The sequence below is a fragment of the Oncorhynchus gorbuscha genome, unplaced genomic scaffold, assembly GCF_021184085.1.
Source record: "Oncorhynchus gorbuscha isolate QuinsamMale2020 ecotype Even-year unplaced genomic scaffold, OgorEven_v1.0 Un_scaffold_3117, whole genome shotgun sequence".
Lineage (NCBI taxonomy): Eukaryota > Metazoa > Chordata > Actinopteri > Salmoniformes > Salmonidae > Oncorhynchus > Oncorhynchus gorbuscha.
Window position 1 is genome coordinate 1 of NW_025747455.1, and position 56,508 is coordinate 56,508.

A 56,508-nucleotide genomic window follows, 5' to 3' on the forward strand; every position below is an offset into this window, starting at 1 on the left:
CAATTCACGTCACAATTTTGGAGGGAGTTCTGTCGTTTTGATTTAGTGCGTCCGTCAGTCTCTCTTCCGGGTTTCATCCCCAGTCTAACGGTCACAGAGAGGCCAATCAGACGGTTGGTCGCATACTACGCAGCCTTTCTTTCCGAAACCCTACGTCTTGGGCAGAACAGCTCCCCTGGGCAGAATACGCTCACAACTCGCTTCCTTCGTCTGCTACCGGGTTATCTCCGTTTCAGAGTAGTCTGGTTACCAGCCTCCTCTATTCTCTTCCCAGCTTGCCGAGTCCAGCGTTCCTCCGCTCAAGCGTTTGTCCAACGTTGTGAGCGCACCTGGAGGAGGGTGAGGTCTGCACTTTGCCGCTACAGGGCACAGACTGTGAGAGCCGCCAATAAACGCAGGATTAAGAGTCCTAGGTATTGTTGCGGCCAGAGAGTGTGGCTTTCCACTCGCAACCTTCCTCTTACGACAGCTTCTCGTAAGTTGACTCCGCGGTTCATTGGTCCGTTCCGTGTCTCCCAGGTCGTCAATCCTGTCGCTGTGCGATTGCTTCTTCCGCGACATCTTCGTCGCGTCCATCCTGTCTTCCATGTCTCCTGTGTTAAGCCCTTTCTTCGCACCCCGTTCGTCTTCCCTCCCCCTCCCGTCCTTGTCGAGAGCGCACCTATTTACAAGGTACATAAGATCATGGACATGCGTTCGGGACGGGGTCACCAATACTTAGTGGATTGGGAGGGTTACGGTCCTGAGGAGAGGAGTTGGGTTCCGTCTCGGGACGTGCTGGAATCGTTCACTCATTGATGATTTCCTCCGTTGCCGCCAGATTCCTCCTCGAGTGCGCCAGGAGGCGCTCGGTGAGTGGGGGTACTGTCATGTTTTGTCATTTATTATCATGTCTTGTCCCTGTGCTTCCCATTCTATTCGTTTCCCTCTGCTGGTCTTATTAGGTTCTTTCCCTCTTTCTAGCCCTCTCTCTCCCTCCCTCTCTCACTCTCTCGCTCTCTCTTCTCTCTATCGTTCCGTTCCTGCTCCCAGCTGTTCCTATTCCCCTAATCATCATTTAGTCTTCCCACACCTGTTCCCGATCCTTTTCCCTGATTAGAGTCCCTATTTCTCTCCTTGTTTCCCGTACCTGCCCTGTCGGATCCTCATTTATAATTCACCGTGCTGTGTCTATGTTTTGCCCTGTCATGTCGTGTTTCCCTCAGATGCTGCGTGGTGAGCAGGTGTCTGAGTCTGCTAGGTTCAAGTGCCTTCCCGAGGCAACCTGCAGTTCTCGATCAAGTCTCCAGTCTGTTCTCGTCTTTACGTGTAGTATTATGCTTTTTGTTTTGTAAAGTTTATTCTGGATTAAATACTCTGTTTTCGCCAAGTCGCTTTTGGGTCCTCCTTCACCAGCATGACAAGACCAGCGTTGAACAGACCTGAGCGCCGGAGCTTCTTGTTTTAGTTTCTGTCCGTAGGCTGGAAGCATCAAAATGGAGTCGTGGTCAGCTTTTCTGAAAGGAGGGCGGGGGAGGGCCTTATACGCGTCGCAGAAGTTAGAATAACAATGATCCAGCCCTGGTTGCGCAATTGATATGCTGATAGAATTTATGGAGTCTTGTTTTCAGATTTGCCTTGTTAAAATCCCCAGCTACAATGAATGCAGCCTCAGGATATGTGATTTCCAGTTTACATAGAGTCAAATAAAGTTTGTACAGGGCCATCGATGTGTCTGCTTGGGGGAATATATACGGCGTGATTATAATCGAAGACAATTCCCTTGGTAGATAATGCTGTTGACATTTGATTGTTAGGAATTCTAAGTCAGGTGAACAGGAGGACTTGAGTTCCTGTATGTTGTTATGATCACACCACGTCTCGTTAATTATAAGGCATACCCCTCCGCCCCTCTTCTTACCAGAAAGACGCTTGTTTCTGTCAACGCGATGCTTGAAGAAACCAGCTGGCTGTACCGACTCCGTTAGCGTCTCTCAAGTGAGCCATGTTTCCGTGAAGCAAAGAACGCTTTACCCAGGGCTAATTGCTGCTCCTATTCACAACGCAATATGGTTTGCCATATACCACAAACCCCTGAGGTGCCTTATTGCTGTTATAAACTGGATACTAACGTAATTAGAGCAGTAAAAATACATGTTTTGTCATACCCGTGGTATACCACGGATGTCTGCCAATCAGCATTCAGGGCTGGAACTACCCAGTTTCTAACTGTAGTTATCTAATTGTTGATTAGAGTGCTAACCCTGTGTTTCTCTGTCTGTCCTTCAGGGCTACCTCCCAGAGAGCATGTTTGACCGGATCCTGACAGGACCCATCGTACCAGAGGAGGTGAGTCGGCGTGGACGGAGGCCCAAGAGCGCCCTGGCCAAAGCTGCAGCTACAGCCAACCAGGGTGCCCCATCCCTGGGCCTCAACCCCTGCTGGCCAATGGCCTCCTCTCTGGCATGGATCTATCTAGTCTACAGGCCTTCCAGCAGAACCTCCAAAGTCTCCAGTCACTGCAGCTCACTGCCGGCCTCATGGGCCTGCCCACCGATGCTAACAACCTGGCCGCCATGTTTCCCATGATGCTCTCTGGCATGGCTGGGCTTCCCAACCTCCTGAGCATGGGGGTCTGCTGGGAAGCCCTCACAGGACGCAACAGGGGAGCTGAACAGAGGAAGAGGAAGAAGGGAAGCAGAGAAGGAGGAGGAGGGGAGCCCTCGTCTGCCTCCTCCAAAGCCTCCTCCTCCCACTCCCACGGCCCCTCCCACACCTCGGACACCAAAGGTGAAAGGACAGAAGGTCAAAGCAGGGACGGAGATGGCCGCATCCCCAGTGTCCATTCCCCCTCTAGTTCCTCTGCCACCACCTCCACAACCACCCCACTAAGTGCTTCTGCTGCCCAGGCAGCCTCCAGTCACCCTCTGTCTCTTAACCCCTTGTTACTCTCCAGTATGCTTTACCCAGGGATGCTTCTCACTCCAGGCCTTAACCTTCCTGTGTCCACCACACAGCCACCACACAGTGACTCAAACAGTGACCACAAACCCCACAAGCCCACTAAGACCTCTAAGACCGCCCCCTCAAAACCTCTGTCGCCAAGGAGAACACCAGAGTGTCAGGAAGAGGAGGGTCTTGGTGACAAGAGGGAAGAGTCAGGGGAACACAAGGAGGAGAACAGTGGTCCAGAAGGCTTGGGGAAGGCGGAGTCATCTTCTTCATCAGAGTCTGGGAGCTCTTCTTCATCATCTGATGGGTCATCAGACTCCAGCGATGAAGACTGAGCCTAATGAATATATAAATATATTTATGGATCTATTAGAAATGTACACACATACAGTACCAGTCAAAAGGTTGGACACAACTACTCATTCAAGGGTTTTTCTTTATTTTGACTATTTTCCTTTTTTTTTCTTTATTTTGACTATTTTTCTTTATTTTGACTATTTTTTGTAGAACAATAGTGAAGACATCAAAACTATGAAATAACACATATTGAATCATGTCGTAAACAAACAATTGTTCAACATATTAAAATATATTTTATATTCTTCAAAGTAGCCACACTTTGACTTGATGACAGCTTTGCACACTCTTGGCATTCTCTCAACCAGCTTCTCCTGGAATGCTTTTCCAATGGTCTTGAAGGAGTTCCCACATATGCTGATCACTTGTTGGCTGCTCTTCCTTCACTCTGCAGTCCAACTCATCCCAAACCATATCAATTGGGTTGAGGTGGGATGATTGTGGAGGCCAGGTCATCGGCCAGGTCATCTGATGCAGCATTCCGTGACTCTCCTTGGTCAAATAGGCCTTACACAGCCAGGAGGTGTATTTTGGGTCATGGTCCTAATAGGTCTACCAAATGCAAACCAGATGGGATAGAGTATCGCTGCAGAATGCTGTCGTAGCCATGCTGGTTAAGTGTGCCTTGAATTCTATATAAATCACAAACAGTGTCACCATCAAAGCACCCCTATACCATCACACCTCCTCCTCCATGCTTCACTGTGGGAACCACACATGTAGAGATCATCTGTTCACCTACTCTGCGTCTCACAAAGACACGACGGTTAGAACCAAAAATCTTACATTTGGACTAATCAGACCAAAGGACAGATTTCCACCGGTCTAATTGCTTGTTTTTCTTGGCCCAAGCAAGTCTCTTCTTATGATTGGTGTCCTTTAGAAGTGTTTTTTTTCTTCAGCAATTCGACCGCGAAGGCCTGTTGCAGTCTCCTCTGAACAGTTGATGTTGAGATGTGTCTGAATGAAGCATTCATTTGGGCTCTAATCTGAGGTGCAGTTAACTCCAATGGACGTATCTTCTGCAGCTGAGAACTCTGTTTCTTCCATTCCTGTGGTGGTCCTCATGAGAGACAGTTTCATCATAGTGCTTGATGGTTTTTGCGATTGCACTTAAAGAAACTTTCAAAGTTCTTGAAAATTTCCGGATTGACTGATATATTTTGATTTGTTTAACAATTTTGGGGTTACTACATGATTCCATATGTGTTATTTCATAGTTTTGATGTCTTCACTATTATTCTGCAATGTAGAAAATAGTACAAATAAAGACAAACCCTGGAATGAATAGGTGTGTCCAAAATTTTGACTGGTACTGTATATATTACACATATATATGGATTTCCTGCACTTACATTGTGATTTCTTTTCATGTAAATACGGAAAACGAACTAAAATGTTGTGTGATAAAGACTACAAAAGTGAGACAAGAAGAACCATGACCTAGGAGAAACTGAAATGAACTTTCAGTGTTTGTTCAAAAAGGTACAATCTCGTTTTGAGAGACATTTTGCATGTCAAACTTTAGTAGATTTCTGAACTTTGTGAACTTGTATTAGGCCTACACACATTGATGTACAATTGCAACAATATGGGAAAAAGAAATCAAAATGGCATTATTGTAATTATCATGTTGGGATTTAATTTTATTAAAAAAGAGGAAATAAATATGCGCTCTCTGCTGAGCTGTACTGTTAATATATTTTGTAGTGGGAGGAAAAGACCTTGAATATTTAGCTTTCCTTTGTAAATACTTTTACAGGTTTTCTTCTTGATACTTACAGTATACTTTGCGGATCATACGTTTGGAAAAGTCAGCAATAACTCGGGCAGCTAATGAATGTGACTGATGCTGTAGATCCTTCATCAGCCATGCTTCTCACACAAGGGAGAGGTGTTCAGTCTCTGTTCCAATGTCCACACTAACACAGTTATTCAAATGAAGAAATGTATTGGACATTCATTCTAAGTAGTATGCTAGTGTGCATTTTGGAATGTAGTCTCCCTGCCTGTCTCGCACAACCAACACACATGGTTCTTTTGACACCGAGGTGCACTTTAGTTTCCCATATTACACTCGCTAGCACATAACCAGTTGGGTCTACTCCCAAATGCTGCTCTCGCTGGGACAGAAAAGACACAATTCCACCCCAGTGTTTTTGACTGCATCGTTACCTCAGCAGAGTATAGAAGGGATTGAGTTCACTGCAAATACATCCTGTTGTGTGTGTTTTGGCAAGGCTGGCTCACTCATCCCCGCTGGGATCTGTGTTCTTCATGGCATACTCTTGAGAGCTTCCACTCGCTTAGTCTCTTCCAGTGCCTTCAGTCTGCGAGACTACCACTCACTGTGTTCTGGCTGTGTGTGTTTGTTTGCGTGGGCATTTCTTTCCATTTTGGCTGAGTCAGTGTGTTCTTCAGGCCATGTACTGATTGTGTCCCATGCGTGCAGCATCAATCGGGCCATTGTGTATTGGTAAGGCTAGAGAATTGGGTTCTACAACCAAAAGTGAAGTCACATAAACAGTGACTGCTGGTATAGTCAACATATTATACTCAACACCCCCTGAGTCATCTTTAATACTTTAAAAGCCCATCAGTATCTGTGTTCCACTCGTAGTGCCGCCTTCTGCTATCGAGTGAGCTGAAGAATCTCCAATGTGCTCTGACTGTGGGTGATGTCTGTAGTCTTCCATTCTGAACACAGTGTGTCCCTGTTGTGGTGAATTACCTTGCTATCATAAACTAGTAATGAAGTAGCTACACCGTATGTGTATTGAGGGACCAGAGGGGTTTGTATTGTCTCTGATATAACTAGATTACTGAGTCATCAAAATTGTTTTAATAATTGACTGTTTAAAAGCATAGTTTATACAATGATTGCAGTGATTCTGAATTGGGTTGGCTATGGATTTTTAATTTTAGGCTTGAGTAAGACTGAATATCTAGACCTTCCTTTAGAACTGAGCTGCTTTGCTGACTGATCTCTCTGATTCATGGGAATTGGAGGCTTTTAAGTGTTAATTTCTAGCCTGGAATCCAAACTGATATGCTGTTTCATCACTAAACACATTGTTCAGTCTGATTTCACCAGGCTAGTTCATTTCTCCATATGTCTTACTGATCAATCCACTGATGACTGGATCGGCAGACAGACTGGTAGATGTAGAAGTGTCCTTACGCTTCGCTGTACCTCTGTGTATTTCACACCCTCACTTTCTCACTCAACTTCCAGTCAGTATCTGATGTGATTTAACAGATAGATGTTTTATGTTCCTTATTTTCTACGGCTCAATGGTGGTGTATTTTTTCATTACCATATGACATGGCTCATCTGTGCTCATCCTCGTGGTAACCAAGGGAGACACTGAGACTGGAATTCAGTATACCCTAAGTACCTGTTGTAATTATGTTTAGTGGAACAGTGCTTTCCGGATTGATACAGCACCGTGTAGGACAACTGTCGGTACACGTTGGACTGCTAGGCAGGCACACATTTGGAAATGATCTTGAAGATGAATGAAACGTTTTATTTTACATGGTGACAATGAAACGTCACAACAGGTTACATCTGTGGTAGAGACATTCATTTAGTCTCTTTCAGCCTTCATTTAGCTGTTCACTGAGCCTATATTGAACCCATTCATCAACGTATACAAGACCACCAGACAGACAGCCCTGCCCTGTTGTCTAAACCAAGACTGATGAAGAACCTCCACTCACTGAAATAACATTTACTTTAAAGATGTTTTGTTTTCCCCATTCACTTATGATGTCCTTTACCATGGTTTCTGTGTGTAAACTCAGAGACAGACAGGTTGTTACTCTTCCTGAAAGTCAACCTAAATACATTTAACATTGTCAGTTTGCCACTTTAGTTTGGGCTGGTTCCAACCACTAGGTCTCACAAGCCTAGTGAATTCAATAGAACAACCTTCATACCTAGTCTATCCCTAAATGTACCAGTGCCCTTAGGCAGAAGCCCAGCCTTTGCTGCTTCCCGGTTATAATATTCACCCAAATATGATTGTTTTAGCAGGCTTTATTTTCAGACGCAACAGGCAGACAACAGGCATGGATTCATTCCTACTAGTGTGACAAGAAGCCTGCTTCATTTGCTATAGACAGACCCATAGCTCTGTTTAAGTTGAAATGTTAGTACTGAGGGGAGAGCTGGATTTGACTAAAGATGGAACAATATATTTGCTTTTATTATGTATTTTGATGAGATATTTCTGGTAGTTTGTTATAGGTCTCCCTATGTCACATACATCTACAGTGCTGAACTGACTGATTAGGTCAGTCATAGACTCGCCTCACTGGCACAATGAAATGACCAATATGCAACAGACAGAGACGATTAAAGCACACACTACTACACGTTCATTAGAATTTTCATTTTCGGTAAAGTAGTTGCTGAAATTGACAAATAGACTATTGGAATTGTATTTTTTGTTTCAAGCTTGATAATATCCTAAAGTCATCAAGTCTGTTCTTGTTTTTGTTTAGTTGTTTTTTGGACAGTTGCAATATTTGCAAGTTGTGGTCTGTGTAGTGGAATAACATGTTGTGTAGTGGGGAGGACAAGTTGTGGTCTGTGTAGTGGAATAACATGTTATGAAGTGGGGAGGACAAGCATCTTAAAAAGTCATGTGTAATTTATTGGATTACTTTCTATGAAGTTATATAGAGGAAATTGAAGTTTAATTATTTTTATTAAACATATTCTGACTATCCATGACGCCTGTCTTTCTGAATTCTTTCACATTGACCCAGTTACAAGGTATCCAGAATTACAATGGTGTTTATTGTTCACTGGTGATATAAATATAGGATGATAATGTCTCAGTTAATAGTGTGGTTAAAAAGTCATTTTCAAAACTGATATAGTATATATTGTTGTAAAGTATTACTTATTAATGTACTGCTATTCTTCTGCTTCCTTTATGCCCTATTATGTTCCTACTCCACCCCAGGGGGCGCTTGTTGCTCTGTGAGTCTCAGCCCTCAGGCCTCTTATCATAGCAACCCATTGCAGATGACAAGTTGGGGCTTGTCTGTTGTGAGCCCTGTAGAAAGTAAAAGTATTCTGGAGGTTGTCACTGACGCTGCAGTCAGTCAGTTCTAAAGATATTGCAGTGTGACAGAGAGCCAACATGGGAACAGAGAAAGGTGTGGTGGTGGGTAAGATGACAAACTGATTCTGAAGGAGTTGGCAGCTGGTGACGCATGTTGTCAGTTGGTGGGCCACTAGCCCACATCCGGTGTGTAGCCCACATGGGTGAGAGCATATGCATAGTAATATTAGTACCCAGCACATGGCTCATAGTAGCTACCTCTCCCTTATGACTGTAGCTTGCTCTCAGGAGGGATGTTACAGTGACAGAGTTAAAGCCTTACTATAAGCATCAACCTCCACAGAACAGATAGGAAGGTTGAATTGGCTCAGTGGGAGGTGAGCTAAATCCATTTTCCTGGTAGTGGATGGAGTAGAGCCAAGCCAACCAAGGCTTCGTCCCAATACTGCAGAGTGAGAGAGGGATAGGTTGGCCAGCAAATCTGGATTCAAATGCTATCTGAAATCTTTCAAGTACTTTTAGCCTTTGCTTTAGAAGAAGCCTGTAATGCCATATGAGCAGGGTTTGCACTTACACGACTATTCTATTTGTTCAGTTGCGCAAAGCAAGCTCAATCAAGCCCAGCTAAAGTGTTTGAAAGATGTCAAATAGTATTTGAACCCAGGCCTGTTGGCCAGTGTCTGGGGTTGGAACAGTACGTTATTAGTGTGGTCCTTCTGTAGCTCAGTTGGTAGAGCATGGCGCTTGTAACGCCAGGGTAGTGGGTTCGATTCCCGGGACCACCCATACGTAGAATGTATGCACACATGACTGTAAGTCGCTTTGGATAAAAGTGTCTCCTAAATGGCATATATTATATTATATATATTATTATATTATATATTATATTATTATTATTAGATTCAATGACAGCAGTGTATTGTGTGACAGCGGTGTACTGTGTGACAGTGCCCAGGAACACAGTGTACAGGTTTGACTCTGACAGAACACAGGAATTGATGTGGTTCAACATTGGCCTGTCCAGCCTCAGCCTGGCTCTGGCTGTAATTTACAGGTGCACAGTTATGAGTCACGTCAGAATATCGAGAACTTCACCTGGTAAACCTTACATCTTAGATTGTAGCCCTCTATTTCTATCTCTGTGTTGCTCTTTCTCTCTCTCTCTACCTCTCTGTTGCTCTCCCTCGCTCCCTCTCTGTCTCTCTCTCTGTGTTGGTCTTTGTCTTTCTCTCTACCTCTCTGTTGCTCTCCCTCGCTCCCTCTCTGTCTCTCTCTCTGTGTTGGTCTTTGTCTTTCTCTCTACCTCTCTGTTGCTCCCTCGCTCCCTCTCTGTCTCTCTCACTGTGTTGGTCTTTGTCTTTCTCTCTACCTCTCTGTTGCTCTCCCTCGCTCCCTCTCTGTCTCCCTCTCTGTCTCTCTCACTGTGTTGGTCTTTGTCTTTCTCTCTACCTCTCTGTCGCTCTCCCTCGCTCCCTCTCTGTGTTGGTCTTTGTCTTTCTCTCTACCTCTCTGTCGCTCTCCCTCGCTCCCTCTCTGTCTCTCTCTCTGTGTTGGTCTTTGTCTTTCTCTCTACCTCTCTGTTGCTCTTCCTCGCTCCCTCTCTGTGTTGGTCTTTGTCTTTCTCTCTACCTCTCTGTCGCTCTCCCTCGCTCCCTCTCTGTCTCTCTCTGTGTTGGTCTTTGTCTTTCTCTCTACCTCTCTGTTGCTCTCCCTCGCCCCCTCTCTGTCTCTCTCTGTGTTGGTCTTTGTCTTTCTCTCTACCTCTCTGTCGCTCTCCCTCGCTCCCTCTCTGTGTTGGTCTTTGTCTTTCTCTCTACCTCTGTTGCGCTCCCTCTCTGTCTCTCTCTCTCTGTGTTGGTCTTTGTCTTTCTCTCTACCTCTCTGTTGCTCTCCCTCGCCCCCTCTGTCTCTCTCTCTGTGTTGGTCTTTGTCTTTCTCTCTACCTCATTTGCTCTCCCTCGCTCCCTCTCTGTCTCTCTCTCTGTGTGTTGGTCTTTGTCTTTCTCTCTACCTCTCTGTTGCTCTCCCTCGCCCCCTCTGTCTCTCTCTCTGTGTTGGTCTTTGTCTTTCTCTCTACCTCTCTGTTGCTCTCCCTCGCCCCCTCTGTCTCTCTCACTGTGTTGGTCTTTGTCTTTCTCTCTACCTCTGATATGCTCTCCCTCGCTCCCTCTCTGTCTCTCTCTCTGTGTTGGTTTTTGTCTTTCTCTCTACCTCTCTGTTGCTCTCCCTCGCTCCCTCTCTCTCTCTCTCTCTGTTGGTCTTTGTCTTTCTCTCTACCTCATTTGCTCTCCCTCGCTCCCTCTGTCTCTCTCACTGTGTTGGTTTTTGTCTTTCTCTCTACCTCTCCTTTGCTCTCCCTCGCTCCCTCTCTGTCTCTCTCTCTGTGTTGGTTTTTGTCTTTCTCTCTACCTCTCTGTTGCTCTCCCTCGCTCCCTCTCTCTCTCTCTCTCTGTTGGTCTTTGTCTTTCTCTCTACCTCTCTGTTGCTCTCCCTCGCTCCCTCTCTGTCTCTCTCCCTGTGTTGGTCTTTGGCTTTCTCTCTACCTCTCTGTTGCTCTCCCTCGCTCCCTCTCTGTGTTGATCTTTGTCTTTCTCTCTACCTCTCTGTCGCTCTCCCTCTGTCTCTCTCTCTCTGTTGGTCTTTGTCTTTCTCTAACTCTCTGTTGCTCTCCCTCGCTCCCTCTGTCTCTCTCTCTGTGTTGGTCTTTGTCTTTCTCGCTACCTCTCTGTTGCTCTCCCTCGCTCCCTCTCTGTCTCTCTCTGTGTTGGTCTTTGTCTTTCTCTCTACTTCTCTGTTGCTCTCCCTCGCTCCCTCTCTGTCTCTCTCTCTGTGTTGGTCTTTGTCTTTCTCTCTACTTCTCTGTTGCTCTCCCTCGCTCCCTCTCTGTCTCTCTCTCTCTGTTGGTCTTTGTCTTTCTCTCTACTTCTCTGTTGCTCTCCCTCGCCCCCTCTCTGTGTTGGTCTTTGTCTTTCTCTCTACCTCTCTGTTGCTCTCCCTCGCCCCCTCTCTGTCTCTCTCACTGTGTTGGTCTTTGTCTTTCTCTCTACCTCTCTGTCGCTCTCCCTCGCTCCCTCTCTGTGTTGGTCTTTGTCTTTCTCTCTACCTCTCTGTCGCTCTCCCTCGCTCCCTCTCTGTCTCTCTCTCTGTGTTGGTCTTTGTCTTTCTCTCTACCTCTCTGTTGCTCTTCCTCGCTCCCTCTCTGTGTTGGTCTTTGTCTTTCTCTCTACCTCTCTGTCGCTCTCCCTCGCTCCCTCTCTGTCTCTCTCTGTGTTGGTCTTTGTCTTTCTCTCTACCTCTCTGTTGCTCTCCCTCGCCCCCTCTCTGTCTCTCTCTGTGTTGGTCTTTGTCTTTCTCTCTACCTCTCTGTCGCTCTCCCTCGCTCCCTCTCTGTGTTGGTCTTTGTCTTTCTCTCTACCTCTGTTGCGCTCCCTCTCTGTCTCTCTCTCTCTGTGTTGGTCTTTGTCTTTCTCTCTACCTCTCTGTTGCTCTCCCTCGCCCCCTCTGTCTCTCTCTCTGTGTTGGTCTTTGTCTTTCTCTCTACCTCATTTGCTCTCCCTCGCTCCCTCTCTGTCTCTCTCTCTGTGTGTTGGTCTTTGTCTTTCTCTCTACCTCTCTGTTGCTCTCCCTCGCCCCCTCTGTCTCTCTCTCTCTGTGTTGGTCTTTGTCTTTCTCTCTACCTCTCTGTTGCTCTCCCTCGCCCCCTCTGTCTCTCTCACTGTGTTGGTCTTTGTCTTTCTCTCTACCTCTGATATGCTCTCCCTCGCTCCCTCTCTGTCTCTCTCTCTGTGTTGGTTTTTGTCTTTCTCTCTACCTCTCTGTTGCTCTCCCTCGCTCCCTCTCTCTCTCTCTCTCTGTTGGTCTTTGTCTTTCTCTCTACCTCATTTGCTCTCCCTCGCTCCCTCTGTCTCTCTCACTGTGTTGGTTTTTGTCTTTCTCTCTACCTCTCCTTTGCTCTCCCTCGCTCCCTCTCTGTCTCTCTCTCTGTGTTGGTTTTTGTCTTTCTCTCTACCTCTCTGTTGCTCTCCCTCGCTCCCTCTCTCTCTCTCTCTCTGTTGGTCTTTGTCTTTCTCTCTACCTCTCTGTTGCTCTCCCTCGCTCCCTCTCTGTCTCTCTCCCTGTGTTGGTCTTTGGCTTTCTCTCTACCTCTCTGTTGCTCTCCCTCGCTCCCTCTCTGTGTTGATCTTTGTCTTTCTCTCTACCTCTCTGTCGCTCTCCCTCTCTGTCTCTCTCTCTCTGTTGGTCTTTGTCTTTCTCTCTAACTCTCTGTTGCTCTCCCTCGCTCCCTCTCTGTCTCTCTCTCTGTGTTGGTCTTTGTCTTTCTCGCTACCTCTCTGTTGCTCTCCCTCGCTCCCTCTCTGTCTCTCTCTCTGTGTTGGTCTTTGTCTTTCTCTCTACTTCTCTGTTGCTCTCCCTCGCTCCCTCTCTGTCTCTCTCTCTGTGTTGGTCTTTGTCTTTCTCTCTACTTCTCTGTTGCTCTCCCTCGCTCCCTCTCTGTCTCTCTCTCTCTGTTGGTCTTTGTCTTTCTCTCTACTTCTCTGTTGCTCTCCCTCGCCCCCTCTCTGTGTTGGTCTTTGTCTTTCTCTCTACCTCTCTGTTGCTCTCCCTCGCCCCCTCTCTGTCTCTCTCACTGTGTTGGTCTTTGTCTTTCTCTCTACATCTCTGTTGCTCTCCCTCGCTCCCTCTCTGTCTCTCTCTGTGTGTTGGTCTTTGTCTTTCTCTCTACCTCTCTGTTGCTCTCCCTCGCTCCCTCTCTGTCTCTCTCTCTGTGTGTTGGTCTTTGTCTTTCTCTCTACCTCTCTGTTGCTCTCCCTCGCTCCCTCTCTGTCTCTCTCTCTCTGTTGGTCTTTGTCTTTCTCTACCTCTCTGTCGCTCTCCTCGCTCCCTCTCTGTGTTGGTCTTTGTCTTTCTCTCTACCTCTCTGTTGCTCTCCCTCGCCCCCTCTCTGTCTCTCTCACTGTGTTGGTCTTTGTCTTTCTCTCTACATCTCTGTATCTCTCCCTCGCTCCCTCTCTGTCTCTCTCTCTGTGTGTTGGTCTTTCTCTTTCTCTGTACCTCTCTGTTGCTCTCCCTCGCTCCCTCTCTGTCTCTCTCTCTGTGTGTTGGTCTTTGTCTTTCTCTCTACCTCTCTGTTGCTCTCCCTCGCTCCCTCTCTGTCTCTCTCTCTGTGTGTTGGTCTTTGTCTTTCTCTCTACCTCTCTGTTGCTCTCCCTCGCTCCCTCTCTGTCTCTCTCACTGTGTTGGTCTTTGTCTTTCTCTGTAGCTCTGTTGCTCTCCCTCGCTCCCTCTCTGTCTCTCTCCCTGTGTTGGTCTTTGGCTTTCTCTCTACCTCTCTGTTGCTCTCCCTCGCTCCCTCTCTGTGTTGATCTTTGTCTTTCTCTACCTCTCTGTCGCTCTCCCTCTCTGTCTCTCTCTCTCTGTTGGTCTTTGTCTTTCTCTCTAACTCTCTGTTGCTCTCCCTCGCTCCCTCTCTGTCTCTCTCTGTGTTGGTCTTTGTCTTTCTCTCTACCTCTCTGTTGCTCTCCCTCGCTCCCTCTCTGTCTCTCTCTCTCTGTGTTGGTCTTTGTCTTTCTCTCTACTTCTCTGTTGCTCTCCCTCGCTCCCTCTCTGTCTCACTCTCTCTGTTGGTCTTTGTCTTTCTCTCTACCTCTCTGTTGCTCTCCCTCGCTCCCTCTCTGTGTTGATCTTTGTCTTTCTCTCTACCTCTCTGTCGCTCTCCCTCTCTGTCTCTCTCTCTCTGTTGGTCTTTGTCTTTCTCTCTAACTCTCTGTTGCTCTCCCCTCGCTCCCCCTCTCTGTCTCTCTCTGTGTTGGTCTTTGTCTTTCTCTCTACCTCTCTGTTGCTCTCCCTCGCTCCCTCTCTGTCTCTCTCTCTGTGTTGGTCTTTGTCTTTCTCTCTACTTCTCTGTTGCTCTCCCTCGCTCCCTCTCTGTCTCTCTCTCTCTGTTGGTCTTTGTCTTTCTCTCTACCTCTCTGTCGCTCTCCTCGCTCCCTCTCTCTGTGTTGGTCTTTGTCTTTCTCTCTACCTCTCTGTCGCTCTCCCTCTCTGTCTCTCTCTCTCTGTTGGTCTTTGTCTTTCTCTCTAACTCTCTGTTGCTCTCCCTCGCTCCCTCTCTGTCTCTCTCTGTGTTGGTCTTTGTCTTTCTCTCTACCTCTCTGTTGCTCTCCCTCGCTCCCTCTCTGTCTCTCTCTCTGTGTTGGTCTTTGTCTTTCTCTCTACTTCTCTGTTGCTCTCCCTCGCTCCCTCTCTGTCTCTCTCTCTCTGTTGGTCTTTGTCTTTCTCTCTACCTCTCTGTTGCTCTCCCTCGCTCCCTCTCTGTGTTGATCTTTGTCTTTCTCTCTACCTCTCTGTCGCTCTCCCTCTCTGTCTCTCTCTCTGTTGGTCTTTGTCTTTCTCTCTAACTCTCTGTTGCTCTCCCTCGCTCCCTCTCTGTCTCTCTCTGTGTTGGTCTTTGTCTTTCTCTCTACCTCTCTGTTGCTCTCCCTCGCTCCCTCTCTGTCTCTCTCTCTGTGTTGGTCTTTGTCTTTCTCTCTACTTCTCTGTTGCTCTCCCTCGCTCCCTCTCTGTCTCTCTCTCTGTTGGTCTTTGTCTTTCTCTCTAACTCTCTGTTGCTCTCCTCGCTCCCTCTCTGTCTCTCTCTGTGTTGGTCTTTGTCTTTCTCTCTACCTCTCTGTTGCTCTCCCTCGCTCCCTCTCTGTCTCTCTCTCTGTGTTGGTCTTTGTCTTTCTCTCTACTTCTCTGTTGCTCTCCTCGCTCCCTCTCTGTCTCTCTCTCTCTGTTGGTCTTTGTCTTTCTCTCTACCTCTCTGTTGCTCTCCCTCGCTCCCTCTCTGTGTTGATCTTTGTCTTTCTCTCTACCTCTCTTTCGCTCTCCCTCTCTGTCTCTCTCTCTGTTGGTCTTTGTCTTTCTCTCTAACTCTCTGTTGCTCTCCCTCGCTCCCTCTCTGTCTCTCTCTGTGTTGGTCTTTGTCTTTCTCTCTACCTCTCTGTTGCTCTCCCTCGCTCCCTCTCTGTCTCTCTCTGTGTTGGTCTTTGTCTTTCTCTCTACCTCTCTGTTGCTCTCCCTCGCTCCCTCTCTGTCTCTCTGTCTGTGTGTTGGTCTTTGTCTTTCTCTCTACCTCTCTGTTGCTCTCCCTCGCTCCCTCTCTGTGTTGGTCTTTGTCTTTCTCTCTACATCTCTGTTGCTCTCCCTCGCTCCCTCTCTCTCTCTCTGTTGGTCTTTGTCTTTCTCTCTACCTCATTTGCTCTCCCTCGCTCCCTCTGTCTCTCTCACTGTGTTGGTCTTTGTCTTTCTCGCTACCTCTCTGTTGCTCTCCCTCGCTCCCTCTCTGTCTCTCTCTGTGTTGGTCTTTGTCTTTCTCTCTACTTCTCTGTTGCTCTCCCTCGCTCCCTCTCTGTCTCTCTCTCTCTGTTGGTCTTTGTCTTTCTCTCTACCTCTCTGTTGCTCTCCCTCGCTCCCTCTCTGTGTTGGTCTTTGTCTTTCTCTCTACCTCTCTGTTGCTCTCCCTCGCCCCCTCTCTGTCTCTCTCACTGTGTTGGTCTTTGTCTTTCTCTCTACATCTCTGTTGCTCTCCCTCGCTCCCTCTCTGTCTCTCTCTGTGTGTTGGTCTTTGTCTTTCTCTCTACCTCTCTGTTGCTCTCCCTCGCTCCCTCTCTGTCTCTCTCTCTGTGTGTTGGTCTTTGTCTTTCTCTCTACCTCTCTGTTGCTCTCCCTCGCTCCCTCTCTGTCTCTCTCTCTCTGTTGGTCTTTGTCTTTCTCTCTACCTCTCTGTCGCTCTCCCTTGCTCCCTCTCTGTGTTGGTCTTTGTCTTTCTCTCTACCTCTCTGTTGCTCTCCCTCGCCCCCTCTCTGTCTCTCTCACTGTGTTGGTCTTTGTCTTTCTCTCTACATCTCTGTATCTCTCCCTCGCTCCCTCTCTGTCTCTCTCTCTGTGTGTTGGTCTTTCTCTTTCTCTGTACCTCTCTGTTGCTCTCCCTCGCTCCCTCTCTGTCTCTCTCTCTGTGTGTTGGTCTTTGTCTTTCTCTCTACCTCTCTGTTGCTCTCCTCGCTCCCTCTCTGTCTCTCTCTCTGTGTGTGTTGGTCTTTGTCTTTCTCTCTACCTCTCTGTTGCTCTCCCTCGCTCTCCCTCTCTGTCTCTCTCTCTCTGTTGGTCTTTGTCTTTCTCTCTACCTCTCTGTCGCTCTCCCTCGCTCCCTCTCTGTGTTGGTCTTTGTCTTTCTCTCTACCTCTCTGTCGCTCTCCCTCTCTGTCTCTCTCTCTCTGTTGGTCTTTGTCTTTCTCTCTAACTCTCTGTTGCTCTCCCTCGCTCCCTCTCTGTGTTGATCTTTGTCTTTCTCTCTACCTCTCTTTCGCTCTCCCTCTCTGTCTCTCTCTCTCTGTTGGTCTTTGTCTTTCTCTCTAACTCTCTGTTGCTCTCCCTCGCTCCCTCTCTGTCTCTCTCTGTGTTGGTCTTTGTCTTTCTCTCTACCTCTCTGTTGCTCTCCCTCGCTCCCTCTCTGTCTCTCTCTCTGTGTTGGTCTTTGTCTTTCTCTCTACCTCTCTGTTGCTCTCCCTCGCTCCCTCTCTGTCTCTCTGTCTGTGTGTTGGTCTTTGTCTTTCTCTCTACCTCTCTGTTGCTCTCCCTCGCTCCCTCTCTGTGTTGGTCTTTGTCTTTCTCTCTACATCTCTGTTGCTCTCCCTCGCTCCCTCTCTCTCTCTCTCTGTTGGTCTTTGTCTTTCTCTCTACCTCATTTGCTCTCCCTCGCTCCCTCTGTCTCTCTCACTGTGTTGGTCTTTGTCTTTCTCGCTACCTCTCTGTTGCTCTCCCTCTCCCTCTCTGTCTCTCTCTCTGTTTGGTCTTTGTCTTTCTCTCTCTGTGTTGGTCCCTTTGTCTTTCTCTCTTTCTCTCTCTGTTGCTCTCCCTCGCCTCTCTGTCTGCTCTCTCCCTCTCCCTCTGTTGGTCTTTGTCTTTCTCTCTACCTCTCTGTTGCTCTCCCTCGCCCCTCTCTCTCTCTCACTGTGTTGGTCTTTGTCTTTCTCTCTACATCTCTGTTGCTCTCCCTCGCTCCCTCTCTGTCTCTCTCTGTGTGTTGGTCTTTGTCTTTCTCTCTACCTCTCTGTTGCTCTCCCTCGCTCCCTCTCTGTCTCTCTCTGTGTGTTGGTCTTTGTCTTTCTCTCTACCTCTCCTCTCTGTCCCTCTCTGTCTGCTTTGTCTTTCTCCTACCTCTCTGTTGCTCTCCTCGCTCCTCTCTCTGTCTCTCTCTGTTGGTCTTTGTCTTTCTCTCTACCTCTCTGTCGCTCTCCCCCTTGCTCCCTCTCTGTGTTGGTCTTTGTCTTTCTCTCTACCTCTCTGTTGCTCTCCCTCGCCCCCTCTCTGTCTCTCTCACTGTGTTGGTCTTTGTCTTTCTCTCTACATCTCTGTATCTCTCCCTCGCTCCCTCTCTGTCTCTCTCTCTGTGTGTTGGTCTTTCTCTTTCTCTGTACCTCTCTGTTGCTCTCCCTCGCTCCCTCTCTGTCTCTCTCTCTGTGTGTTGGTCTTTGTCTTTCTCTCTACCTCTCTGTTGCTCTCCCTCGCTCCCTCTCTGTCTCTCTCTCTGTGTGTTGGTCTTTGTCTTTCTCTCCTCCTCTCTGTTGCTCTCCTCGCTCCCTCTCTGTCTCTCTCACTGTGTTGGTCTTTGTCTTTCTCTGTAGCTCTGTTGCTCTCCCTCGCTCCCTCTCTGTCTCTCTCCCTGTGTTGGTCTTTGTCTTTCTCTCTACCTCTCTGTTGCTCTCCCTCGCTCCCTCTCTGTGTTGATCTTTGTCTTTCTCTCTACCTCTCTGTCGCTCTCCCTCTCTGTCTCTCTCTCTCTGTTGGTCTTTGTCTTTCTCTCTAACTCTCTGTTGCTCTCCCTCGCTCCCTCTATGTCTCTCTCTGTGTTGGTCTTTGTCTTTCTCTCTACCTCTCTGTTGCTCTCCCTCGCTCCCTCTCTGTCTCTCTCTCTGTGTTGGTCTTTGTCTTTCTCTCTACTTCTCTGTTGCTCTCCCTCGCTCCCTCTCTGTCTCTCTCTCTCTGTTGGTCTTTGTCTTTCTCTCTACCTCTCTGTCGCTCTCCCTCGCTCCCTCTCTGTGTTGGTCTTTGTCTTTCTCTCTACCTCTCTGTCGCTCTCCCTCTCTGTCTCTCTCTCTCTGTTGGTCTTTGTCTTTCTCTCTAACTCTCTGTTGCTCTCCCTCGCTCCCTCTCTGTCTCTCTCTGTGTTGGTCTTTGTCTTTCTCTCTACCTCTCTGTTGCTCTCCCTCGCTCCCTCTCTGTCTCTCTCTCTGTGTTGGTCTTTGTCTTTCTCTCTACTTCTCTGTTGCTCTCCCTCGCTCCCTCTCTGTCTCTCTCTCTCTGTTGGTCTTTGTCTTTCTCTCTACCTCTCTGTTGCTCTCCCTCGCTCCCTCTCTGTGTTGATCTTTGTCTTTCTCTCTACCTCTCTGTCGCTCTCCCTCTCTGTCTCTCTCTCTCTGTTGGTCTTTGTCTTTCTCTCTAACTCTCTGTTGCTCTCCTCGCTCCCTCTCTGTCTCTCTCTGTGTTGGTCTTTGTCTTTCTCTCTACCTCTGTTGCTCTCCCTCGCTCCCTCTCTGTCTCTCTCTCTGTGTTGGTCTTTGTCTTTCTCTCTACTTCTCTGTTGCTCTCCCTCGCTCCCTCTCTGTCTCTCTCTCTGTTGGTCTTTGTCTTTCTCTCTAACTCTCTGTTGCTCTCCCTCGCTCCCTCTCTGTCTCTCTCTGTGTTGGTCTTTGTCTTTCTCTCTACCTCTCTGTTGCTCTCCCTCGCTCCCTCTCTGTCTCTCTCTCTGTGTTGGTCTTTGTCTTTCTCTCTACTTCTCTGTTGCTCTCCCTCGCTCCCTCTCTGTCTCTCTCTCTCTGTTGGTCTTTGTCTTTCTCTACCTCTCTGTTGCTCTCCTCGCTCCCTCTCTGTGTTGATCTTTGTCTTTCTCTCTACCTCTCTGTCGCTCTCCCTCTCTGTCTCTCTCTCTCTGTTGGTCTTTGTCTTTCTCTCTAACTCTCTGTTGCTCTCCCTCGCTCCCTCTCTGTCTCTCTCTGTGTTGGTCTTTGTCTTTCTCTCTACCTCTCTGTTGCTCTCCCTCGCTCCCTCTCTGTCTCTCTCTCTGTGTTGGTCTTTGTCTTTCTCTCTACTTCTCTGTTGCTCTCCCTCGCTCCCTCTCTGTCTCTCTCTCTCTGTTGGTCTTTGTCTTTCTCTCTACCTCTCTGTCGCTCTCCCTCGCTCCCTCTCTGTGTTGGTCTTTGTCTTTCTCTCTACCTCTCTGTTGCTCTCCCTCGCCCCCTCTCTGTCTCTCTCACTGTGTTGGTCTTTGTCTTTCTCTCTACATCTCTGTTGCTCTCCCTCGCTCCCTCTCTGTCTCTCTCTCTGTGTGTTGGTCTTTGTCTTTCTCTCTACCTCTCTGTTGCTCTCCCTCGCTCCCTCTCTGTCTCTCTGTCTGTGTGTTGGTCTTTGTCTTTCTCTCTACCTCTCTGTTGCTCTCCCTCGCTCCCTCTCTGTGTTGGTCTTTGTCTTTCTCTCTACATCTCTGTTGCTCTCCCTCGCTCCCTCTCTGTCTCTCTCTCTGTGTGTTGGTCTTTGTCTTTCTCTCTACCTCTCTGTTGCTCTCCCTCGCTCCCTCTCTGTCTCTCTCTCTGTGTGTTGGTCTTTGTCTTTCTCTCTACCTCTCTGTTGCTCTCCCTCACTCCCTCTCTGTCTTTCTCTCTGTGTGTTGGTCTTTGTCTTTCTCTCTACCTCTCTGTTGCTCTCCCTCGCTCCCTCTCTGTCTCTCTGTCTGTCTGTTGGTCTTTGTCTTTCTCTCTACCTCTCTGTCGCTCTCCCTCGCTCCCTCTCTGTGTTGGTCTTTGTCTTTCTCTCTACCTCTCTGTTGCTCTCCCTCGCCCCCTCTCTGTCTGTCTCACTGTGTTGGTCTTTGTCTTTCTCTCTACATCTCTGTTACTCTCCCTCGCTCCCTCTCTGTCTCTCTCTCTGTGTGTTGGTCTTTGTCTTTCTCTGTACCTCTCTGTTGCACTCCCTCGCTCCCTCTCTGTCTCTCTCTCTGTGTGTTGGTCTTTGTCTTTCTCTCTACCTCTCTGTTGCTCTCCCTCGCTCCCTCTCTGTCTCTCTCTCTCTGTTGGTCTTTGTCTTTCTCTCTACCTCTCTGTTGCTCTCCCTCGCTCCCTCTCTGTCTCTCTCTGTGTTGGTCTTTGTCTTTCTCTCTACCTCTCTGTTGCTCTCCCTCGCTCCCTCTCTCGCTCTCTCTCTGTGTTGATCTTTGTCTTTCTCTCTACCTCTCTGTTGCTCTCCCTCGCTCCCTCTCTGTCTCTCTCTCTGTGTTGGTCTTTGTCTCTACCTCTCTGTCGCTCTCCCTCGCTCCCTCTCTGTGTTGGTCTTTGTCTTTCTCTCTACCTCTCTGTTGCTCTCCCTCACTCCCTCTCTGTGTTGGTCTTTTGTCTTTCTCTCTACCTATCTGTTGCTCTCCCTCGCTCCCTCTCTGTGTTGTTCTTTGTCTTTCTCTCTACCTCTCATTTGCTGTCCCTCGCTCCCTCTCTGTCTCTCTCTCTGTGTTGTTCTCTACCCAAAGTGATACTCCTTAGTGTGGACAAAGTAAAACTGATTATCACCTGCAACCCATAACGACAGTCATTGCTAGCATCATCCTCAAATACCTTCCCAATAACCACACCCAGCTTATCTCACTGACTTACCAAAACTTGAATGATTCCTCAGATGTAGTACACAACATGTTCGGAATCAGCATCCACCTCCCCACTCACTGACATATCTGGTTTATATTCAAAACCACAGTTTAACTTCTTCATTTTCACACACTCAGAGAGACAGATCCTCTACCCCAGGCAGTGTCTGTGCATCACACATTCAGACAGTGTTATAGTAACTTGGCATTGTAGAGAAATGGAGAACACGTGCAAATGATTATCGCTGTGGAGAGTAGACTGAGTTACCATTGAATCAGCACAATCTCTATTTTACTCCCTCAAATCAATTCAAAGGTGATTATTTACATGGGAAATATGTTTACATTGCCTAAGTCAAATAGACAAACAACATGGAAAGGAAATAAACCATCAGAAATGAATAATAAACATTACGCTCACAAAAGTTTTAAAAGAATATAGACATTTCAAATGTTATATTGCTGGCTATGCACAGTGCTATGTAACAATGCAAATAGTTGAGGTATGAAAGGTCATATAAATTAGCAGATAAATATAGGTTTTATTTACAATGGTGTTTGTGCTCCAGGTCACAAATCTTGCTGTTGAGGTGGCACACTGTTGTATTTCACCTAATAGATATGGGAGATTGGATTGGTTTTCAAATTCTTTGTGGGGCTGTAATCTGAGGGAAATATAGTGCCTTCAGAAAATATTCACACCCCTTGACCTTTCCACATTTTGTTGCGTGACAGCCTGAATTTGTATTTGGAATAAATTGATATTTTGTTTCACTGGCCAACGCACAATACCCTATAATGTCAAAGTGGAATTATGTTTTTAGAAATGTTTGCAAATTAATTTAAAATGAAAAGCTGAAATGTCTTTAGTCAGTAAGTGTTCAACCCCTTTGTTATGGCCAGCCTAAATAAGTTCAGGAGTAAACGTGCTTAACAAGTCACATAATAAGTTACACAGACTCTGTGTGCAATAATAGAGTTTAACATGAACGACTACCTTTTGAATGACTACCTCATCTCTGTAACCGACACATACTGTACAATTATCTGTCAGGTCCCTCAGTCAAGCAGTGAATTTCAAACACTGATCGAACCACAAAGAACAGGGAGGTTTTCCAATGCAAAGAAGGGCACCTATTGGTAAATGGGTCAAATAAAAAAAGCAGAAATTAAATAACTCTTTGAGCATGGTTATTAATTACACTTTGTATCAATACACCCAGTCACGACAAAGATACAGGCGTCCCTCCTAGCTCAGTTGCAGGAGAAGAAGGACCCCGCTCAGGGATTTAACCATGAGGCCAATGGTGACTTTAAAACCATTCGAGTTTAATGGCTGTGATAGGAGAAAACTGAGAATGGATCAACAACATTGTAGTTACTCTATAATATTAACCTAAAGGACAGAGTGAAAAGAGGGAAGCCTGCACAGGAAAGAAATATTCCAAAACATACATCCAGTTTGCAGCAAGGCACTAAAGTAAAACTGCAAAACGTGGCAAAGAAATTAACTTTATGTCCTGAATATTATGTTTGGGGCAAATCCAGCACAACACATCACTGAGTACCACCTTCATATGTTCAATCATGGTGGTGGGTGCATCATGTTATGGGTATGCTTGTCATAGGCAAGGACTGGGGAGTTTTGTAGAGTAAAAAGGAATGGAATAAAGTTAAGCACAGGCAAAATCCTAGAGGAAAACCTGGTTCAGTCTACTTTCCACCAGACAAAGGGAGACAAATTCACCTCTCAGCAGGAAAATAACCTAAAACACAAGGCCAAATATACACTGGAGTTGCTTACCAAGACAACATTAAATGTGGCCTACTTACAATTTTGAAGATCTATGGCAAGACTTGAAGATGGTGGTCTAGCCATGATCAACCAACCTGACAGAGTTTGAATCATTTTTAAAATAATAATGTGCAAATATTATACAATCAACATGTGGAAAACTGTTAGAGATTTCCCAGAAAGACTCACAGCTCGTAATCGCTAACATGTATTGACTCAGGTGTGTGAATACTTATGTAATTGAGATATTTCTGTATTTAATTTTCAATAAATTAGCAAACGTTTCAAAAATCATGTTTTCATTATGGGGTATTGTGTGTAAATCAATTTAATCCATGAATTCAGGTTGCAACACATCAAACATTTCCGGTTGTAACACATCATGTGGAATAAGTCAAGGGGCATGAATACTTTCTGAATGCTCTGTATGTATCTCCAATATGGTCATACATTTGGCAGGAGGTTAGGAAGTGCAGCTTGGTTTCCACCTCATTTTGTGGGCAGTGTGTTGTTGTGTCTTTGGCTATGCCGGATTAAGTGATATGACATGCTGTTCTATAAAATAATTTATCCGTAATTAATATTACCTGATTGAGCTAATCGTGTAAATGTAATTAACTAGAGAGTCGGGGCATCACAAAATAATATTTATAGAGCTGTTATCTTCCGAATAAACTCTTAAAGACCTAGTAATATTTTACATCAATAGCAGTCAATATTAATCGTCATCTTAATTCAGTCTCATCTGAAAGTTGTAAATTCTTGGTTATCTGCACGAACCCTGGCTAACAAGTTGAATCAGCAATACAAAATTGGGTTTAATTATTTATTTACTAAATACCTAACTAATCACACAGAATTACACATACACATAATTAAATCATAACTTGATGACAAATTACGCCATAAAGGAAAACGTCCCTAGCGGGCGGAACAGATATGGCAGCTTGTTACACAAAAGAAAAGGGCTGGGTTTGAGTGAAAGAGCGGGAAGACTGAGGAACAAAGGGCGAAGCTGTGCTATCGTAAATTCAGTATCTTATGCATTCTAAATGACCGCCCATTTGGAAAAGGAAAATGCAATAAATATTTACTCTGAGCTGCGCTTCGGTAGGGTGGTGGTAAATTGGAAGGCCGTGTTGCCCAACCGAGTCCTTTATCCTTTGAAGAATGTCAACTGGATACGTTGTAGTAATGTCGTTGTGTGATAGACGGGATACTCTGTCTGTTCCTTCCTAACCCTTGTTTGCAGCGGCTGTTGCTAACTCAACGGCTAGGAGGTATCGCTTCTGTAGTGAATAAGAGTTCAAAGTTCATACCATTCGCAACCAAAGCTCACGCTGATGTTGGCTTCGTTCTGTAGTTATTATCTGAACCATTCTGACATCGGACCGTTGTCCTCACGTCCTCGGAACAGGAGGTTATATTGTCGTCAAGGCTTTATATGGGAAGGGGGAGGAGGGCGTGTTTGAAAAGTTTTATAGCCCATGTCCCTTCACAGGGGCGGGCCACTGATTGAGCAGAGCCCTACCTTATGAATACCCAAATCTCAAATTTTAGAAGCTAAAATCACATTTCATCCCATCACAAATAATTTCATATTCAAACATTTAAATTGAACAACAATTCCATGTGAATCCGATAACTCTGATGTGTAGACTTTCCACTGTAGAGTTTATGTCATCTTATCATTGATGAGAATGTCTCAGATGACAACCGAACTGACATCATATTCATTAAGTACCACCGCATATGTTCAATTGGTCGGATTACCAGAATATAGTTCATTTCCCCCCACCTTCTGATGTTCCCAGAATCTCTATGTTAACCAAGGGTTTTGCAAATGTAACATCAGTAGGGTAGAGAGAGGAAAAAGGGGGGAAGAGGTATTTATGACTGTCATAAACCTACCCCCAGGCCAATGTCATGACAGTGCGCATAGCCTGTCTTTTCTTGAGAGCCAGGTCTGCCGATGGTGACCTCTCAAAAGCAAAGCTCACTGAGTCTGTACATAGTCAAAGCTTTTCTTAATGTTGGGTCAGTCACAGTGGTCAGGTATTCTGCTACTGTTTGCTCAGTTTTTTGTTGATTCTTTCCAATGTGTCAAGTAATTGTCTTTTTGTTTTCTCATGATTTGGTTGGGTCTAATTGTGTTGCTGTCCTGTTGTGAACAGAGTCCCAGACCAGCTGGCTGAGGGGACTCTTCTCCAGGTTCATCTCTCTGTAGGTGAGGGCATTGTAATGGAAGGTTTGAGAATCGCTTCCTTTTAGGTGGTTGTGGAAGTTAATTGCTCTAATTAGCAGGAATCGTCCCAATTCTGCTCTGAATGCATTATTTGCAGTTTTACGTTGTACACATTTTTTCATAATTCTGCATGGAGTCTCAATTTGGGGTTAGTGAATTATTTGTTTGTGAGAGGACCCAAGACCTCACAACTATAGAGGGCTTCTGTGGTGCTGGTGTGTAGGCCACGGTAGGTATATTGTTTTGTCTGATCTAGGGCAACAGTGTCTAGGTGGAATTTGTATTTGTAGTGCTGGAAACTGGACCTTTTTTGGAACACCATTATTTTTGCCTTACTGAGATTAACTGTCAGGGCCCAAGTCTGACAGAATCTGCAGAAGATCTAGGTGCTGCTTAATTATTATAATTATTTTACCTTTCGGTTACTAGTCCAATGAAATAACCACTAGGCTACCTGCCGACTGAGCCCTCATCAATTTGTTGGTATAAATGTTGAAGAGGGTGGGGCAAAAACAAATTGTTGCCAATTTTAGGTGCATACAGTTGAAGTCAGAAGTTTATATACACCTTAACCTTAGTTTCTCACAAGTCCTGACATTTAATCCTAGTAAATATTCCCTGTCTAAGGTCAGTTAGGATCACCACTTTATTTTAAGAATGTAAAATGTCAGAACAATAATAAGTTGGGTGAATTTTGGCCCATTCCTCCTGAAAGAGCTGGTGTAACTGAGTCAGGTTTGTAGGCTTCCTTGCTCGCACATGCTTTTTCAGGGCTTTGTGATGGCCAACTCCAATAACTTGACTTTGTTGTCCTTAAGCCATTTTGCCACAACTTTGGAAGTATGCTTGGGGTCATTGTTCATTTAGAAGACCCACTTGCAACCAAGCTTTAACTTCCTGACTGATGTCTTGAGATGTTGCTTCAATATAGCTACATAATTTTCCTTTCTCATGATGCCATCTATTTTGTGAAGTACACCAGTCCCTCCTGCAGCAAAGCACCCCCACAAAATGATGCTGCCACCCCAGTGCTACACGGTTGGGATGGTGTTATTCAGCTTGCAAGCATCCCCCTTATTTCTCCAAACATAACTATGGTCATTATGGCCAAAAAGTTATATTTTTGTTTCATCAGGCCAGAGGACATTTCCTCTGGAATTTGTGGTCTGTATATTTTATTATTTTATTTAGGATACCATCAAGAACAAGCCTTTTTAGGTTGAGAGGTTTGTATTTTGTTAATTCGGTGTAATTGTAGAATCCAGTGGGTTCTGGTTCTCTTTAATAGCTCACTCTAAGATTTTTTAATGATCATGTACAGTGCCTTCGGAAAGTGACAATGACTTTTTTACACCCCCCATTAATCTACACACAATACCACATAATGACTAAGCCAAAACTGTTTTATTTTTATAAATGTTTATAAATGTTTGCTTTTTCCGTTTAAGAATGATGGAGGCCACTGTGTTCTTGGGGACCTTCAATGCTGCTGAAATGTTTTGGTACCCTTCCCCAGATCTGTGCCTCGTCACAATCCTGTTTCGGAGCTCTACGGACAATTCCTTCGACCTCATGGCTTGGTTTTTGCTCTGACACGCACTGTCAATGGTGGGACCTTATATAGACAGGTGTGTGCCTTTCCAAATCAAATCAAATCAAATGTATTTATATAGCCCTTCGTACGTCAGCTGATATCTCAAAGTGCTGTACAGAAACCCAGCCTAAAACCCCAAACAGCAAACAATGCAGGTGTAAAAGCACGGTGGCTAGGAAAAACTCCCTAGAAAGGCCAAAACCTAGGAAGAAACCTAGAGAGGAACCGGGCTATGTGGGGTGGCCAGTCCTCTTCTGGCTGTGCCGGGTAGAGATTATAACAGAACATGACCAAGATGTTCAAATGTTCATAAATGACCAGCATGGTCAAATAATAATAAGGCAGAACAGTTGAAACTGGAGCAGCAGCACAGTCAGGTGGACTGGGGACAGCAAGGAGCCATCATGTCAGGTAGTCCTGGGGCACGGTCCTAGGGCTCAGGTCCTCCGAGAGAGAGAAAGAAAGAGAGAATTAGAGAGAGCATATGTGGGGTGGCCAGTCCTCTTCCGGCTGTGCCGGGTGGAGATTATAACAGAACGTGGCCAAGATGTTCAAATGTTCATAAATGACCAGCATGGTTGAATAATAGTAAGGCAGAACAGTTGAAACTGGAGCAGGAGCATGGCCAGGTGGACTGGGGACAGCAAGGAGTCCTCATGTCAGGTAGTCCTGGGACATGGTCCTAGGGCCCAGGCCAGTTGAAACTGGAGCAGCAGCATGGCCAGGTGGACTGGGGACAGCAAGGAGTCATCATGTCAGGTAGTCCTGGGGCATGGTTCTAGGGCTCAGGTCCTCCGAGAGAGAGAAAGAAAGAGAGAAGGAGAGAATTAGAGAACGCACACTTAGATTTACACAGGACACCGAATAGGACAGGAGAAGTACTCCAGATAAACAAACTGACCCTAGCCCCCCGACACATAAACTACTGCAGCATAAATACTGGAGGCTGAGACAGGAGGGGTCAGGAGACACTGTGGCCCCATCCGAGGACACCCCGGACAGGGCCAAACAGGAAGGATATAACCCCACCCACTTTGCCAAAGCACAGCCCCCACACCACTAGAGGGAAATCTTCAACCACCAACTTACCATCCTGAGACAAGGCCGAGTATAGCCCACAAAGATCTCCGACACGGTACAACCCAAGGGGGGACCCAGACAGGCCGACCACAACAGTGAATCAACCCACCCAGGTGACGCACCCCCCCAGGGACGGCACGAGAGAGCCCCAGCAAGCCAGTGACTCAGCCCCCGTAACAGGGCTAGAGGCAGAGAATCCCAGTGGAAAAAGGGGAACCGGCCAGGCAGAGACAGCAAGGGCGGTTCGTTGCTCCAGAGCCTTTCCGTTCACCTTCCCACTCCTGGGCCAGACTACACTCAATCATATGACCCACTGAAGAGATGAGTCTTCAGTAAAGACTTAAAGGTTGAGACCGAGTTTGCGTCTCTGACATGGGTAGGCAGACCGTTCCATAAAAATGGAGCTCTATAGGAGAAAGCCCTGCCTCCAGCTGTTTGCTTAGAAATTCTAGGGACAATTAGGAGGCCTGCGTCTTGTGACCGTAGCGTACGTATAGGTATGTACGGCAGGACCAAATCAGAGAGGTAGGTAGGAGCAAGCCCATGTAATGCTTTGTAGGTTAGCAGTAAAACCTTGAAATCAGCCCTTGCTTTGACAGGAAGCCAGTGTAGAGAGGCTAGCACTGGAGTAATATGATCAAATTTTTTGGTTCTAGTCAGGATTCTAGCAGCCGTATTTAGCACTAACTGAAGTTTATTTAGTGCTTTATCCGGGTAGCCGGAAAATAGAGCATTGCAGTAGTCTAACCTAGAAGTGACAAAAGCATGGATTAATTTTTCTGCATCATTTTTGGACAGAAAGTTTCTGATTTTTGCAATGTTACGTAGATGGAAAAAGCTATCCTCGAAATGGTCTTGATGTGTTCTTCAAAAGAGAGATCAGGGTCCAGAGTAACGCCGAGGTCCTTCACAGTTTTATTTGAGACGACTGTACAACCATTAAGATTAATTGTCAGATTCAACAGAAGATCTCTTTGTTTCTTGGGACCTAGAACAAGCATCTCTGTTTTGTCCGAGTTTAATAGTAGAAAGTTTGCAGCCATCCACTTCCTTATGTCTGAAACACATGCTTCTAGCGAGGGCAATTTTGGTGCTTCACCATGTTTCATTGAAATGTACAGCTGTGTGTCATCCGCATAGCAGTGAAAGTTTACATTATGTTTTCGAATAACATCCCCAAGAGGTAAAATATATAGTGAAAACAATAGTGGTCCTAAAACAGAACCTTGAGGAACACCAAAATGTACAGTTGATTTGTCAGAGGACAAACCATTCACAGAGACAAACTGATATCTTTCCGACAGATAAGACCTAAACCAGGCCAGAACATGTCCGTGTAGACCAATTTGGGTTTCCAATCTCTCCAAAAGAATGTGGTGATCGATGGTATCAAAAGCAGCACTAAGGTCTAGGAGCACGAGGACAGATGCAGAGCCTCGGTCCGATGCCATCAAAATGTCATTTACCACCTTCACAAGTGCCGTCTCAGTGCTATGATGGGGTCTAAAACCAGACTGAAGCATTTCGTATACATTGTTTGTCTTCAGGAAGGCAGTGAGTTGCTGCGCAACAGCCTTCTCTAAAATCTTTGAGAGGAATGGAAGATTCGATATAGGCCGATAGTTTTTTATATTTTCTGGGTCAAGGTTTGGCTTTTTCAAGAGAGGCTTTATTACTGCCACTTTTAGTGAGTTTGGTACACATCCAGTGGATAGAGAGCCGTTTATTATGTTCAACATAGGAGGGCCAAGCACAGGAAGCAGCTCTTTCAGTAGTTTAGTTGGAATAGGGTCCAGTATGCAGCTTGAAGGTTTAGAGGCCATGATTATTTTCATCATTGTGTCAAGAGATATAGTACTAAAACACTTGAGCGTCTCTCTTGATCCTAGGTCCTGGCAGAGTTGTGCAGACTCAGGACAACTGAGGTTTGGAGGAATACGCAGGTTTAAAGAGGAGTCCGTAATTTGCTTTCTAATAATCATAATCTTTTCCTCAAAGAAGTTCATGAATTTATCACTGCTAAAGTGCAAGTCATCCTCTCTTGGGGAATGCTGCTTTTTAGTTAGCTTTGCCACAGTATCAAAAAGGAATTTCGGATTGTTCTTATTTTCCTCAATTAAGTTAGAAAAATAGGACGATCGAGCAGCAGTAAGGGCTCTTCGGTACTGCACGGTACCATCCTTCCAAGCTAGTCGGAAGACTTCCAGTTTGGTGTGGCGCCATTTCCGTTCCAATTTTCTGGAAGCTTGCTTCAGAGCTCGGGTATTTTCTGTGTACCATGGAGCTAGTTTCTTATGAGACATTTTTTTAGTTTTTAGGGGTGCAACTGCATCTAGGGTATTGCGCAAGGTTAAATTGAGATCCTCAGTTAGGTGGTTAACGGATTTTTGTCCTCTGGCGTCCTTGGGTAGGCAGAGGGAGTCTGGAAGGGCATCAAGGAATCTTTGTGTTGTCTGTGAATTTATAGCACGACTTTTGATGTTCCTTGGTTGGGGTCTGAGCAGATTATTTGTTGCAATTGCAAACGTAATAAAATGGTGGTCTGATAGTCCAGGATTATGAGGAAAAACATTAAGATCCACAACATTTATTCCATGGGACAAAACTAGGTCCAGCGTATGACTGTGAGAGTGAGTGGGTCCAGAGACATGTTGGACAAAACCCACTGAGTCGATGATGGCTCCAAAAGCCTTTTGGAGTGGGTCTGTGGACTTTTCCATGTGAATATTAAAGTCACCAAAGATTAGAATATTATCTGCAATGACTACAAGGTCTGATAGGAATTCAGGGAACTCAGTGAAAAACGCTGTATATGGCCCAGGAGGCCTGTAAACAGTAGCTATAAAAAGTGATTGAGTAGGCTGCATAGATTTCATGACTAGAAGCTCAAAAGACGAAAACGTCATTTTTTTTTTTGTAAATTGAAATTTGCTATCGTAAATGTTAGCAACACCTCCGCCTTTGCGGGATGCACGGGGGGATATGGTCACTAGTGTAGCCAGGAGGTGAGGCCTCATTTAACACAGTAAATTCATCAGGCTTAAGCCATGTTTCAGTCAGGCCAATCACATCAAGATTATGATCAGTGATTAGTTCATTGACTATAATTGCCTTTGAAGTAAGGGATCTAACATTAAGTAGCCCTATTTTGAGATGTGAGGTATCATGTCCAATCAATTGAATCAATTGAATTTCCCACAGGTGGACTCCAATCAAGTTATAGAAACATCTCAAGGATGATCAATGGAAACGGGATGCACCTGAGTTCAATTTCAAGTCTCATTGCAAAGGGGCTGAATACTTATTTAAATAAGGTATTTCTGGGGTTTTTTGTTTTATAAATTTGCCAACATTTCTAAAAACCTGTTTTTGCCTTGTCCTTATGGGGTATTGTGTGTAGATTGCTGAGGATAATACTTAAAAAAAAATCCATTTTAGATTAAGTGTGTAACGTAACGAAATGTGGGAAAAGTCAATGGTTCTGAATACTTTCCTGAAGGAAAATTTGTTTTTGATGTTTGTTATAGTGCCAGAAAAGATGGGAGAAATCGTTTATCCATGCATGTCCATTTTGGATAGATACAGTGCCTTGCGAAAGTATTCGGCCCCCTTGAACTTTGCGACCTTTTGCCACATTTCAGGCTTCAAACATAAAGATATAAAACTGTATTTTTTTGTGAAGAATCAACAACAAGTGGGACACAATCGTGAAGTGGAACGACATTTATTGGATATTTCAAACTTTTTGAACAAATCAAAAACTGAAAAATTGGGCGTGCAAAATTATTCAGCCCCTTTACTTTCAGTGCAGCAAACTCTCTCCAGAAGTTCAGTGAGGATCTCTGAATGATCCAATGTTGACCTAAATGACTAATGATGATAAATACAATCCACCTGTATGTAATCAAGTCTCCGTATAAATGCACCTGCACTGTGATAGTCTCAAAGGTCCGTTAAAAGCGCAGAGAGCATCATGAAGAACAAGGAACACACCAGGCAGGTCCGAGATACTGTTTTGAAGAAGTTTAAAGCCGGATTTGGAAACAAAAAGATTTCCCAAGCTTTAAACATCCCAAGGAGCACTGTGCAAGCGATAATATTGAAATGGAAGGAGTATCAGACCACTGCAAATCTACCAAGACCTGGCCGTCCCTCTAAACTTTCAGCTCATACAAGGAGAAGACTGATCAGAGATGCAGCCAAGAGGCCCATGATCACTCTGGATGAACTGCAGAGATCTACAGCTGAGGTGGGAGACTCTGTCCATAGGACAACAATCAGTCGTATATTGCACAAATCTGGCCTATATGGAAGAGTGGCAAGAAGAAAGCCATTTCTTAAAGATATCCATAAAAAGTGTCGTTTAAAGTTTGCCACAAGCCACCTGGGAGACACACCAAACATGTGGAAGAAGGTGCTCTGGTCAGATGAAACCAAAATTGAACTTTTTGGCAACAATGCAAAACGTTATGTTTGGCGTAAAAGCAACACAGCTCATCACCCTGAACACACCATCCCCACTGTCAAACATGGTGGTGGCAGCATCATGGTTTGGGCCTGCTTTTCTTCAGCAGGGACAGGGAAGATGGTTAAAATTGATGGGAAGATGGATGGAGCCAAATACAGGACCATTCTGGAAGAAAACCTGATGGAGTCTGCAAAAGACCTGGGACTGGTACGGAGATTTGTCTTCCAACAAGACAATGATCCAAAACATAAAGCAAAATCTACAATGGAATGGTTCAAAAATAAACATATCCAGGTGTTAGAATGGCCAAGTCAAAGTCCAGACCCGAATCCAATCGAGAATCTGTGGAAAGAACTGAAAACTGCTATTCACAAATGCTCTCCATCCAACCTCACTGAGCTCGAGCTGTTTTGCAAGGAGGACTGGGAAAGAATGTCAGTCTCTCGATGTGCAAAACTGATAGAGACATACCCCAAGCGACTTACAGCTGTAATCGCAGCAAAAGGTGGCGCTACAAAGTATTAACTTAAGGGGGCTGAATAATTTTTCAGTTTTTGATTTGTTAAAAAAGTTTGAAATATCCAATAAATGTCGTTCCACTTCATGATTGTGTCCCACTTGTTGTTGATTCTTCACAAAAAAATACAGTTTTATATCTTTATGTTTGAAGCCTGAAATGTGGCAAAAGGTCGCAAAGTTCAAGGGGGCCGAATACTTTCGCAAGGCACTGTAGCTCTTCATGTTGTTGTTTGTTTAGTGTTTAGGCTTTCTACTGCTAAGTTTACAACTTCACTTTTGCAGTGAAACGTTGTGTCCAGGAAATTGTCTAAAAGGGATTGAATTTGTTGTTGGCTAATTGTTTTCTGGTAGGTTTCTACACTACTTTCCTTTTATCTATATACTTTCTTAATAGTATGCAGTTTACATGGCTTTGATGCCTCATTATTTAGTTTTGTTCTGTTCAAGTAGGCTGTGATTTTGCTGCGATCTGACATGGGTGTCAGTGGGCTGACTGTGAACGCTCTGAGAGACTCTGGGTTGAGGTCGGTGATAAAGTAGTTTACAGTGCTGCTGCCAAGACATGAGCTGTAGGTGTACCTACCGTAGGAGTCCCCTCGAAGCCTACCATTGACTATGTACAGACCCAGCGTGCGACAGAACTGCAGGAGTTGTGTGACCCGTTTTTGTTGGTTGTTTTGTCGTTGTTGTTGGGCATATTGGGGAGGGAATGATGCCACCTCCAGGTAGGGTTTTGTCCCCTGTGTTCTGAGTGTGTCAGGTTTTGACCAGTTCTGGTGTTTAGGCTTCCACAGACTAGGATATGTCCCTTGGTCTGGAAATGATTGAGCCCCCCCTTTAGGATGGAGAAGCTGTCTTTATTAAAGTATGGGGGATTCTAGTGCGGGGATATACAGTACTGTACATTCCAAAACGGTTCTTCGGCTGTTCCCGTAGGAGAACCCTTTTTGGTTCCACATATAACCCTTTTGGGTTCTATGTAGAACCCTCTCTGGAAAGGGTCCTACATGGAATCCAAAATGTTTCTACCTTGAACCAAAAAGGTTCTACCAGGACCAAAAAGGGTTCTCCTATGGGGACAGCCGAAGAACCCTTTAAGGTTCTATAGCACATTTTTTCTAAGAGTGTATGTAGCACACAGGACAACATTTTTATCTGTTGAGGTTATTTCTTCATTTATTTCTAACCAGATGTAAAATGTTCCTGCTTTGATGTATTTAATAGTGGTGAAGTCTGGGTTCCTGCTCTATAGTCCAAAGGCAGATGACTTCAGACCCTGTATATTCCAGGATGGAATATGGTCTCTCTCTCTCTCTCTCTCTGAATCCTTCCACAGTAGAACTGTAGAACTGCTTGACAAACAGAGAAACAGATTCATAAATCGGAATATTTCTCTTCAACAGGAAATATTTGTATTTTGGCAGTTCATCATCATTGTCATCTCATAACTAGCTCCCTCCCCACACACACACACACATTAACTAGGGCCCAATTATCCCTGAGATGACTTAATATCATTACTGTGTGGTTCGTGTTGTAAATTTAAACCGTTGTTTCACATGTTTCTCACGCAAGGAAGTATAATGATGATCCTATTTATACGGTCTCATGTCCCGCTCTAAAGGGTTTTCAAACCTCTACCTGGTGTATGCATTATGTACAGGTGTCCACTGCTACTCCACTGACTGACACAGAGCTATACTCTACCAGCGGAGGTGCTGTGAGCGGCTGGAGGTCGTCATGGCAACCCAGAGACATGTACCCAGTGACAGTCTGGCTAGAACATTCAGGTCAGCTATGGTGGGCATGTGTCTGTGTGGGCCTCATACGTAACTGTAGTAGACTGTAATGTGCTGCAGGGGAAATGTATTTGGGCCTGTAGCCTATGGTAGAGTACACTGTGATCTATGGTCACTGTTGAGTTTGTAGAAGAGTAAGAAAACACATGTTGTTTTACTATGTTACACATTCTTCCCATTATGGAGTTGGTTCTGATTTGGAGGAAGATAAGCTTATCCTAGATCTATACCTATGGGTGGGCAATATCTATCTCGTCTATGGGGGTGGAAAAGTGGCTGTATGGTTTGGAGGAAGATAAGCTTATCTTAGATCTATACCTATGGGTGGGCAATATCTATCTCGTCTATGGGGGTGGAAAAGTGGCTGTATGGTTTGGAGGAATATACGCTTATCCTAGATCTATACCTATGGGTGGGCAATATCTATCAGTAGTCTATGGGGGTGGGAAAGTGGCTGTATGGTTTGGAGGAAGATAAGCTTATCCTAGATCTATACCTATGGGTGGGCAATATCTATCAGTAGTCTATGGTGGTGGAAAAGTGGCTGTATGGTTTGGAGGAAGATAAGCTTATCCTAGATCTATACCTATGGGTGGGCAATATCTATCTAGTCTATGGGGGTGGAAAAGTGGCTGTATGGTTTGGAGGAAGATAAGCTTATCCTAGATCTATACCTATGGGTGGGCAATATCTATCAGTAGTCTATGGGGGTGGAAAAGTGGCTGTATGGTTTGGAGGAAGATAAGCTTATCCTAGATCTATACCTATGGGTGGGCAATATCTATCAGTAGTCTATGGGGGTGGAAAAGTGGCTGTATGGTTTGGAGGAAGATAAGCTTATCCTAGATCTATACCTATGGGTGGGCAATATCTATCTAGTCTATGGGGGTGGAAAAGTGGCTGTATGGTTTGGAGGAAGATAAGCTTATCCTAGATCTATACCTATGGGTGGGCAATATCTATCAGTAGTCTATGGGGGTGGAAAAGTGGCTGTATGGTTTGGAGGAAGATAAGCTTATCCTAGATCTATACCTATGGGTGGGCAATATCTATCTCGTCTATGGGGTGGAAAAGTGGCTGTATGGTTTGGAGGAAGATAAGCTTATCCTAGATCTATACCTATGGGTGGGCAATATCTATCTAGTCTATGGGGTGGAAAAGTGGCTGTATGGTTTGGAGGAAGATAAGCTTATCCTAGATCTATACCTATGGGTGGGCAATATCTATCTAGTCTATGGGGGTGGAAAAGTGGCTGTATGGTTTGGAGGAAGATAAGCTTATCCTAGATCTATACCTATGGGTGGGCAATATATATCAGTAGTCTATGGGGGTGGGAAAGTGGCTGTATGGTTTGGAGGAAGATAAGCTTATCCTAGATCTATACCTATGGGTGGGCTATATCTATCAGTAGTCTATGGGGGTGGAAAAGTGGCTGTATGGTTTGGAGGAAGATAAGCTTATCCTAGATCTATACCTATGGGTGGGCAATATCTATCTAGTCTATGGGGGTGGACAAGTGGCTGTATGGTTCTTTAAGGTGTATTTTGTTTAGGTCCTGTGCCAGAAACCCTAGTGAGGTCATCTCCACTAGACTGAGAGACATGCGCCACACCTTCATCCAGGACTGCCAGGAACCATGGGAAGAGAACCACAGCCGAGACAGAGGTGTGTGTGTTTATGTCTGTGTGTATGCATGTGTTGATATATTGACATTAATGTGCACTTTTCAGTAACTTCCTGTTGTTTGTAGAGAGGGAGTGAAGTTCTCCAGCCAGACAGAGGCTTTGTACTACAGGGTTCTAGAGGCTGTCATCAATCAGGAGAGGAAGAGGCTGGGAGCCAAAGACATTTTAGTGAGTCCTCTGCCCTCTGTTGTGTATGAATGGAACTGCACTGTTTAGTGTCATTAAGCATTCACTTTATAATTCCCTCTGGGGGCACTGTTGTATTTTATTTCTGTATTTTTTATTTATCCTTTATTTAACCTAAGCAAGTCAGTTAAGAACAAATTCTTATTTACAATGACGGCCCACCAAAAGGCGAAAGGCCTCCTGCTGGGACAGAGGCCTGGGATTAAATAAATAAATACAATATAAATATAAGACAACATGTTATACAGACATGTATAGTATAGAGGTTGTCCTTGATGACTTGTTTCTTGGCAGGGCATTCTGGAGCATGATCTGTCCCAGCGCTCTCTAGTGGCCTGTTGTCTGGAGATGGTCATCTTCTCCCATCAGCCACCAGGCAGCTTTCCCTGGTCATTGACATCTTTAGCCTGGCGCCATACGACTTCTACAAGGTAACATCTACACAAAACACCTGCAGTACATGTAATACTGTAATGTAACATCGTAGGTTTTGTGTAAAGGAGGAGGTTTCACGTGATAAGTAACCTTACCTGAAAACTGAAGCATTATGTTAGCTTCTCAAGCTAATGCCTAGGCTTCGGCTCAGACGGTTTACACAGTCTTGGGGCATACAGACGTCCTGGGTTCAAACACGTCTACTGTAATCTTAGTGATCTATTTAGGTGCTGTTTAACCCTCTACTGTGTGTGGTGTGTGCCAGGTGATAGAGCTGGTGCTGCGGGCTGAGGAGGGCTTGCTGCCGGGTGTGGTCAGGCATCTGACCCATATAGAGGAGCAGGTCCTGGATTGTCTGGCCTGGAGGAGAGACTCACCACTCTGGGACCAGATCAGAGCTGCTAAGGGTCAGGGACAGCTGCCTACATACCATCAGGTCAGTGGGCAAAGATTCAAATTCACCTGTTTGTCAACTGGGCAAAATATACAGTGCACCCTCTCATAATATATAGAGCAACACCGCTGGCGCACTCGAAACAAGTTGGTCTAATATGGCAGCATGGCGGCTGTCGTTCCATTCAATAGAGGAAACAAAATGATCCCAAACTTAAGGTAACAGATGGTTCTATGTGTGTTCAAGGTGATGCTCCCCCAATACTCAGAGGACACAGACAAGATGGCCAAGATCCCTCCCAACCCTTCACACTTGACCCCAAGCCTTGTGAATGGGATCCATGGAATTGACCTAAACTCCCCGATTACCCACCATGAACGCTACAGCTCACCCCCTGCTGGCTCAAAGATGGCTGCTTGCCCTATCACACCAGTCAGCCCATCCCAGTCCTCCTCTGTCATTGTTACTGGACAGACTGTAGTCACCATGGCATCAGCCACTGTCACCACCAACAATGGCCAGTCAGTCAGCATACCGGTTCGAGGTAAAGACAATCCCTCAGATGAAACCCAATATGGCCATAGAAATGACAACCCTAATAGAATACTGACATAATGTAATACATCTTATAATAGACATGTTATATACCTTGTTTACATATCACAACAACCAGTGCTATTTGTTCAGTGAAACCTCTTCCATACCCAGGCATTGCCAATGACCGTTGAGCCATCACATTTACCCTCAGTGTTGTAGGTCAGCCCATTCCTCCACAGCAAGTCTCCAGCACCTCTACCCAGCAGCCCCAGAACCCTCTACCCTCTACCCAGAGTAAGGGCTCCATCTCACTGTTCCTCCGCAAGGTAGGCTTTACTCAGATTCCTACATACCTGAGCGGGCCTGAATGCTATGAGCCTAGATATTTAGTTACAAGATCCACAAGACAGAGGCCATACTCCTTCCCTCTGTCTCAGGTCTACCACCTGGTGAGCATGCGTCTGAGGGACATCTGTGTTAAACTGGACATCTGTGAGGCGCTGCGGCTGGAGATCTGGACCTGCGTCGAACACTCCTTGGTCCACTGCACTGACCTTATGCTAGACCGACACCTGGACCAAATACTCATGTGTGCCATCTATGTCATGGCCAAGGTAGCACTATTTGCTTTGCCTCTAGACATTTTGCTATACTTCCTTAACGCAGATGGTTTTATGACTTGGGTGATCGACAGCAAGGCATTCAGCCTTCTATACTTCTTCAGCTGTGTATTGATGATTATAATGTAATATATCACTTCATTTCCATGTTTGTGCTGTGTGTTGCTCATGCAGGTAACCAAAGTGGACATGCCCTTCAAGCTCATCATGCAGTGCTACAAGACTCAGCCTCAAGCAAGCAACTGTGTAAGGAGATCAATGTTTTGCTTGCTTTTGTGTGTGTGTGTGTTAAATCCTGCTGGTTTGTTATTGTGTAGTTGATGAAGTCTGTATTGTCCTTCTGTCAGGTATTCAGAAGTGTTCTGATCTCAGGGAGAAACACCAAGACGTCACAAAACTCTCCTGGAGAATCCAACAGAGAAAACAGTTAGACAAATAGAAAATATATTGTTTGCATCATAATGTGCATGAATTAACAAATCATTTTTGATGGTGATGCTGCTCTGTTTTCCAATAGATGTAGACCCCAGCAGTAGCTTGCTTACCTACCAGAGCCCTCCCACCCATCCTACAGGACCCAGAGCTCCCTGTAGCCCGGGCCAGGAGGAGAGAGGACACCTCATCTATTTCTACAACACTGTCTATGTCAAACAGATGAAGGACTTTGCCCTGCGCTACACCTACAGCTCTCTGACCATAGCCCGGGTGAGGGGTCATTTTCATATACTTCCTAATGGAGTCAGTAGTCGTCATACACGATACATAGGAAACACTTTACCAGGGGTCTCAGATATGTCCAAACTGGTGTAAAACATCATGGGTACTTACAGGTCATCTGATCCTGTCATATAAGTAAGAGAAGTCCTAGAACAGATGCAGTGCATTGTTCCTAGGCCCAGCGCTATCATCACTGTCCAACAGAGATTCTGACCACATTCAGATGATTTGTCCATGCACAGGTTGAAACCCCTCCCCTTTCGCAATACCCCTGCCAGCGTATTGGATCCTTGCGCAGACTCCGCCCCTCCAACCACCATTCCCTCTACATCTCACCCCACAAGCCCAACACACACCCCTCCCCCCGCACTGGGGTCCTCTAAATCTTCAGCAGAAGCCCGTCAAAGGTCAGAGGTTGGACATACCTCTCAAACCCTGCTAACGGTTCCCTAACTGACCCTCTTCTATACTTCCTGTCTGAAGCCTAACTATCAATACACATATTTTAACTTCAGTAACTGTGAAAAGCAAAAGGCCTGGTCATCGTAAATACACAGTACATACAGTCATGTGTGTTGCTAATCGTTGTGTCCCACAGAGTCTGAGAGAGATCAGCGACATGATGAAGACATTTCAGTCACGCACCAGGAAGTGCTGTGCAGCCCAGCTGCAGGAGGACGGTGAGGAGGAGGGTGGACCGCTTGCGAAGAGACCCTGTCAGGATAGACCGTCAAACTTGCAGAGAAAGCTCAGGGACTTCGACCAGGCACTGATGAGGGCCCAGAACCAGCAACAAGCTCAGACCAGGGCCAAGGCACAGCACCAAGCAACAGCACACAATGGGACGCATTGATGACATCTCACTTTCGTTGACTTACTGCCATGCTTCATACTTCTTGCAGGTCTACACTCATTGGAAGAATATGGACAACAGGCACTGATGATGGGAGAATGGATGCTGTGGATCTACAATGTTAGAAAGAATTGGCATCATTAGCACTCAGCGAAGTTCTCTTAGCAAGCAATGTTCATGATTAGAAAAGCTGATTTGTAATAATAATAATGAGGGTAATGTAATAATCTGAGGGTAACTAGGGCTCTGTATCAAATATCATATCATATACAGCATATATTCATCCAAAGTAAGCAGTAAATGAATTGTGTTGGTACTGAGCACTGTCTACAGTTTGTGTTTGGTGAGATGGAGGAGACGATGTTCTCTGGAACATACAGTATGTTATTAGTTTCAATTTTCAAGTTTAATTCGTCACCTCACAAGTACAGTGAGATGCTTAAATTGCAAGCCCTACCCAACAGTGCAGTATTCAAAATTTTAAAAAGCATTTAATTTAAAACAAATTAAACACAGATATGACATATAGGTGAGCCTTTTAAAATGATTATACATGTATCTGTTAGGACCAGATGTTAGATAATCATGTTTAATTGTTATACAGAGTAATGTATCTGTTAGGACCAGATGTTAGATAATCATGTTTAATTGTTATACAGAGTAATGTATCTGTTAGGACCAGATGTTAGATAATCATGTTTAATTGTTATACAGAGTAATGTATCTGTTAGGACCAGATGTTAGATAATCATGTTTAATTGTTATACAGAGTAATGTATCTGTTAGGACCAGATGTTAGATAATCATGTTTAATTGTTATACAGAGTAATGTATCTGTTAGGACCAGATGTTAGATAATCATGTTTAATTGTTATACAGAGTAATGTATCTGTTAGGACCAGATGTTAGATAATCATGTTTAATTGTTATACAGAGTAATGTATCTGTTAGGACCAGATGTTAGATAATCATGTTTAATTGTTATACAGAGTAATGTATCTGTTAGGACCAGATGATAGATAATCATGTTTAATTGTTATACAGAGTAATGTATCTGTTAGGACCAGATGTTAGATAATCATGTTTAATTGTTATACAGAGTAATGTATCTGTTAGGACCAGATGTTAGATAATCATGTTTAATTGTTATACAGAGTAATGTATCTGTTAGGACCAGATGTTAGATAATCATGTTTAATTGTTATACAGAGTAATGTATCTGTTAGGACCAGATGTTAGATAATAATGTTTAATTGTTATACAGAGTAATGTATCTGTTAGGACCAGATGTTAGATAATCATGTTTAATTGTTATACAGAGTAATGTATCTGTTAGGACCAGATGTTAGATAATCATGTTTAATTGTTATACAGAGTAATGTATCTGTTAGGACCAGATGTTAGATAATCATGTTTAATTGTTATACAGAGTAATGTATCTGTTAGGACCAGATGTTAGATAATCATGTTTAATTGTTATACAGAGTAATGTATCTGTTAGGACCAGATGTTAGATAATCATGTTTAATTGTTATACAGAGTAATGTATCTGTTAGGACCAGATGTTAGATAATCATGTTTAATTGTTATACAGAGTAATGTATCTGTTAGGACCAGATGTTAGATAATCATGTTTAATTGTTATACAGAGTAATGTATCTGTTAGGACCAGATGTTAGATAATCATGTTTAATTGTTATACAGAGTAATGTATCTGTTAGGACCAGATGTTAGATAATCATGTTTAATTGTTATACAGAGTAATGTATCTGTTAGGACCAGATGTTAGATAATCATGTTTAATTGTTATACAGAGTAATGTATCTGTTAGGACCAGATGTTAGATAATCATGTTTAATTGTTATACAGAGTAATGTATCTGTTAGGACCAGATGTTAGATAATCATGTTTAATTGTTATACAGAGTAATGTATCTGTTAGGACCAGATGTTAGATAATCATGTTTAATTGTTATACAGAGTAATGTATCTGTTAGGACCAGATGTTAGATAATCATGTTTAATTGTTATACAGAGTAATGTATCTGTTAGGACCAGATGTTAGATAATCATGTTTAATTGTTATACAGAGTAATGTATCTGTTAGGACCAGATGTTAGATAATCATGTTTAATTGTTATACAGAGTAATGTATCTGTTAGGACCAGATGTTAGATAATCATGTTTAATTGTTATACAGAGTAATGTATCTGTTAGGACCAGATGTTAGATAATCATGTTTAATTGTTATACAGAGTAATGTCTCTGTTAGGACCAGATGTTAGATAATCATGTTTAATTGTTATACAGAGTAATGTATCTGTTAGGACCAGATGTTAGATAATATTCTGTTTAATTGGCACGTTTTTTTCTCTACCAGCGTTGAATTTGTACTGATCTGTGGTACAAATAATTTACTTCTTTGTATTGTGATGTTGAATAAACACAACTCTGTTTTTACATTTGTCTTGTTGCTTTTTGTCCTATGTTGCTCTGTCTGTAGGCTTTGTCTTGCTTGTCCTATGTTGCTCTGTCTATAGGCTTTGTCTTGCTTGTCCTATGTTGCTCTGTCTATAGGCTTTGTCTTGCTTGTCCTATGTTGCTCTGTCTGTAGGCTTTGTCTTGCTTGTCCTATGTTGCTCTGTCCATAGGCTTTGTCTTGCTTGTCCTATGTTGCTCTGTCTATAGGCTTTGTCTTGCTTGTCCTATGTTGCTCTGTCTATAGGCTTTGTCTTGCTTGTCCTATGTTGCTCTGTCTGTAGGCTTTGTCTTGCTTGTCCTATGTTGCTCTGTCTGTAGGCTTTGTCTTGCTTGTCCTATGTTGCTCTGTCTGTAGGCTTTGTCTTGCTTGTCCTATGTTGCTCTGTCTGTAGGCTTTGTCTTGCTTGTCCTATGTTGCTCTGTCTGTAGGCTTTGTCTTGCTTGTCCTATGTTGCTCTGTCTGTAGGCTTTGTCTTGCTTGTCCTATGTTGCTCTGTCTATAGGCTTTGTCTTGCTTGTCCTATGTTGCTCTGTCTATAGGCTTTGTCTTGCTTGTCCTATGTTGCTCTGTCTATAGGCTTTGTCTTGCTTGTCCTATGTTGCTCTGTCTGTAGGCTTTGTCTTGCTTGTCCTATGTTGCTCTGTCTGTAGGCTTTGTCTTGCTTGTCCTATGTTGCTCTGTCTGTAGGCTTTGTCTTGCTTGTCCTATGTTGCTCTGTCTGTAGGCTTTGTCTTGCTTGTCCTATGTTGCTCTGTCTATAGGCTTTGTCTTGCTTGTCCTATGTTGCTCTGTCTGTAGGCTTTGTCTTGCTTGTCCTATGTTGCTCTGTCTATAGGCTTTGTCTTGCTTGTCCTATGTCGCTCTGTCTGTAGGCTTTGTCTTGCTTGTCCTATGTTGCTCTGTCTGTAGGCTTTGTCTTGCTTGTCCTATGTTGCTCTGCGTGTGCTCACTGCTCATTGATTGTCTGTATTGTAATTGTTTTTAATAATCTGCCCAGGGACTGCGGTTGAAAATGAGCCGGCTGACTAAAACGGCAGGGTAGCCTAGTGGTTAGAGCGTTGGACTAGAAAATCAAAGGAAAAAAAAAAAACATCACTTTACTGAAACGTAGATGAATGTGTACTGCCCCTGTAAAAATAAAATAAACTCAAACATCTCCTTAACATTACCACAACACATTACCACAACATAGTGAGAGCCACTGTGGAAAATAAATATTGCTCCATGTTGGATATTTTTGCACTCAGAGACAACAAGGTCATAAACAGCATGTGACATATCAGTCTTGGTATATTAGTCTCATGTTGATATAGTAAAATTGTTATTTTGTTAATTTTCATACTGGCATATTTTGAAAAACATCCGAACAAATGGCCATTTACTTTTCATAGTGGGGAAAATTGGTTTCCATGACGGCCTAATGATTGAGTAACAATACCCATACTGTTTATCAGTAACTATGTCCTGACACGCTATGGGAAGTTCATTCTTAACTGATGTTGCTTGGCAAGCAAATCACAATAATCCTCTAAGAACCAATCAGCAAAGGCCTGTCAACTAAACCCCTGAGAGGCCATTATAGAAAATAGAATCCCTAGAATGGGGAAGGCCCTCAGACCCATTAACTTGAATCGGAATGTCCGTTCTAGGGATTCTATTTCTATGGTTACACAGGAAACCAGGGGGACCTGCTTCCACAACAGTCCTGGAGGTTTTAAGGTAAAGGTCAGCTTGGTAATAACTTCAGATGCTTTTCAGACTTCATCAACAACCAACAACCTCAACAGGACGTCTGTTTTAATCAGTCTCCCACTGGACAGAACCATGGGGTGCAACACCAGCAGGATGCTGTTGTGGTAGACCCTTCTAAAAAGCCAGAGACCAGACCAGCGTCGGCCAGCTCGACCAGTAAGGCCACCGCTGAGGAGACTAAAGAAACTACAGAGAAAGACAAAGATGAAACAGAAGGCATATCAAGCTGCGACTGACCTCCATCTTCTTAACCCAAACTCCTCAAAGTAAGATATCTGTCATTCTGCCAGTTACACTTTTATGCTCATCACCCAAATATGGGCAAATACAATTATCTGTATTATGTTTTGGGTCACTTTCTTTAGTCAATCAAAAAGTAAGTGAACTATTCTAATGATTAAGCCATAAACAAGTTGAACAAATGATGACTATCCCATTGGGTAGCACTATGATACAATCACCTCTATTACTTCTCTGTCTGTCTGTGGCTATTTGACATGACCAGATGTGATGTATAGCTAGTGAGATGGTCTCGCTCTCTATCTCTGCATGCGTGTGTGTGTGTATGTACAGATTGGACTGTCTGCAGGTGAAGGACATGGTCTCTCTCTGTCTCTCTCTGTCTGTCTGTGTGTGTGTGTGTGTGTGTGTGTGTGTGTGTGTGTGTGTGTGTGTGTGTGTGTGTGTGTGTGTGTGTGTGTGTGTGTGTGTGTGTGTGTGTGTGTGTGTGTGTGTGTGTGTGTGTGTGTGTGTGTGTGTGTGTGTGTGTGTACAGATTGGCCTGTCTGCAGGTGGAGGACCTGCAGAGGAAGGCAATGCTGCACAACTGTCCATCAACCCCTGTGTCATCTGGGACCAGACCAGCCACACACTCCACTCTGTGATGTAACCTACCAGCCACACACCCCGCTCCACTCTGTGATGTAACCTACCAGCCACACACCCCGCTCCACTCTGTGATGTAACCTACCAGCCACACACCCCACTCCACTCTGTGATGTAACATACCAGCCACACACCCCGCTCCACTCTGTGATGTAACCTACCAGCCACACACCCCACTCCACTCTGTGATGTAACCTACCAGCCACACACCCTGCTCCACTCTGTGATGTAAATCCTACCAGCCACACCCCACTCCACTCTGTGATGTAACCTACCAGCCACACACCCCACTCCACTCTGTGATGTAACCTACCAGCCACACACCCCACTCCACTCTGTGATGTAACCTACCAGCCACACACCCCACTCCACTCTGTGATGTAACCTACCAGCCACACACCCTGCTCCAATCTGTGATGTAACCTACCAGCCACACACCCCACTCCACTCTGTGATGTAACCTACCAGCCAAACACTCTGCTCTGTGATGTAACCCTACCAGCCACACACCCCACTCCACTCTGTGATGTAACCTACCAGCCACACACCCCACTCCACTCTGTGATGTAACCTACCAGCCACACACCCCACTCCACTCTGTGATGTAACCTACCAGCCAAACTCTGTGATGTAACCTACCAGCCACACACCCCACTCCACTCTGTGATGTAACCTACCAGCCACACACCCCACTCCACTCTGATGTAACCTACCAGCCAAACACTCTGCTCTGTGATGTAACCTTACCAGCCACACACCCCACTCCACTCTGTGATGTAACCTACCAGCCACACACCCCACTCCACTCTGTGATGTAACCCTACCAGCCACACCCCCCACTCCACTCTGTGATGTAACCTACCAGCCAAACACTCTGCTCTGTGATGTAACCTACCAGCCACACACCCCACTCCACTCTGTGATGTAACCTACCAGCCACACACCCCACTCCACTCCTGTGATGTGCAACCTACCAGCCACACACCCCACTCCACTCTGTGATATAACCTACCAGCCAAACACTCTGCTCTGTGATGTAACCTACCAGCCACACACCCCACTCCACTCTGTGATGTAACCTACCAGCCACACACCCCACTCCACTCTGTGATGTAACCTACCAGCCACACACTCCCACCCACTCTGTGATGTAACCTACCAGCCACACACCCCACTCCACTCTGTGATGTAACCTACCAGCCACACGCCCCACTCCACTCTGTGATGTAACCTACCAGCCACACACCCTGCTCCACTCTGTGATGTAACCTACCAGCCACACACCCCGCTCCACTCTGTGATGTAACTTACCAGCCACACACCCCGCCTCCACTCTGTGATGTAACCTACCAGCCACACACCCACTCCACTCTGTGATGTAACCTACCAGCCACACACCCCACCCACTCTGTGATGTAATCTACCAGCCACACACCTGCTCCAATCTGTGATGTAACCTACCAGCCACACACCCCCACTCCACTCTGTGATGTAACCTACCAGCCAAACACTCTGCTCTGTGATGTAACCTACCAGCCACACACCCCACTCCACTCTGTGATGTAACCTACCACACACGCCCCACCTCCACTCTGTGATGTAACCTACCAGCCACACACCCACCTCCAATCTGTGATGTAACCTACCAGCCACACACCCCACTCCACTCTGTGATGCAACCTACCAGCCAAACACTCTGCTCTCTGTGATGTAACCTACCAGCCACACACCCCACTCCACTCTGTGATGTAACCTACCAGCCACACACCCCACTCCACTCTGTGATGTAACCTACCAGCCACACGCCCACTCCACTCTGTGATGTAACCTACCAGCCACACACCCTGCACCCACTCTGTGATGTAACCTACCAGCCACACGCCCCCACTCCACTCTGTGATGTAACCTACCAGCCAAACACTCTGCTCTGTGATGTAACCTACCAGCCACACGCCCCACTCCAATCTGTGATGTAACCTACCACACACACCCTGCTCCAATCTGTGATGTAGACCTACCAGCCACACACCCTGCTCCACTCTGTGATGTAGACCTACCAGCCACACACCCTGCTCCACTCTGTGATGTAGACCTACCAGCCACACACCCTGCTCCAATCTGTGATGTAGACCTACCAGCCACACACCCTGCCCACTCCCCTGTGATGTAGACCTACCAGCCACACACACCTGCTCCAATCTGTGATGTAGACCTACCAGCCACACACCCTGCTCCAATCTGTGATGTAACCTACCAGCCACACACCCTGCTCCTATCTTTGATGTAGACCTACCAGCCACACACCCTGCTCCAATCTGTGATGTAACTACCAGCCACACACCCTGCTCCAATCTGTGATGTAGACCTACCAGCCACACACCCTGCTCCAATCTGATGTAGACCTACCAGCCACACACCCTGCTGCACTCTGATGCAGACCTACCAGCCACACACCCTGCTCCAATCTGTGATGTAGACCTACCAGCCACACACCCTGCTCCACTCTGTGATGTAGATCCTACCAGCCACACACCCTGCTCCAATCTGTGATGTAGACCTACCAGCCACACCACTGCTCCAATCTGTGATGTAGACCCACCAGCCACACACCCTGCTCCAATCTGTGATGTAGACCTACCAGCCACACACCCTGCTCCAATCTGTGATGTAGACCCACCAGCCACACACCACCCTGCTCCAATCTGTGATGTAGACCTACCAGCCACACACCCTGCTCCAATCTGTGATGTAGACCTACCAGCCACACACACCCTGCTCCAATCTGTGATGTGACCTACCAGCCACACGCCTGCTCCAATCTGTGATGTAGACCTACCAGCCACACACCCTGCTCCAATCTGTGATGTAGACCTACCAGCCAAACACTTGATCTGTGATGTAGACCTACCAGCCACAGGTTCCTTACTCTGTCTACTGTTTCTGGTCCAGAACACTTTCTCTCAATCTCTCAACTGACCTTCAGTGTCCACAGTGCCATGTTTATATCCTGTTAATGTGCCAGTATGGTCAATGTAACAACAATGAGACATGGTAGTAAATGTATAGATTCAATCTGACTAATGTTCTTATTGTTTTTAATGTCATTTATTGTTATTACCTCCATCTCTATCTCTCTCTCTATCACACACCTCTGTTCTAAGGTGGCAGTTACAATCAGTTACTTCAAAAAGCTTCCAGCCCTGCCACAGGCTAAACCAAACAGCAGCCAAATCAGTAGGCTTTTGAAGGCAGTTTTTGCTGCAGCTGTACAGCATATTACTGACCACTCCAGCAGTCCTAGGCTCCAACACTACATACCACTGCATCAGGAAGCTGTTACAGCTCTGTGTTTGGGTAGACAGCAGCCTGCTTGTTATTACCCAAAAGGAAATGGTTCCCATAGATACAAATACTATATACTGCAATGCCTTTTGCCACCAGATGGCATGGAAACACAACTGCAGTTCTGTTTGTCACCACCAGGGTGCAGAAGCGATCCATCAGTATTTGGTGGGCTATCCAAGGCCCTGGTCCATTTACTCAAGACATTTAATCTGAAATATATGTTGTAAATGTATTACCAGCGAGTGAATAGAGCTGGAAGGGAATAGGCCTTTTCACAAAGCCCATATCACAAATACCCATCACAGAGGAAGCGGAAATTACATGAAAATATTACCATTATACAAATGGAAATTGTGATTGAATAATGTGTTTGAGAAGATAAATGGAAAGCACTTTGTTAGAAAATGTGGTGCTAAATGGCTTTTTAATTTCAGATGTGGGATAAAACAAAACACATTTCTACTCCATTTTCACTGGCAATTGATTAGTGGTTCCACACCTGCAGAGAAAGGGCTCTTATCTTCATTATCAGTTAATTAATATGCATGCACACATGTCCATCTTCTCTGCCATTTAGCAGAATTGAGACATTGATGTTTTAATGGCCTTGGATGACTTCTCTCTCTGTTGCTTTAAGGAGAAATAAGACACATGACTGACATTGTCTTTAATTGTTGTAAAATAAAATTAAATGAAAATAAAATAAAAAGGAAAAACAAATTTTTACATCATATTCAATATGACATCACCATTCCCCTCTGGGAGGTGTATCTATCAACACAGCAACTCTTATTTGATTGGCTGTATTTAATTTAGCAGCTATTCTATGGTACTTTAGCTTTAGGAAACAACCCATTTGGTGCACTGTGTATACCTAAGAAAGAGATGCATTGAAGAGTGATAGGGAAATGTTTTACTGAAAGACATAATGGAAGGGGAATATGATATTAAATTTCACTCTGCCAGGGTTTGGCTTAGAGAATCCAAGGCCTCACCCGCTGAAGCAAAAACATTACATTTAAGTCATTTAGCAGACGCTCTTATCCAGAGCGACTTACAAATTGGTGCATTCACCTTATGACATCCAGTGGAACAGTCACTTTGCAATAGTGCATCTAAATCTTAAGGGGGGGGGGGTGAGAGATTACTTATCCTATCCTAGGTATTCCTTAAAGAGGTGGGGTTTCAGGTGTCTCCGGAAGGTGGTGATTGACTCTCATCAAAACCTGGGTGAAAGTCTAATTAATTTATGTCCTGATCTTCAATGTTCCACTGCCATAAGTGCATATTGTATTACCAGTGAAATATGAAGTCCTATAGAAACTAGTCTGACTGGATATCTTTTGCAGTTGTGCACAAATGGCCCTCGGCATGTGTTCTGTATTATGCACATTACACAATGTCATTAGCTTTTTATCTTTATGGTTTGAGCCAAATTTCACATAGCAGTGGATGTTGTTATGGTTGATCGTATGATTGTACATTAGAAAGAGATGCTTCATGACTAAAACAGACATTATAGAGGATGGTTATGTCACTAAACCATAGTGGTTCAGAAGTCTTGCTGTTGATAAGGAATATTGTGAATATTAGGTTTACAAACATCATTTTCAAACAGATGTGCCACCCAATAAAGGCTAGCCCGACAGTCTAAAATAAAAAAAGGGCATTTGAACACTACTCTTGGGTGTAATCTGCTCCTCTTGTAATGGGCCATTTATAAACTCAGCAAAAAAATAAACGTCCCTTTTTCAGGACCCTGTCTTTCAAAGATAATTCTAAAAATCCAAATAACTTCACAGATCTTCATTGTAAAGGGTTTAAACACTGTTTCATGCTTGTTCAATGAACCATAAACAATTAATGAACATGCACCTGTGGAAGGGTCGTAAGATACGAACAGCTTACAGACGGTAGGCAATTGAGGTCACAGTTATGTAAACATAGGACACTGAAGAGGCCTTTCTACTGAAAAACACCAAAAGAAAGATGTCCCTTGCTCATCTGCGTGAACTTGCCTTAGGCAAGCTGCAAGAAGGCATGAGGACTGCAGATGTGGCCAGGACAATAAATTGCAATGTCCGCACTGTGAGACGCCTAAGACAGAGCTACAGAGGGAGACAGGACGGACAGCTGATCATCCTCGCAGTGGCAGACCATGTGTAACAACACCTGCACAGGATCACACCTGCGGGACAGGTACAGGATGGCAACAACAACTGCCCAAGTTACACCAGGAACGCACAATCCCTCCAATCTGCAATCGGCTGAGAGAGGCTGGACTGAAGGCTTGTAGGCCTGTTGTAAGGCAGGTCCTCACTGTGACATCACCGGCAACAATGTCGCCTATGGGCACAAACCCACCGTCGCTGACCAGACAGGACTGGCAAAAAGTGCTCTTCGCTGACGAGTCGCGGTGTTTCTCACCAGGGGTGATGGTTGGATTCGCGTTTATCGTCGAAGGAATTAGTGTTACACCGTGGCCTGTACTCTGAGCGGGATTGATTTGAGATGGAGGGGTCCGTCATGGTCTGTCGCGTAGTGTCACAGATCATCATCGGACTGAGCTTGTTGTCATTGCAGACAATCTCAACGCTGTGCGTTGCAGGAAAGACATCCTCCCTCCTCATGTGGTACCCTGTGGTGCTCATCCTGACATGACCCTCCAGCATGACAATGCCACCAGCCATACTGCTCATTCTGTGTGTGATTTCCTGCAAGACAGGAACATCAGTGTTCTGCCATGGCCAGCGAAAAGCCCGGATCTCAATCCCATTGAGCACACCGGGGGACTTGTTGGATCGGAGTGGTAAGGGCTAGGGGCCATTCCCACCAGAAATGTCCGGGTACCTTAGTGGAAGAGTGGGGGTAACATCTCACAGCAAGAATGGGCAAATCTGGTGCAGTCCATGAGGAGGAGATGCACTGCAGCACTTAATGCAGCTGGTGGCCACACCAGATACTGACTGTTACTTTTGATTTTGACCCCAACTTTGTTCAGGGACACATTATTCTATTTGTGTATGTTAATGTCTGTGGAACTTGTTCAGTTTATGTCTCAGTTGTTGAATCTTATGTTCATACATATTGACAAATAAATATAAATGTTTATATTTATATGTTAAATTTGCTGAAAATAAATGCAGTTGACAGTGAGAATACTTTTTTACTGAGTTTATGATTAGTATAATGGTCTGTCATTAGAATAAGTATTGATGTTATTTCCTGCAAGCCACTCTTTAAAGATGTGTTCTTCACAGGCCTCGTTTGTGAATATATGATCAGAACCCTGACAGACTGAGAGCATCTTTAATCTTCCTCTGGCCTTGAAGAATGTCACTGATCTCCCTGTAACTGCAGGGAGCAGGGCTGATCAAATCCACATTGTGTGTGTGTGTGTGTGTGTGTGTGTGTGTGTGTGTGTGTGTGTGTGTGTGTGTGTGTGTGTGTGTGTGTGTGTGTGTGTGTGTGTGTGTGTGTGTGTGTGTGTGTGTGTGTGTGTGTGTGTGTGTGTGTGTGTGTGTGTGTGTGTGTGTGTGTGTGTGTGTGTGGATCACATATACTGATTGTTTATGGGGACTTTATTTCACTACGAAATCACCCAGATATTCATAATTGTTTGTCAAAGCCATCTGTTCTGAAGTGTCACAGTGGTTCCTTTGAGTGGCCTGTTCACATCGCCAGTTGATTGATCGCAAAAAACAGATGTGTGCCAAGAGAGGTCAACTTTCATTTGAAGTAAATTCAGATACAGCGTTTTCCCCTTATTTGTGATTCTTGGAAGCGTTCCATGTATACACCCCAAATGCTGTCATGTATTATCTAGAGTTGGAGACAGATGTAAACATTAGGTTTCTGCCTTACAGAAATATTAGTGTTTTTCTGAGTCTGATCTTTATTTGGTCTGCGCGGGTGGAAGGATGGTGGAAGGATGGTGGAAGGATGGTATTCAGAACAAACTCTGACTCATTTCACTTGGAATTTTCTACCAACGAATAAGTAAACAACTGTTAACAGAAGCTAATGCTTCTAAGTGGTTGTGTCATACTTTCTGACTATACACAAATAAAACCTGTATGAATCCTCACATACTGCAGTGCATGCTCTACCTGATAATGGTGTTTAGCCCTTTAAATCCACAGCACTTAATTTTCCTTCTCTCTCTCTCTCTCTCTCTCTCTCTCTCTCTCTCTCTCTCTCTGCTCTCTCTCTCTCTCTCTCTCTCTCTCTCTCTCTCTCTCTCTCTCTCTCTCTCTCTCTCTCTCTCTCTCTCTCTCTCTCAAGAATGGTAGAAAAGGAAAGGTCACCATGGGAGATGACAAAGAAAATCCCTGCTAGAGACAACACACTTGAAGCTAGCTGGTGATTCATCAGCTTTAATGCAGTCCATTAGACACGGCTTTTAGTGGACAATGAACAATGGAACTAAACTAAGTTTATTTGCACAGAACATATTTATGTTTTTTTGAGAAGAAGCCATAGTCAGTCAGTGCTGTTTAATGGAGCTTGTGTCCAGAAGGTCATTTCTTTAGCCCACAGAGAAATGGGGCATAGACCCTGAGTGAGTGAACTTATTCACTTCACATGAATATCCTCAGAGGTATAACCTACTATATCCTACAGTATCCAGTCAAAGTCAACTCTCAAAATTAATCATATTGCTGATCTTACCATTAGGTTTTCAATGTCATGCCAATGAAACATCTGTAGGACATCACAAATAGATTATGAAGGAGTAAAATCCTTGTAAACTTAAAGATAAGATTTAGCCTGAGGAAAAGGTCAGGTAGCTGAGGAAGGCTTGGACATATGGACTAAGATAACTGGATTATTCTGTATAGGAAACACAAGAAGACATGTTGTTTTTGTTACAGGGCAAATCAGTATGTGAAGGTACCATGTTGATATGGTTCACTGTAGGTACGCTGTTATCAATGTTGTCTGTTGTAAAGACTAGTATGTGCTGTAGAAATTCTACCTACATAGCATCCATTTTGCACAACACATACACCCCTATGAGTACATGATGTGAAAAGCAGTTGTGTTCACTGGGATAATTCGAATCCATTTGTTTTACCCATTGGCTCATGATTATAGCAAGGCGTCTGTGGGCTCATTTGAGGTTTACATTTACTAGGCCCTACTTACACTCTTTACACAGTTGTTTACTCTATTATGAGAACAGAGTGGGCATTGTGAATCACGTTGTGTTCTAGCTGTTTCTGTTTCTAAGAAGCATGTTGTTGAGCCTGATCGTTCTTTAAGGTGAGGGGTGGATTGTGAGTGAGGGGCTGAGGCCGAGGCAGGCAGCTGCTGTGTAATTATGGGAGACCCAGTGAAGTACAATACAAAAGCTACAGTGGCAGGTGTAGCTATTCATCTTTCCACATTTGTTTTGATTGGTGCAGTGTGCCGGAGTAGAGAGAGAAAGTCCTTTCAAAGCAAATGGAGAAAAATAGAAATGTAGTCTAAATGTCATTCATTCAGCACCAGTGCCAGGTGACCTTAAAGAGAATCATCTCTCCCTTTTTGTAAATGCGGACAAGTGGATTCTGCAAAATATCAAATTTGATAAGAAAGGGAGTCCACGTGATGGAGCCTTGTGATGGTGAGCAGAATGTGGCTGATATGGAGGAGGTGAACTGGTTCAGGAGCCTCACTATGGTTGAACAGTCTGTTCTGTTCTCTGGTCATGACCATCTGAATGTTTTGCTATGTTTATTTGCACAAATAGAAGGACAATTTGTACACATTTACAAAACAACAACAACATAATGTGCAGGAGGCAGAAAAAGCCGAACATTGTTCCCCCAAGTGTTAGGACATACATTGCTACAGGAGCATACTGCTTATCACCCTACATCATAAATGACTACGTATGTCAAAGGGTTGGAGGTGTTCGATGTGCCTTGACAGAGTGCTGTCATCTCACTGTATGCCCTGCAATATTAGTTATGATAGAGTTTGATTATGTGATATGATGATTTGGACTTCCTTTTACCACATTATGAAGCCAGTCCTGACGGATCTACATGTACATACATTGATGTGTATTAGAATATGCCATGTATTTTGTCTATTCCCTGAAAACAACCTACCCGTATGTAACCATCCATATCACGAATTTAACATTCATAGCTTTCACCATGACAACTGGGCCAACCATCAGGGAACATTACTGAGGCATTTAGATAATGGTTTCCTTGTAGACATCAAAGAGGAGGAAAACAACCTAATAACAGCTTTACTGCTTCATGTGTCATCATGCCATAGAAACAGCACCGCATGGTCTGTGGAAGGAATGAACTACGATGCTCCACACTGCAATAGGATTGCAGTCATCATCGTGTTTGTATAACTCCTACTCATGTTAGGTCTTTGTGCTTGTATATTAATATGTTTAGATTTGTGTTTAGTTTGATAGGATTATGACTAGAGCTGGAAGGCTTGAAGGGAGCTGGCTGTATATTAGAGTGCATGTTTGTTTGTTTGTCTGCAGATTCACAAGATAACAAGCCTGGGCCTCTCTTCATGACTGCGCTGGTTGGTTGGGTCTGACCTCATCTCAGTGAAAATAATTAGAGCTGCTCCTGTGTGTGTGTGTGTGTGTGTGTGTGTGTGTGTGTGTGTGTGTGTGTGTGTGTGTGTGTGTGTGTGTGTGTGTGTGTGTGTGTGTGTGTGTGTGTGTGTGTGTGTGTGTGTGTGTGTGTGTGTGTGTGTGTGTGTGTGTGTGTGTGTGTGTGTGTGTGTGCGTGTGTGTGTTCAATGCCCCACTCCCAGCTGCAGCCCTAAACACAGAGAAGCCACTGTTCTACAACTATTAGTCCCTCAATATGTATGTCTCCTCTTCAGGAAAATAATATTAATGGGATCGCTAAATACAAACGTGGCCCGTCAACCGATAACTACAAATACAGTGAGATTATTCATAAGAGGGGCATGGATCTGATCGCATGTGAAGGGCCTGAGAGATTTTCTACAAGCTGTAGGTTCCTTAGGGGTGTTGTTCACGTCCCAAATGGCACCCTATTCCTTCATAGCGCAATACTTTTGACCAGGGCCCATAGGGCTCTTGTCAGAAGTAGTGCACTATATTTGGTTACTACATATTCCATATGTTATTTCATAGTTTTGATGTCCTCACTATTATTCTACGGTGTAGAAAATAGTAAAAATAGAGAAAACCCTTGAATGAGTAGTTGTGTCCAAACATTTGACGGGTACTGTATATATTTATAAATACAAACTAGCTCTGAAATAAGTGAGTCATTACAAATGATCCACTTTTTCGACCACTACTGTTCAACCTTCTATTCATCATCTCCAGCACCAAACCAGTGTCTACATGTAAAACAGTACATTTCTAATTCTGTGGTTCAAAAGATAAAAAGAAACGTCCTAAAACAAAATGCTTCCCTGTGACATCACAGGGTTGGATTAAAAAGTAAAAACTGTGATTATCAAATCTTGCAATGACTTTCTAGCCCCAAGGAGGGTATTTTCTTGCCCCCCCACATCCCCACGAATCTCATATAATTTGTAAATCACAGTTTTAAAAAATAGTTTAAACATTAGATGGGATGTCATAGGATAGAAATTTTAAATATATTTGTTTCTACAAATGTAAAAATGTGCCGTTTTTGTGCCGGACATAATGAAAATATGGTGGAGATGCCCTTTAAATTGTGCAACATCATCGGTACGCTAGAGGCATCGTCTTTCATTTGAATCTCCGCTCTTGTGGGCGTGTACATTGACCCATTTTGGCACTTACTCTCTTGCACTGACTCTATGCACAAACACTGGACTCACCCACACACTCACACGTACTTACACTGACAACCCAACACATACATATACACACATAACATGCGCATGATTACCCCATCTTTGTACCCCACACATACAATTATCTTTAAGGTCCCTCAGTCGAGTAGTGAATTTCAAGCACAGTTTCAGCCACAAAGACCAGGGAGGTTTTCCAATGCCTCGCAAAGAAGAGCACCTATTGGTAGATGGGTAAAAAATAAATAAATAAAAAGACACTGAATATCCCTTTGAGCAAACCTGTTTTCCAAAAGA

The 56,508-nt window shown here is 44.6% G+C and overlaps 1 long non-coding RNA gene and 2 pseudogenes across 1 annotated transcript; all 3 read left to right on the top strand.

Moving 5' to 3' along the window:
* Positions 1 to 2,250: 2,250 nt before the first annotated feature.
* On the top strand, positions 2,251 to 3,635 carry LOC124027346 (annotated as a pseudogene).
* An 854-nt stretch (positions 3,636 to 4,489) lies between these two features.
* On the top strand, positions 4,490 to 36,144 carry LOC124027347. Its single transcript, XR_006837396.1, has 3 exons — positions 4,490 to 4,773; positions 34,401 to 34,527; positions 36,089 to 36,144. It is a non-coding gene; the product is annotated as an uncharacterized LOC124027347 (long non-coding RNA).
* A 28-nt stretch (positions 36,145 to 36,172) lies between these two features.
* Positions 36,173 to 39,963, top strand: LOC124027348 (annotated as a pseudogene).
* The last annotated feature ends 16,545 nt before the right edge of the window (positions 39,964 to 56,508 follow it).